Genomic DNA, 72,089 nt, shown 5'->3' with positions numbered 1-72,089 from the left:
GGATATTTTGTTGTTGAACTGGGGTACTGTCCCAGAAATTCCACAAAGATGTGTAGTTCCCTAGCTCTCTACAATGGGAAGTCATACATGGCACTTCTGTGTGGCAACTAATTGAAGCTGTTTTCTCTAATCATGGTTATTGCCTAAAATCAAGCCACAAGCATATACGTAGTGCTAGAGGATCATGCCCAAGAATCCCACTTCTTAGCAAAAGAGGTAAGGCAAAGTCATGCAGTGCAACAGCAAAGACAATAAGTAATACCAGCACTTTCAGTATCTTCTGAGATATTCTGAAATATTCTGAAATATTCAGTATCTCAGATTTTTATTTATTTATTTATTTATTTATTTCAGAATACAAATCTACAGCACCTGGGCTCTTTACCACTGGAGAGTGGTTCCTTGCAATGTTGTTCAGTGTAGTCATGCAGACTGAAAAGACAAGGGTGGGTGAGAAGGATAGAGCAAGACCATCCCTTTGAAGGTCCGATGTAGAAACTGGGGAAAGTGGAAGATTTTAGACCGAACAGCATCTCTGCACAGAGCTAAATCCAGTCAGACGTTCTTCCAGCTGCCATCATTTGGTGTCATACTTCCCCTTTTTTCCCTTGCCACATGACCAGCAGTGAGAAGAGGACACAGCTGAACAGTAATGTTCCAGGTGTAAAGGTAGGAGGGAAAGGACATTTTTTTCCTATCCTTGTTATCAAACAAATTTCTGTGGGATGTTTTTCTCAGGTATGTTCTATCATTTCTCCTAGTATGGGATCCCTGCTTTAGCTAAGTTATTCTAACGGCTCCACTCTCTTATTTCACAAGTTTCTTATTGGTGCCCTATATTTTCCTATGGACTTGGGATACTTTTATTTTATGCCATTTGCACTTGGTCACATTTTCACAGTCTAATGCTGCCATTTATCATTGCCATTGGGATTACATTGGACCTGGCTATATGATACACCTGAAATAAAATGTATTTCTGTCCAACAGGAAAGAGAGGAGAACGTGAATGGGTTTAGAGCAGGCACCAGTAAAGTTATGAAGAGGATCATGTGTAGCAGTGAGCAGTATCAGGGGATGCCAGACTGTGAGATGGATGTTAATCTAGCTAGATAGTGTGGCTGCAAGAATCATTTTCCCAACAAAGAAAGGTGGCTGCATCCAGACTGCTTATTCAGAAACACCCAATGCTTTGTGCTATCTCCTAATTCACATGTAGGGATTATCTGGAAAATGCTTGTTGATATTGCTAGAGCAATAGCAGAGATCGTGTAAACAATTGAACTGTTTGAATGATCATCAGCCGCTGCTCAAGGCTTGACCTTGTTTTGTTTGCAAGTATGGACACTGCCTACAGTGCTCAGAGAAATCTGTTTACTGTATCACTGATGTAGCCTTGTTGTCAGCAGAGCAAGCATTTTTATATTTTGGCATTCACATTCCTTCATTTTTTCAGTTGCAGCTAGGTTTTTCTCTACTTTATCAAGTTTGAGGACACAGGGCTTGTCAGCCGTCTTCTTCAGGTGGTTTCACATTCTGGGTATCTGTTATGGTAAGGGTGTGTGACTTTTTTTATTTCCACTGTTTCATTTCTAACTCCCCTTCTTGACTTTTTACAGAGATTATGAATATTTCGACTGATGCTAAATACGGTTTAATCCAGAAACTAAACGAGTCCCAGTGTTTATGACTCTTCTATTTTTATTATTATTATTATTGTTTTGTAAGTAGGCACTGCTTTGTTTGTCTTCAAGTTCTATTGTCTTCTTATCAACCTCTGGAGCGTCACACTGAGCAATAATGAAAAAAAAAAAAAAGCCTATGTTCTTTAAATGGTTCTTTATTAACCGAAGTGGGTTCAGAGGTGCTGCACTCACAGTCCACCAGCTGTGTAAAGGCTGATTGTGAGTACAGTCTGTACTCCTTTCTTCAGGGTTGGTGCAGGTTGCTGCAGGAAGGAAGCCACCGCTTAAACTATTCTCCCACCCACTTTCCTCTGGACTACGACTAAACAGACACAAAGTCCTAGCTATTCTGTCATCCCAGGACCCAAACCTGAGGTAACCTGAAAAGAGGAAAGGGATCCTCGCTCCCTTCCTCCCAGATACACATAGTCCAGGGCCCAGGTCACAAACTAGGGAAAGCTCCTTAGGTACCATCCTTTAAAGAATGTCACAGAACTTCCGTTGCTGAAGAAAGACATCTGCATCCTCTGGTTTATGTAAAACAAACATCTGGCAACCATGGCTTCCTCTTAGCTTTGCTGTTGTGTGTAGTAAATGGAAGTCCCAGCTCCCACAACTGTCATTTGGCTCCAGCAAGCACTATGACTCCCCTTTTGTGAGAAATGAAGAATAATCTGGCTAAATCCCAATTTCAGAGCTAGCAAACACCAAAGGTCCAGTCCCTCCTGCTGTTGTTAAAAGCTGGCTCCCCACTTCCAGGGATTAGCAAACTATGTGGACGTCCTTAGGAACAGAAAAATCAGCAGACTTCTGCTTTGCAAGATCTGAATAGAAATCAGTAGAGCTGCTCCCCGTTTCACTGCCATGACCAGTGATTTTCAAAACCCTGGAGCAAGAATGATATCAACATCAAGTAAACTTTTCGTTCACAGCTTTTCAATCTTGCTTCATCTCTATGAACACATGGAATATTCAGCAAACTCTGGACTAAATTATCTCTAAGTAAATAAATACATAAACATCCTATAATAACAAGCTAAATCCAGAGACCTCACACCCAATAAAAGCAATGAAAAAGGCATCAGTGTCTGCAATAGCTTTCTGGATTCCCAACACATTCTCAGAGAAGAATATGGCCCTGCCTCACACTGTAGCCCCATAATCAATCCCATACCAGAAGTCCCCACTGAGCATGTAACAATGTGCACTGTATATATTGCCCTTCTATTGTCTCTTTTGTCTTTGCCTAAGGAAAATATGCTGATTCTGCTGACAGTAAAGGCTCTGTAGTGGCAGAGCTGAAAACTAGGTTTTTCTCCAACTCAAACATGACTTAAGTTAAAAGGGAGAGAAAACACACGGGGGAACAGTGTGTATATCTCAGCAGAACTAAATTCTTTCTCACCTCAGCTGCACTCCCAGGAATGAAGACAGGTAACTCAAGCAATTATTACAGAGGCCTTTTTAAAAGGAGGGCTAGAGAGCCCCTTTGAAAGTTTCTTTTCTGCTGTGTAAAATCCCTAAATGAAACATGATATCTCTACTTTCCAGAAGAGAAGTAAATTCTTATCTATCTTATCATCTCAGGTTCCCTCAAACCTAAAAAGTATTTGTTGTTGTTGTTGTTGTTTTCTCCATCCTTTAAGATTTAGTAGCACCCAGGCAGAAACAGGTGGTGGTATCCACCTGAAATCATGGGGTTACCTGTGATTTGCATGCAATCATTTTTACCATTTTGAGGTAACAGGCCTCTCAGTAATTGAGCCCTTGCTTCAAGAACCCATCCTCTACTAAAACACTATCACCACTGGTCTCTGAATTTTCTACCTAGAATCAGCTTGTCTGTGTCTTTCCTGTAAATCCAGGTACTCACTGTAAATAGCCTGTAAGGGCCTATAGAGCTAGTGCAACTACAATAAAAAGCACAAGATTTGTTTTTTTTTCTACCTTTCACAATGTACACATCCACCTTCCCTGACTAGCCTCTAAGAAAATTTTAATCAATATTTTCATTACTTGGTCACATTTATATGTCCCCATAGTTAATGGTGCTAGCAGAATGAACAGAACCGTGGAAGTAATACGTGTTATTAATAAAGAACAGAATAACTCAAATGCAGTTACTGAGGCAGTTATTAGGGTGATTAGTGGAGGTAGAGTTGGTTTTGCTTATTATACAAGTTTGCCTTTGACATTTCTCAGTGCACAGTCTGTCTTTCAAGATCAAATTTGGTGATTTACTGCAAGAATGACAATAAAGGTCCTTTTACCACTGTTGAATCAATGGGCTTTGCACTGTATGTACAGCACAAAATACATGCATAAGCCTGGCAGCTGCTAAACTCATTGATATATAACACCGGTCCCAAAATAGTGATATTTCACTTATGGAGCTTTATAAATTGTTAAAGAAATAAAATCCACCTTTGGGAAATAATGTTTCTTTATGTATCATCGTATCCATTCCATCCCTCTTCCCCTCCCTCCAAAATTAAAACAAATAGTGCTGAAGCTATAAATCATTCCCATTGGCACTGGAAAGCCCTCAGAGATGTTCTTTCTGTGCCATTTCAGTAGACAGAAAGTCTAATGTACAGAGAGGCGATGTTGCTTTATTTTATTTTTTAGCAGATTGTTAGAAAAACATGTCCCTCCTTGATCTCTTCAATGTACATCAATATTTCTTCAGTTATTTTAAACTCATTGCACGTGATCCAAATGATTTCAAAGAAGGTCATTGGGAAATGAAGCATGCCTGGGAATTTTAGCTATCGTTATCTTGTACAAAGAGGCACATCTTGAAACACCATCTACATACTGTAGGTAATGCAATTAATAGGACTGGACAAGTTGCTCTGTCCTGAAATGTATACGGTTTTGAAAACTCATTCGCAGAAATTCAGCCTCTGTTGCTTGCTCTTAACTGACTGCAGAGTCACCCAATTTATAACTGGCTAAGTGATAATCCAAGAATTGGATTTGTACCATGAAAACTCAAGCTGAGAATTTCAGTAGTTTATTTAAAATTGTTTTTCTACTGTTATTCCTCAGGGTAAACTCCTTTCCTAGAAATTGCTCCTGTTTTTCTCAAACATTGATCAAGTATTTCTGAGACATCCACCCACTTCCATTTTTCAGTAACATGAACTGTCTTTTTTTCACCCACCCATCATTAGTTAGCCTCATTTCCTTTGCATTCACTGGAAGAAATAAGGGCCAAAATATAAAGCTTTTCTGAGAGCTTCTGAGTTCAGTAAATGTGATCTTCATATTAGAATTTCCATCAGTTACAGCACATCCATGACTAAAAAAAGACAGCCTTCTCTTCTGCCATTTTTTGTCTCATTAGAGGAAAAAAATAATAGTATAAAGCCAACAATCCCTAAAGTGAAATCAGAAAGTTACATTGATCATCAAAGCAAATAAGTAAGATAAATATTTGTAGACTGCATTTTTTTTCACTTGTAAGTCTGCACAGCACAATCCCAGCAGAAGAATTTCCATTCATACTGGCTTTATTTCCACAGCAATTGTTCTCCCTCATGGAGTCACTCTTGAAGGCAATTCCTAAACACAAATGTTACTGAGACTCCTCAGCCATTACTGCAGTGTTTGAAACACCCTTAGGCATAGATATAGATACTATAAACTAGCTGATAGGTGTCTGAGCCCTCAGACCCTACTTGCTTAACTGAGCAGGTGGGGAGCCCTTAATTTTGGTGGCATTACTCTATGTGTATAGAGGGACTGAGAGCCTGTGACACCTGGGAAGGTGTTTGGGAGCTCAGTTCCCTCTTTTTTATTCTCCAAGTGAGCATCTCTCACAAGTGCTCAGTCCACACTTAGACATATCCCAAGCCTGCTGTCCCCTTTTCCTACCAGCTGACACAGAGCTCTAAATAATTTTATTTTTTTTTGCTGAGCCATTTGGTCTGTGGTTTACTCTGTTCTTTCCCCTGTATTGAGTCAGCATCTGCTGCTATCATATAATACAGGTACAGACCTCATCCACACAAGGCCGATCGTATCTCATCATCTGGCCTGGCATTTGTCCGTCACGCTGGGGCAGGGAATGTGATAGCAAGCTGACAAAAAGCAGCACACGGCTGTGCCTGGAGAGCCCCTTTGTTCATCTAAACTTCCCCTGCTGCTTTTGTAACTCCAAATGGATTTCTGATTCCCTATCTCTTGGGTTTTTTAAGCCAAATGGTTTGGTCAGATCACAGGACAGCAGGTGCTGCTCAGCTCAACATTTGCACCTTCCAATCCAAACACACCTCTCCCTGCCGACCCTTAAAATCAATCAAAGGGACTTATCAGTTTGTTTTAAGCTTTGATGTTTGTCTGGGGTTTGTTTATCTAGCAGTTTATTCCTGGGAGTACGTTCTTGACATCTTGGAGTAGGTGGTAATTAGCAACAAGGAAGAAGGGCTGAGATAAGAAGTGGAATTTGAAAGTGGTGATACTTGGGGAGGCAGCTGCGCCGCATCCCTCTTTCTTCTCAGCCGCTGAGGCGAGCCGGATGGGACGAGGCCTCAGCCACCACGTGTCCTGCCAGGCCCACAACACCCAGCCTGGCCCGTGGAGGAGACAGGGCCCAGGAGGAGCCTGCTTCTGCCCCCCCGCCATGTCACAGTGTTCCTTGCTCCATGGGCCTGCCCTGCAGGGGTAGGCCTGCCTCCAAAGGGCCCTGTCGTCTGAACGGATTTTCTATCCATTGGTTTCACAGCAAGAACAATTGGCTTAAAAGAAGGCCTGAGGAGGTTCAGATCATGCCCATACATCCTATATGTAAAAAAAAAAAAATAAAATGGTTCCTTTAAAGAACTCTTGGGGGTAAGAGCTGCTTTTTAATAAGAGGCAAAAAGAAGACTCAATTGCTTGTTTAATAGAACAAATACTGGCATGTTCCTATGTTTAAAGCATTCACTGCATGTCCACAGAGGACCTTGTATGTGAATGTGGCATAAATAAGCCCACACAAGCCCACACACTGTATGAAGTATATGGTGTATCCATACACTCACAAGTACAGAGAGAGGGGGAAAGAGCAGTGAGAGAGCAGAGCAAAAACTGTGTTCCAAACAGCCTTGGATTTAGCACGTGTTTGAAATATGAAGCCTGGACCAGAGTTTTGCAGATGGCCCCTATCTTTATAACCTTCCCAACAGAATTCCATACAATAATGTAAGTCTTTAATTGCATTTTTGAGTATATAACATGGAAGCAAAAGCACACTGCCCTACTCCCACGCTGTGAAGCCTGCAGAAGGACCCACCTAAGCACACATTGCTATGGAGAGGAAGGGAACCTTGCAACCAGGATGCTCCTGAAGTGCCCTAAGAAGGATGCTCCTGAAGTACACAAAAAGAGACTTATTCTCTCTCTGCTGGCTCATGGCACAAAACCAGAGTGCAGAAACTACAGTAAAGAAGTCTCAGGAGTTTTCAAAAGGTTAGCTGAAATAAAAAGCCTCTTGCTCTGAACTGGGCAACAAAATGATTTTCTCAGTTCAAGGAGTGAAACCTAGTAGCTGAAAAAAAGACATACCTGTCTGGGGTCAACCCAAATCATGATTTGTTTTTTAAGCAAACAAAACCAGGTTTTCATTTAGAACAACCATAAAATGATCAGTCCCCACCTGAACTATTCCATATCCAGGGTGGGGGCTAATACTTTTAACTCCACATTTTTGTTATTTTTACCCCATTTCTCTAGGCTCCAAAACATTGAGGGTTTTGTTGTTGTTGTTGTTGTTGTTTGTTGTTGTGTTGTCGTTGTGGTTTTTGTGTTTTTTTGTTTTGTTTTGTTTTGTTTTTAGAAGCAGCAGCCTTTATCAATTTTTATTTATTTATTTATTTTTTCCCTCCAGGGAAAAATGATGCATTGAATTTAACCTGAATATTTATATGAACGAAAATTCTCTGCCTTTCTCAAGAACAGACTCTGGGCAAACTATTTCACCCAGCTGCACTCTGGAGGATCCCTGTGGGAAGGGTGCAAGCTCTCTTGGCTAGGCACTCTCTGTTCAAGTAGTAGATGACTTCACTCTCATTATGTACATAATCTTTTCCTACACAATGTACATCAAACCTAAATTATACTGCATATGTTAAGCTAGTAAGTGCACCATTTTATAAGGATCACATTGCTTGTGTCCCAAGGACATTATATGGGGGGTATTTCTGCCATTGCTTATGGTTCTGGACATTGCCAACAAACAGCAGGGTTTTAGCTGCATACAGAGTAGGACTGTAGCTTTATACAGTAAGAAGACAGTACTTAATAAAAGCCAGCCTCAGCTTTGAGGTTGCCCTTAAACTAAATTCCTTTTATGCTAATTTTTGCTCAGTACCACTATCTCCATTTACAAGTGACAAGACACAATGGCTAAATATCACATATAATCAAATGGTGTGAATTGAAATAGTGCCTCCAAAGCACTGCAAGTACTTGTCATTAGATATTGCATTACAACCATTTGTTTTTAATGGAGCTGTCTTTTCCTGTTGGCATTGATTTACATACAGGCAACAGAGCATTAACAAACAGTCCTCTCTCACTTGCAGTCAGACAGTATGACAATGAAGATTTCAGGATCCTGAGATCCCTACTAGTCCTCTAATACTGTAAAAAATAAAAAAAATAAAAATAATAATAATAATAAAAAAAACCACCAGGCATTTGCATTCTGTCTATCCTTTATAACATATGAATGTAGAGTTTCTGTACTGTTTTACACCAAAGATAGCAAAAGTTGTACCACTTTCTGTTCCAATGTTTTGTGGCAACAGAAGTTTAGGATCTAGTTCTGGTCCCCACTGAAGTCATGGGAATCTTTTAGTTGATGTTAATGGGAATTGGATCAGGCCAGTAATTGGAGACACTGAAAAGAATCCCAGATGCTGCATAACAAATGAACTATCCACTGAGGTATTCCCTCCGCTCTGGGAAGCTGCCACTGGGAATTGCTGCTACCTTTCTGTAGAAATACCGGAAAAAAAAAAAAAAAAAACATAGATGTCAGATGTCAAAGCTGCCAGTCCCACAGAGAGTTTTAGTGACACAGAAAATTCCTAATAGTCTAAACAAAAAAGAACCTCAGCAAGTGAAAGAGCTACATATTTGGGCTTTTACTGGGGAATAGAGACCCTTGAAAATAGCAAATCATGCTGCTAATATTTGTGAATTTATAATTTGACAGGGCAGGTCAGCACTGTCTGAATCTGGTTCCCTGAACAAAAGTGTGAGACAGAATTATTCAGCCCTTAATATGTCAAATTTAAAGCAAAACAAAGCAGGTTAGTACTTTTATTTTCATTTCTTTATTCGTTACTAAAATACCATATTCTTTCTCTAGCAACTTCCATGCTTGATCAGCTGTGGATGTTACAGATGTACTTTATATGCCCTTTCGCCGCCTTCTCCAAACTTTGAAAAGGTGCTAGATATTCTTCTGAAATGTGTGGTATTCGCCTCCTGTCACCATTAAAAAGGTGCAGCCACCTCAGATCCAGTCACAGCATTGATGTGCAGAGGCAGGACCCATAGTTAGAGAAGAGGATGTAGTGATTCATCCTTTCTTGAAAAATGACTCATAGAGGAAAATGCATGCTTTGAAATGACATACCTCACTGTAACCTGTTGTGACCATGCCCTCCTGCCATGCCATAAGCTGTCTTTCCCTTGGAAATTCAGCAGACATGCCAGGCACACTTCAGCTATAAACCACTACGAAGGCAGTGGGGTTCCTATTTCTCTGCCATTCTTTACACAGCTGACAACTCCCAAAGTCTTGTTGCCACAATGATCAAATTCAGTGTCACCGGAGACACACAAGGTAAGGCGAAGTGAGTAAGAAGGGGTGTGAGAAACAAGCACAGAATGTACATAAATGCAAAAAACAAAAGAAACTACAAAAAGGTGGAGAAAGAGGTCTAGTGTGAATTATTTGCTTTTCTATACTCATAATTCCCTCTAAGTATTAAGGAACCCTTTGCTACAACATGAGACGACATGATTTTGTAATTAAAGTATAAGTCTATTCCTACTCATGTGCTAGAGACTTTCCACATCAACTTGCATAAACCGCTTTCCTTTTATTTTTAAAGAAACCCTCTACCAGGCTCATTTTGAGAATGAGCAGAAATCAACCTCAAGTTAGCACAGACCAAGTGAACTTCTGTGTCAGTCTCAAAATCATACAGTACCTATTCTAAAAAGGCTAAGTTAGTCTATTACAAATGTCCAACTGCAGTTCAGGAAAAGTTGCTGATTGCTGAGTAGGACTCTGTGGTTCTCTGATGCTAGCTTCAAGCCTACATACAGCATACAGAACACAGACTTCAGCTATGTTTTCTGAGAATAGGATAGCAATATTTATCTTTGCATGTTTGTGGGGACATCAATGAAACATTGACTTTTTTTCATTGGAAGAAGCTTGAGATTTCGCTGCTCAGATATCTTAAATAACTAACAATGAATACCACAGCTGCAAGTTTCCTATTCCTCTTCTTCTCGCTGCAGAAGAAAATTCATTATAACCAAAGTCTTTGCAAGCATGGTGAATTTCACTGCACTGACATGGGTGAATTAGTGTTTGTTTCAACACCAACTGTTTCAATACATTCTCAGCAAGGCTCAATATAGATTTCTGGGATAGTTTAAATAATAATCAAAACATTGATAAAGGGTAACTCCCCATTTCCAAATTCTCATAAATCTCCACAAAGCTACTTTTCATGATGCATATCTCCGGGGTTTTTCTTAGAATGCTGGTAATTTATTCTGAATTATTGGAAGAATATTATTCAGTTTCTTCCTATCTCAGTTCTCAGGCTGTGAAATAGGGATCTCCTTTGCTCTTCCATCTGGTGCATGGTTTGTCTGCCTAAACTCCAAATTTTTTGAATGCTGCTCTTTCCCAAACCAGTTAGCCTCACATGTTGGGTGACAGTTCCCCAAGCTCCTGTAACAGAAACAACAATAACAATCAGTCCTCAGGTGTTTTTAAAGAATCTTAAACATATAATTTTAGCTAGAGCAAAGGCTGCTATCTTTTGCGCAAAAAAAAAAAAAAAAAAAAAAAAAAGGTAGATGTTTATTCTGGAATTGCCCTACTAGCTCAGAGTGAGTCTTCTGCTAAGTTTAGGATGAACCAGTTCTTTGCACAAACAGCAAGTATCTCATAAGGATTTTACTGGGGGATAAGAACTTTGTGAAATCTTAGTACCTCTGAAAAATCATTAGGAGGCTGGAGCAAAGTCCTAGTATAAACTGTGGCAGAGGGAACTGATACTAGGGCTCTGCAAATGTCTCATGAATGGCTTATACCAGAAGCCTCTCAGAAATGTGCCCTGTCAAAGAAGACAATAACCATGAAAGGATAGGGGAGCTTATGATTTTATGCTTTCTTCATAGCTTTGTAGCATTCTGGTGTTTTATAGTACTAACAAAATGTGACATTTGGCTTTCTCGTGGGACTTTGTTTCCCAGCTTGTGGGAATACCACAAAAGTACCATATGACATGATATCTGGCAACATATATGGCTCACTTAGGCATTAAGACAGCCAATGAAAATCAAAATGCAACTCACATACTGAGTTACTCAATTATATATTCATCCAAATGAATTATATATTCATCTAAATTTCATTTTCTCCCCTCTTTCCTCTCTGCCTCTTTGTCTCCCTTTTGGATCTCGTGGGATTATGCACAGAGCCCTAGTAAGATTTCAGTGAGAAGGGCCAGTCTTGCTGACACAGGTAGAGAACCTGATTTGGGGATCAGTTTTATCCAACTAGCAGTGACAATAGCCAATACCCGTTAACTGTGTGATGCCAATGAGCGAATAGTCTAATTGCCACAAAGGAAAGGTTAACCAGCATTCACTGCTCCTCCATCTCTATTACCCTTCAGTCTGGCACTAAAGTCTGTAGCCACAGACACAGAAATTGTTCTGTAATGACAGGCATCACCAAATATAAACAGCTGGTAACCCTAAAATTAGACCCACCGGCTCTCCCTTGGTTTGGGGATATGTTTTATTATACCTTCCAACTGGCAAGCAAACTTTAAAGTTAATTTAACCCATTACAAGAACCTTTTATCTAATGGTTGGGCCTGTTGCTTTGCGTATACTCTCTTCATTCTTATGAGGAGTTTTGCCAGCACAGAAATAGAACTTAGCTAAAGCTGGTTGAAAATTTTCCACCTAAAATATATTCTGGCAGATAACTGGAGTTAATGATTAAGCAAGGTTTTTTTACATCTGAAGTTTCCCTTGTGTTTAGAAAACCTCAGCTTTCAAGTGACCAGACAGAAGAACCATTCAGCAAGAAAATTAACCTGTAATAATGCTCAGTTTTCAATTGCAAGGTAGCATGGCCAAAGACTACTGCATAGTAGCATGCAAATAACATACTGCATAGGGAAAGCAGGAAGAGGTACTGTGACTCCTCTCCTGGATGCATGCTAGTCAAGAAATCTAGTGTATAGCAAAAAGCTCAGGTATAAAACACCCAAACTACAAACATTGTGTCATCAAACATGCATCACTTAAAGTTAATTTTCTATTTCTCAGTCTAAAATTTTCAGTTGTTTAAATTGTCATTAAAATTTGAAGTGTTCTCTGGGGAATAATCAATAAAAGGGAAAACAAGTAGCTGTAGGTTTTGCCCCAGCCTAGAAACAGATTGACATCTTCCAAGCTAGGTATGCATGTCTGAACCCTGGCCACTTGTCTTTACTAACTATACATTTAGTAACTATACATGATTTTTTACACGTGTGGTATTTGACTTTTTTTGATCTCTGAGCTAGAGATTAACTGAGATAGTTGAATAACAAATTTATGTTGATTATGTAATTCACTTTAGGCAAACACTCCCTCTTTGACAAGTCAATATTCATTCTCTCATATCATATGACCACCATTACTGGAGGCATACAACTATCTTAGTAGTATTGTCAGATCCTATTAACTTTTCATTTATTTTTCTTGTGTAGACTGTTTGAATGTAAAGCTGAATCTCTCCTACCAAAACTGAGCAAAGTGAAATCCTCTGAGCCCCTCCATCATTTTTTTCCCAGCTCTATATTTAGTTTGAATGTTAAAAATGTCTGAAGGTTAAGATATTTGCTTTGACATTCATAAATGGGTGGAACTGCCAACACTCTATTAAAATGGCTAATTAGGGAAAAATTTAGGTGGGAATCACACATGTATGTTGGTCACAGAGAAAGCTGGCAGGCTCAGGGAACCTTGCACTGAGCATAGAATGAAACAGCACATTGTGAGTCATACGTTGAAATCGCTTCTAATTGGGAGTAGCACACATCTGGCAGCGATCAATGACAGATGATGGGATACCTTTTTCATCCTTTCTACTCTAAGCCTATCAGAAGTCTCATGACTGGCTTCTGGTTCTCATGACTGTTAGCAATAACAGCACACAGGCAGGAAGAGTCTGTTGAAAGTATTTCTTCAGATTTCAATCCAACAGCTTTTCCCAGAGCGGCGATTGGCCAAGTCCAGTCCGCAGAGCTGCTGGACATCACATGGGACCTTGTGCAACTCCCTGAACATCAGGGTTTCCAGCACCTCCTCCTCTTCATGGACATTCATCTGATTTTTACTTCAGCTTTCCAAAGAAGAAAGTTCCTGTTCCTTGGCACAAATGAAAGGTGGAAAATGGCCTGTTTCATGATGTCAGATTCTGTTAATTCACCTTAACAAAGTAGAAGCTATAATTTAGAATTTAGAGTGATCACATGCAACATTGGTAAAAGATATCTTTTTTCCACTTTATTTTCCACAGCTTTTTTATGTGAGGTTGTAACTTTGAAACCCACCAGTATTTCTCAGAAATGTTCATGTCTCAAAGGCCACCATCTCCATAAATGTTAAAACACCTCATTCTGGGAGTACATTTAAAATAATGATATGGTGTATAAACACAGTACTGATTTGGTTTTCACACTTGTATAATCTGCTCAAAAGTAGATACACCTTCGAAAACTTTTTTGGTCCTTTTATCACCACCCTCAGTTTCCAAAAATAAAAGGCAAATATACTATTTAGTGCAGTTCTACAGAAGCAAATAAAGGCTTCTGATTCATTATACGGAGGATTCAGTAGTAGTTTGGTGAGTCTTATCGATCTCCAGTCATATAAAACACTGCATGTTTAGTAAAGCGAAAGTCATGCATATATGGCAATCACACAGACTATTTTTCCAATTTCATATTGACTCTGAATAGTCCAGCCACAGAACACCAAAGTGGAGCCTGTTGGAAGTTTTCCAATTAAATGTGCTTGTTTTGGTTTTTGTTTTCTTAATTATATATATATAAAAAAAGAGAGAGAGACAGAGGCGGGGGGGAGATTCCTTGAAACCAAAACTATTTGTGTGAATTTTCACAATGCTTCTTTTAAGAGAAGTTCTCAGGCTGGTGATCAATATTTGGTCAAAATATTAGAGGGAATGGGGGAGAGAGGGAGAAGGAGAGACAAACAAATATCTGGGATCTACTGTGGAAACACTGTCCCAAGCTGCCCTTTTGGTTAGGTCACCTACCAGGAGTGTGGGAAAACTTGACTTCATGTTTCAGCTCTACATGCTTTAGAACGTGCTTATGTTTCTTACATTCCAGGTAGGTACTATATCCACTAGGTGAACTGTGCCACATGAACACTATCTGGAGTGCTAAAGCTGTTTTGTTCTATATAAAGATTCAGCTTTCATCAGAATAGAGATTTGAATATGGGTCTACAACATAAGTGTCCTTTCTAGTGATCTTTGACTAGCCTGGATGAGGACTCTGCAGCATATAAAAATTTTAAGGACTTGATTACATGTTCATGCAGAATGGCAAAAAGGACGTTGCAAAAAAAAATTTAGGGGACAATAAAACACCAGACATCTAGTTTTACTTCAGGAATTGAAAGCCTAGTATACAGACACATGATACTTCAGGTAAGAGATTAGTTTAGTTGTAGAAGACTTTCAAACGTGTCTTCAGTCCAATAAACGAGTGCTGATTCCCAGCATCACTATTTTTTGCCTGGCCATATTCAGTTCCACTTTTAGTTTCCCTTGACAGTATATGCAAAACACCAATGAAACAGAAGATGCAAGAGGAATTCAGGACAACCCTCTCCTGGGTACTTATCATGGCAGTAGCACCAAATTTCAAGAATGCCTGCTTCTCAGCCAAATTATGCCTAACTTCCACACAAAGGCACACTGAGGCTTGGATGCGCATCTTTCTCCTACTGCCCTGTACTTCTGCCCCCTTTTCTCCTACAAAGTACAGCAGTAAATATTCCTAGTCCATCCCTTTGTAGAGACCTTAGTGCTATAGATAGGCAGGTCTATTAAAGGCTCAAAAAAAAACATTTAGAACCCAACAGTGGCCAAACCAAATACAAATGTTGCTCCTCTTGGAAGTACTGGGAACATATTCTGGTAACTGTATGCTGTAATTGTGATGTAATCCTAATGCCACAAAAAAAAAAAAAAAATCACAACACAGAAAGTACAGTGCTTGAAAGAAGCATCTTATTTAATGATCACTTTGTGTCTGTCAGGAATAGGGATGTTTAACTCTTCTTATGATCAAATAAAAAAAAAAAAAGATAGCTCTACTGCTGAGAAATAAATGGACTCATGGTTTTGTGTACCAGGTCAAAGGCAATCTTTGGCTAGAGGTACTTTACTTTGAAAGAGATTAATTAGCTTCTTCAGACAAGGAATCCTCTCTCGTCCTATCATAACAATCTCAACAGCTGTAATCAATTCCATTTTTTTCCTTTGTTGCTGTGATATCACCATAATGGGAAGATTTCATTTTGTTTTGTTCTGGTTTTGACCTGAACATGTCATGTCAAAAGGAGACATTGGAAATAACTGATATTTCAATCCAAATTATATTAGTTGCCCGAAAATCCTAATGTACATAAAAAAATCAGGAATATTTGCACATATACACATACCTGAATATGTATCAATATTGCAGCTTTTTAGAAAGTGACCATTATTGAAATAAGAAAGAACACTAGGACAGTTCACTCTCACCCAACACGACAGACCCAGAGAAGAGAAAGAAAAGGACTTCTTACTTTTACTAACTACAATAATGCCTAGAAATAGGCATGACAACCAGTTTAGTGTAGCAACAAGAAGCTAAAGGCCCCCAAGCAACAAGTGCAATTGATTAGAAAATGAGAACAACATTGCAAGTACCCTGCACAGGAGATGAAAAGGCAGAAGAGTTCAATGCACGTTCACGGACTTTGTGCAAGAATATACATGTAACTCACAAACAGGTTGTTCCACACCACGAGCAGCAAGTGCCGGCTGCAAAGTATATCATCCTGACAGACCACTGAAGACAACAGGACCACACTCATGGATAGGCCACACTTTGCATTCATCTCTCTATTACACACAGGTTTTGCTGGGTTTTGTTTGCTGGGTCCTTCCAGAGCAGCAGTCAATCTTAACATTGCTTCAGTGAGGAGTAGGGGGAAGTGTGTAATTCTTAGAGAGAATCAAGCTTTAACATCAGACTTGGGCTATACTCTGCTTGCCCTTCCTTCCACAGATTTTCTGTGCTATCTAAGCATAAATCTTGTTTCCATAAAGGCAGGCTGAACTTCTACTGTGGTCACCAGATTGCAGGAGTTTGTCCCATTACAAACTGAGGAGGGTTTAGTGAAGAGTTTTTATCCCTCAGTATGTCCCATTTTTATATGACACCACTTTACTAGGAATGTTAGACTACAAAACCTTTGAGGCTGTCCTTCTTTGTCAGTCACACTTCTCAAAGGTATGACTTACCTACCATGAGCAATGCACAGTCTAAAAGTGCACAGGAGAGATGATGCAGCTTGCTCAGAGCACCAAAAGAAAGGGCAGCTCTAGGAGAAGCAGCAAGGGTGGCCTAGCAGTGCTCTCACAGGCATTTCTCTTCTCACTATTGCACTGTCTGGGCCAAGCATGCCGATGGACACCAGGGATGCTGGCAGTGTTGGTGTGAGATGCACCCAGTGCTTTATGCCCCCTGACAGTGGTGATCACCTGTAGTCAACAGTCCCTTACCTCGCTGCCACTACATAAGCTGCAGCTGACTTCCTCAAGAGTCATTTGCGGTCCAAAAGAGACAAGTTGTTACCTCCTTGAATGTGCATGAACTTTTATTCCCTGCACAATGGCACTCCAACCGTTATCTGGCAGTGGGGATGACTCTACCTGACGTAACAGTGTGCAAAATCAGAGCATGTGCATAGCCAAACTTAAGGTTAGGGACAGAAAAACATCATTCTGGAAGGTATTCTAAATGATGTTAAAATCTGTGTAACATTTCTAAGATCCCACATTCACATTCTGAAGAAGTTAAATGCTTTGATTTCCATGCCAGTGAGGCCAGTGAGCAGCTATTATCAGTTTTTGATAGTTTATGTTCCCAGGGCTGCCTTAAGAATAGAGACGATGATAAATTCAGAAACAAGAACAATCTTGTTTGCTTCATAACAGGTAGGGTTGGTCAAAGAAGTTCTGGATGATTTTTACTTTTTTTCTTCAAATAAACACAACCTTTTAACAGAGGAAAATGCTTGGCAAGGTTTGTGAAGAAAAATGGTTTTTATTTTCCCCAAAAGGAAAGGGAAACCCAAACATTTCCGGGGAATTGTTTCAGGCTTACATGTGCAGCTTGGGGGCAGGGGCAGAATTAAGTACTATTTTGACTAGAAGTGAAAAAAGATTTTCTGCATCATTTTTTCTGAAGAGAATGGAAAAATCATACCTTACTCATCACACATTCTGGTTAGGGCCATATCTCCTGAGATTTGATAGAGACCTGGAATTGGAAATGGGAATACTAACTGGTGGGCTTGAATAATGTGCTGTCTAGAAAGTGATATAATAATAATTATTCCACCTTTTTATTTTGTTTTGCATTTGCTAAGCACTCAGATTAGTTACCACTCTGATTTATATTATATTGTTTTGTTCCAAAGGGATTTTCTCATTTTTAAAACTGCAGACACATAGGTAGATGCAAGTCCAGATATCCCTAGTGCATTAAGTGATGCCTTCAGCCAGCTGAAAACTCTTTTTGATCTCTCTGATAATACCAGGCAAGCACTGATCTGAAAAGGCAGATTACCACCAAGGATTAGGCAGTACAATAGCATGCTGAGAATGCAAGAGGATGATGAGGTTTAGCAAACAAGCTTGGAACATATTTGAACTCAACATCGAACCCCAAACCAAGGCATGAGAAGAGAATTGAGGGGGTAGGGAACTGCCCTGAAAAATGTTCTACGAGAGAGGGTAAAGTTGTTTAATAACTAGATTTTTGACTTAAAATCAGGACTTAGCTAGTCAAGAAAGCACATTCTGCATAGAAATCTCTTCTCAGTGCTGAAAGCATGTATTGAATGAACACAGAGTCTTAGCTACACTTTAATTGTCTTGAGACGATCCTTTAAGGCATGTGGCTAGAGCAGGTCACACTGCTATAGCTTCTGTCCTCAGGCAGTATGACACAGTGAAGTCAGGACTTAAAAAAAAAATAGGCAAAAAAAAAAAGCTTTTATTTTCAGGACTAGCCACAGTAAATGGACTGGTTATTTGGTATGTGAGATAAGAATTGGCCAACATCATTTGAGCACACTAGTTGTCTTTCAGTGTTTTGTCACTTGACCAGTTTAATGCTAAGGTTAAAACGCTGTTACACAACATGTATCCACCCTCCTGTGTGTCAGAAATGTGAGGAATGTTTGCAAGAAACAGCAGCTTGCACACAGTTCCTGTCATCAAACCCCGAAGTTGAAATGGCTGACATTTCCTGGATCTGCTTAGCTCACCTATAGAGAAAGAGTTTGCAGTGCGTGTGTGCAGACAGGAGCAGAGTCATTAAAACTGGAGCAGCTCTTGGGCAAGCTCCAGTTTGCATGTTACATATTCATAAATTGCTGTGTTAGAATGGCTTCCAACAGTGCAAACGTCAATGGAGCCTGCTGGAGCAAGCCTGAGGTATGCCATCTATGTGTCTGATTGCCTGGAGTTCAGAGGAACTTGCTGAATGTATTACCAATGGGAATGAAAAGGCTTGCATCAGGGTAGCTGGCCAGGTACAATTGCTGGATGTTTTAAAGGACGTGTTGGTGTCAAAGCACTGCACGTCTGTAATTTTTCTAACTCATTTGTTGTTTGTGTTATCCCTGAGAATCTCCAACAGGAATATTTCATTTTGTTGTTCTTTCAAAGAACACATATTAATTTATGTTATAATAAAAAATGTTCATTAGGGCTTGGCTAATAACACTGATTATTTGTTTATTTTCACTCTGCACAGCCTATTTAATTGTGTGTACACATACCTATAATTACCTCTTTGAAATGCAAATTCACAGTTACTAAGGATAACCCTTCTCATTTTCAAGCAACTAACACTTCTTTTTTTTTTTTTTCTGATAAATACTAACTGTATCTAAAGCTCCCTGGAACACAGCACATTTTAAGCTCTCCCCACATTGCAATGTCTTACACCTGCTCCAAATTATTCTCCCTACCACTGTCACAGCTTCCTTCAATTTATCACAAGTCAGAGGCCCGAGGCAAGGGCTAGGAGATCATTTCACTGAGGTACCAGCCAGTTTACGGGACTCCTCTAAGTAATAGGAACAAGAGTGAGCATAATTTCTGCCAAATGTATCATCAAGCCTCCAAATCCACTTGTAACCTATCCATGGAAAGGCCTGGGTTGGTACAGAATCATTTGTTACTCTCAGTTATTCACCAGATAGTTTATTGTTATTTATTGCCACCCACAGATTGCTCTCAGACTTTCCTCTGGGATGGGATTTGCTTCCTAAAGGGAGAATTTAAGGATTTGACTAAGCAGCATGCACAGCAGAAGATATCACATAACAATGGGTTTGCTTCCGAAATGTCAAACCCACAAAGTGTTTTCAAAGTGACCATACCAACCCACCTTCATTTTCCCATCACTCCCCCTGCCCCTAATCTTTTTGCAATTACTGATTTCAGTGGTTACCCATGGAAGTCTCTCTTTCAACAGTATTTTTGTGAACAAATATTTGCTTGTCCCCCGTGCACAAAAAGCAAGTTAAAGCAGCATGTCAGTTAGAGTGTGGGCTGTCTTTGAACAGATGTTATGAATACTGTTTTGCAGGATTTGCCCAGCAGTAGATGAGAACAAGTAATGAGGAAACTAGGAACATGGGTAATGAGGCCAGAAGGTGTGGAAGCTTTCCAGGATCAGGGGGAGCTGGGTGGAGAAGAGTTTGCCTTACCGATATATAGTCACAAACCTTTCTCAGACTTTATTTGTACTTCTTAATGGTCACTCTCAAGAAAAAAGTATTCACCAGGGCTCATTCCCTTGAGAATTAATTTACCTTTGAAGTAAAGGTGAACACAGGCATATACACCTCCACATAAATCTTCTAATTCAATAAACATGATATGTAAGAGTGGGAAAAGATTTGGGATTGATCCAATTTATTTACTTAAAGGTGGGGAAAAAATGATGAACTGTGTCCTTATAATCAGGTTGAACACTTGTAACTATAATCTTCTCTTAGAGCCACAAACAGCTCCTTCACCTGTGTGCTTTTCAACCACTTTATTATTTGTTCTGTATAAAACATATAAAGATAATTAATGGGCTGAATTGTACAAGGGTTCTCCTTATCTCTTAGTGGGCAGCATGGGGAGAGGTAAAATGACCCAAAGAATTATTTCAATCAGTGAATGAACAGATGATATCTCATTTCAGCTTCAAGACCTATCCAACAGTACTTTAGTAGAAATACCAGCAAAGCAGCACACAAATAACAGACATATCTTGTAGATTACATAATTTATTTGGAAATGTTTTCATTCAGTTAAATAAACTTCAGAAAACTACAGTGGAGCCTTCTTATAAATTAACTCTAGTGTCTAAAATCCCATGAGCTATGAAATGTTAAAGAAGGGGGAAAAAAATTAAATACATAGTGTTGCTGAGCAACACCGCTCACTCTTAAACAACTTTCCCTTGTATGAAGTGCCTGAGCAAGAGACTACTGTGGAGTCTGTGTAAGTACTTGCCCTATGGGTAGTGTGATTTTGTTACAATCCTTCAAAAAACAGCTACACAGTTACTGAATTCAATTATAAGGAGTCTCCAGGGTTATTCCATTACCTCTGCCTTTAGCTCACAGTCTCACATCAAAAGTTTAGCTGTTCTTTTTTAATTTCATTCATTAAAAATCCATGATATGAACTTTCAGCATGGAAATGGATCAAAAAATCTGCAGTTTCAACTGCATGTAAAAGGTTTAGGAAAGTCTCTCTCTTTACTTTTTTTAACCTTTACCACTGCCCTGCCCGGATGCATGCTGCATGCCCAAGGTCTCAAAAAGTGCAGAGCAGAAGGAAATTGCCCAACAGGCTCTGCACTTGAGCAGGTCTGGGTTGATGCCATAATACCAGTCCTGGGCTGCTATGCAAGCATCAGCCCCAGGAGGACAAGCCTTGCCCCCTGTTTTGTGAGCCCAGAACCCCCAAACTGCCCCAAGCTATTAAAAAACAGTAATTTCCCACAAATCAGAATTCTTGCTTGTTATTTTCTTTTCATTGATACCAGGGTTCTTAGCAGAAACAGGTTATATTGCTCAGCACTGATTTCAGCTTCCACCCATCTGCATTTCATCTGCATGCATCATATGCATCTGCCACCATGTTTATAATGATGAGGAAGGGGTTAACCCAGAGAGCAGGTGGAAAGCAACCCAGCTGCAAAAAGATTAGAAAAGCAGTAGGAGAGCACAGCCTGAAAGAGAAAGAGGCCAGAAGGGAGAAGAGAGGATGGTGTTAACCTTGGGGGGAGGCTGCCAGGGCCACCCTGAGCAGGGGGAGCCAGCAGACTGGTGTCTTTGGTGAGGCAGGTGTCTCCTGGCAGCATCAGATGTGGCTTTGATCTGTAGGCAAAGCCCATTGGGGAGAGGGTCCCCTGGGCTGGGGATGCTCTTTGGGGAGATGACCTGTTTTCAAGGTTCAGTTTGGCTAAGCTTTATTTCTCCTCTGCTTCACAAGGAACTTGCAAGGGGAGTAATAAACCTGTTAGGAGCAATGTCATTATTTTCAGCTTGATTTTTAAAGGTCCTTTGGCCCCTCCTGCACAAAAATTTGGGAACTGAGTGCTTGGATACTGCTTTAAAAATTAGGTCTTTCTAAAATTCCTACCTCAGACCAGACCAGAGCCAAGCTCTCTGCTGAGGTTTGAAATGCTATAAATGAACCTTCTATATTGTCACTTAATGCTTTCAACTTTAAGCCCCTCATCCAGACAGAAAAGTAATGAAAGACCTGAAGAAAGTCAGGCACTGGAAAAGAACAAAGCAGTCCTGTGGCCATAGCACGGGATGAGGAGTTGGTGACTCTGGATCCTGTTCCCAAAACTATTGCTTACTTGCTGTGTGGCCTTGAGCAGTCCACTGACAGGCTGATTCAGCTCTCAGTAAAGTCACTGGGAATTTTCCCATAGTCTCCCGTGAATGCTGGATCAGGCCCTTAGATTCCCAGCGGCCCCTTCATTACCCCTCCTGCAAAGCTAGGATAACAATATCTTTGTCTCACAGGGTAGCAAGGGGACTAATTCATTAATGTTCATGAACTTTTTCAGATCTACAGATGGAAGGCATTATGTCAGCACAAATTATTCTTATTTATTATCATTCTCATGGTATTTCCAATTGTTTCTGTTCAGTAAAGCCAAGAAGTTCCAAAAATCTTATGAGAAAGTTTCTTCTCTGGAGATTGGACCCCATTTCTGGCCCAAAGATATGTGGAAGCAGATACGTTCAGACGGCACTGGAATGAGGGAATATTTACTGAAATAAATGTGTAAATCTTTGGGGGGGTTCCACGAGTCCTCGAAATTGGGAGTATGCAACACTGCAGAAAGTACAGTCCCTTAATTTTAACAAAAGACCATGGAGCCAGCAGTCTAGGAAGCAAAACACTGAGGCCAAAATGTTCAAATTTGAGTCTCGGAGTTTGCTGCCAGTGGGAAATCTTTAAGTTCAGCTCCTAAGTACGTCAGAGTACTTTTGGAGGAAAGGTGGCTTCTAGCTAGGGTTTCTTGTTGAGAGAAGGAAAGGAGTCCTGTCCCTCCCCACACCCCCACTACCTGCTAGGAATTAGTCAGACATCAGGTCCAGGCATGGAAAAGCAATGAGGTCAGGGGAGTTGGCAGCAGACAGGGGATTTCACTTGAGGGAGGTCAGCGTGAGCAAGTGGTGATGTATCATCTGGGGACAAGGAAGAAACATATTGCAGGTCTCACATACACACTCTTATCTGCGTGTGTGTGGCAGATGCCATCACAAACACTGTACTGTAGAAGTTGGTGTCACAAATACTGCACCTCCCTTTTCACTGCTATACTGTTCCTGCTCCACGTGTAACCATTCCTTTGCAGGTAGAGAGCTCGCTATGCTGCTTTGGAAATGCAGGTAGTTTTAATGTACTGATAAATTCAGCTCTTTTAGTTCATACAATATGTCAAAATTGGTCAAAGACAGGAAATTAACCTCCCTCCCTCCCCTGACTGTGCACACACGCACAGACACACGCATGCATATCCACAGCCAAGGCCTTCGGCAAGCCATCTGATAGCAATCAGTATTTTGAGAAGTGATAGCTCATCTGTAGATTCAGCATTCTTTTGCAGCAGAGGGTATTATGCAAACTAGTCCATTAGAAAAGCAAACATCAAAGCAAAACATGTTTTCTAAGAGACAAATGCATAAACCCTGTGGTACCTGACACTGAAACAGAAATAGAATTACCCTTGCTCTCAACGGAAAGCATAGCTGCAGAGGATAATAAAGCAACCTCATACACTATACCCTGAAGTTTTCTGTACTGTTCATTAAAGGGAGAGCAGTCAGCTTGGGAGATGCAGCCTGGGAGAGCCTGAAAGGACTGACACTGTCCACAGTGAGCAACAGGAGGACACAAGCTACACTGCAGCTGGTTGTGGAGCAGCACAGCCACGCCATGCCCTTGGCACCAGCTGGAATGCAAGGTGCCACTCCAGCCTTAGGAGGAAGGAAAAAAAAAGAGTGCAGCTAAGGTTACACAATTACCTGTCTTGAAAATGCAAACTTTTAAAAAATATGCATACCTCCCTGACCATAAGTAGTCATGAAGTATGCTCCGTGGGTCCTTTGACTAAAGTCTAAACAGAGGAAGCTCTCTGCAGACAGCCTTCTGCTTAGCAGTGGCTGCTGTTGCTCAGTCACTGCCCCTGCAAGAAAAAAAAGCCCTCCTGGGCAGGAAGGTGTGAAATGAGGCTTGGATGATGCTGTCACAGTGCTGGTGAAACAGCACAGCCAGGTACCGCTGATTCATTTAAATCAAGAGCAGAATAAATCAGAGCCTATCAGGACTACTGCAAAGTGAACAAACTTGCATTAGGGAGGAAATGGCTGCTGAGGTTCACAGGGTGAGTTGGAAGTACTCATGCTCTCTCTTTCTTTCTTCTCAGCCCCCCTCTTTTTGTCTTTCAGAGCCCATTTCTCCAGAGTGCAGATCAGCTATCAGACCGAGAGAAAGAGAGAGTGTGAGATGGCCGACCTTGTCCTCCAGTGCCGAGGGCCTGTGGGTTTGGGCCAGGAACAGGAATTCCCTGTACAGACACTGAGTCTGCTGGAGGAGACAGGAGAGCCTGCTCCACAGAAGAGCACTTTGTTCACTGCCACCAAGGAAAACTTACACAACAGACACACACAACCATGGAAATATGAATATTTTAAAAGTGTGTTTTTTCCTAGAATACACAGTGCTCTTATTTCCTTAGGGGGGCAGTAAAAATTGGGCAAGAGCATATTGCCAAACGCATAAGAGTTAGTGAGGATATTAATCCTGCATGCTGTAGTTACAGAGAGCAGGTCACTAAAGAAAGTCTGAATAGATCAACAATTCAGAATAAATTACTGACAAATTAAATGCCTACTGGTCGTGTCTAATGGAGTGTTTTTTTTAAAGTCTCTTCTGTTTTTGTAATATCTTTTCTGTCAGTTCATCATTTCCCACAAACTGCAAAGAGTTAAAATCATTTTCCCTTTGTGCCCCAAAAGTGTACTGTGCATCTGTGTTTGTGTGTGCACATATTTTATATGTGCAAAATCCAGGGTAGATATGGATACCAGATAGTGCTGTTGTGCAGCTGTTTTGTGCTGCATCATTCACACAGAGCAGCCCTTAAAGTGGCCTGAGCAGGCCCATGTGAATATAGAGAAAAAGGAGGGTTAAGACCCTAGCCTGGCCTGATTTCACAGGTTTCTTGAGGTACCTTGTTAAACTGTTTGGAAATTAATTCCTCTTGCTTTAACCATCCAAGAGGTAGGTGCCACACAAGATACTCAGTGTGGACTCAGATAGGTGGTGATCCATCTTGTCTTCAGATTCACTCCATATATCTTCCCCTTTCTTCTGACTAAAGATAAAGCCTTCATGGATAGATTGGGCTTGATAACTAACTTTTAGATGGCTAACATTAACTGATCTCTCTCTTCCTAGTCCATACTTCCCTATCTCACAAGGTCATACGAGAAAATATTCATAAAAAATATGGGTTGCTCTTCTATTAAGAACATACAGAAGGAGAGCTTAGATGGTGTATTGACAACTGTAAGCATCTTAATGCTGTTTTCCATGCAGTCGAGGTTACAGCTCTAAAGAGCAGCAAAACACAACCCAGTTCACAAGGATGCGCTGCTGGTTGTGGAGACCATACAAGCACACCAAGGCCCATGAGCTGGAGGAGCCCTGAACACCAGGCTGTGCAGATGGAGGAAGGCTGTAGGCAGCTCTGATGGGAATAGTAGGCTGGTATTCCTATTGCATCCATAGCACCAGGTCTTTGCCAAATACACTATGCCACTGTTTGCTCATGGTCTTCTAACTTCTAACTGGGGAGCAGGCCTCGCAAATAGTCACCACAGGAAACAAAGTCAGCTTTATATCACCTTTCCAAACCCCACCTCCTAGACCAAGTCAGGAACTTCTTGGTGAGAACCTCAGCTGTGGTTGGTAGGGTACATGCATACGTTACCCAGTGGTTACCATTAAAAGTTAGTTTCTGAGAACTGCCACAATGCTGTGTATGCATGTATACGCACATACACAGACACTCTGTATACTGTACGTAGGACCATGGTTTCACTTTTACTGAGCCCTAATTTAACTCTATCAATGAGAGCTTTGCTTTAGAAAAATAAAAAAATAAATTTTTTTTAAAAAAAGGAAGAATTCTTCTGAAATCCTGTGCAGTACATTAGTACATTAAAATAAAAAAAAAAATAAAAATGGAACCATGTGCTAGTTAAAGGAAACATATATTGATAGGAGACAAAAATCTTACAGTTCTATGAAGGGTTTTGGGTTGGGGATGCATTTTTACCTATGTTCCAGATATCTTCCCACTCCTCTTGGGTCACATCAGACTGGGAACATTCTGTGTCTCTACTCCACCATGCTAATGTAAATAACTGTAGACTTGTATCCCCTATCCCAGAAAAGAAAAAATAACCTTGTAGATATCAGACCTCTTCACTTTTAAGTAGTGTTACTATGATATTCCTTGACTCATTTTATCCCTGCCTCTCCTGTCATCCATATAATGATTTTAGTAGTGTTTTAAAAACATGACTTTCTTTCTCCTGCCCATTACTCCCCTGTCTCAGTCTTTCTGTAAAGTTGCTTTCATGGACAGTCAGGGATTTCCCATTTAATATAGACAGTGGTTGATCAGAGAAAGCAATGAACCCATTAGCTGTAGATGGGGATAAGGGAAGAGCATGCATTCAGTAGTTATCTTGACAGATCTATCAACTATGAGGTACTCCAAAGACAAGGGAGCTGCTGAAGGGAAGCTGCTGGATGATAGGAGAAATACAGAAACTTTCCAGTCAGGTGGAAAGACCTACAGAAATTTTCAGTGAGCAGGAAACTGAGAAATACCCACTGGACTGCACACAAAGAAAGTCAGGAAGGCCATGTAAGAGGTTTGAGATTAGGCATTCTTTATCCAAACTTTTTCTGAAGCTAACAAAAATTAATTTTGTTCAAAGAAAAGGCTGAGGCTCCAAGTTGGTTCCTATTTTAGCTGGATTGATTCACTTCTCCATGTTTATAACTACAATAATTTGAGGGTATGTGATTTGTAAATATCTAAGAAGATGAAATCTAGCATACTGCATGCTTTTTACTTTTCAATATTGGCCAAGTTTATTGTCTGTTGCATACAGCCTATATTTCAGATGTATACATAAAATTGTCTTTCTTTTGTAGATTAATATCATTACAAAATATTACATATGTTTCATACTAACATAATTATACCATGATGGTCAAGATACAGTTTTAACATCCACACACTGAACAGGGAAGGGGTACACACAGCTTTTTATCAAAATTAGTCAAGTTCCAAAGAACTATGGAACCCTTTGCCCTTAGGTGAGTTGGCATAGAGTGTAACATGTATTTTGGAGTCTGGGGGAATGCTTAATATATGTAAAAAGTTATGCTTTCATTTCTGTTAATGCCAAAGCTCAAAACATATGTTTCAAATTCCACAAGAGTACCAGGTACTTGGAGATCACAGCCTACTATTTTGCCTTTGTAGATGCCTTTTGCATGTGCCAATAATGCAGTTGGATCACAAATAGAAAAACATAAACAGAGAAGTGGAAAAAAAAATCACCTGCTGTTTTAGAGATCTGGCAGAAGTCCATTACAAGTACAAATGCTGGGAGGCTGTCATATAGTGTTACATTGTGCGCAACTTCATAATCATTCACACAATAGAATTTCTGATGGCAAACTGCTGTTAAATAGCATTTTCCTGAGCATCACTAGGATATGCAATTAACCTTCTCTGCTCGACATCATTCCTTCACTTTGGGCAGCAAGCAGAAGACTCTAATGTGCACTTACAGAAAATACCCTTTCAGTGTTTTTCCATTGGCACACACACAGAAAGTTCAACTAGTGGCTCTGGAGGAATCTTGAGTCTGCCACATAGGTGGTCTGCTGCCTGCTGGAGAAGTCTGGATACCTTTATATTTGGGACATAATTTTTCTGTCACACTATGCTCACTGCTCAGAAATTCCAAACTCACTCTTTAAATCAAGCCCAAGGTTTCTCAAACACACAGTTCCATTAAATATATATTTATATATATATATTTAGCACTACCACAGAAAAGGCCAGAGAACCACCACATAGGTGAGGTTCAACCTGTGTATAGGTATGGCAGTTACCAGATTCCTAGGTGACTACAGGTGACACAATTCCTGTAGATTCTCACTGAAAGTCTCATATGTCTTACAATCCAAACTCTGCTTCAGACATTTCAGAGCTAAATGTTGTCTTTGCCAAAAAAAAGTAAAAAAAGAAAAACAAGAATCCCTAAACAGCAAGTAGGACTTAAAACCAGGATATTCAGGTTACAGAGTATGTGTACACATGTGTATATACATGCATATCTGTACAGTCTCTGACACATACGCATGCACAAACACGCAAATATATATACCATACACTAAAAACTTGTAGTATCTGGGGTGCACAGAAACAAAATATCTTTGACCCCCCCAAAAGAAATATTTACTATCTGCAGAGTGCCTTTTCCAGGAGTCATATCCTCAGAAAAATAGGAACAGAAACTGGAGGAAAAAAAAAAAAGAAAGAAAAGAAAAAAAGAGAGAAAGAGACAGAGAGAAAGAGAGAGAGAGAAAGAGAGAGAGAAAGAGAAAGAGAGAGAGAGAGAGAGAGAGAGAGAAAGAAAGAAAGAAAGAAAGAAAGAAAGAAAGAAAGAAAGAAAGAAAGAAAAAGGGAGAAAGAGGGAGAGTAAGAGAGAGAGTGAGAGAGAAAGAAAAAGAGAGAAAGAGGAAGGAAGGAAGGAAGGAAGGAAGGAGGAAGGAAGGAAGGAAGGAAGGAAGGAAGCATCAGCAAAATGACAGCATAGCCCAAGAGTAGTGTGGCCTGAAGAACAAACAATCGTGCTTCTGGTTGGCACAGATAATAAATTAATTCTGAGGTAAAAAAACAAAGTCCTCGCTACTCACTCCTGGAAAAATGTAATCCTTAGCTGAGCATCTCTGCTGTTAGCTCTTACGCTAGTGGTTTCAGCAGACACAGCCCACCAAACACAGAAGTCTGCATTTCCTAAGATTATTGCAAGAAAATACTAATATGTTTGGGAGTTATATTTGTAGTCTGTAAAAAGAAAATGAAATATTTGTAGTGCCAACTACAAATTGGCCAACTGTTGATGGTTCTCTAATTATGCATGAAATTGAATTTATTGACTCTGAACAAACGAACAGCAAAAGTTAACTGAGTTCAATAAAACTGATTCATTGCATTTGACAATGCTTTTGTTACTTAGGATGATTACTGAATTCTTCTTCAAGTTAGGCAGCTAAACATAGCCCAGTTTTCTTCTACTTCTTCTGCTCTTCTCCAAACATTCTAACCAGCTTTTAAAGGTGTTATTCACATGAGAACAGATTGGTTGTTCAAGACTTGCCCCATGATATAGATAAAACTGTGTTTACATTATGTGTTTAGATTGAAACCAAGAAAAGTTGCATCTAGTTGAGGATGGATTAATACCAAACTACCAGAGTTGTGGCAGTGTTTCAAGAAAGCTACACTCGTATAACCCAGAAACGAAGAGATGCACACAGAGAGAAGGAGTTCCAGTGTGGAGAGTAATACATCTTTCATTAATGACTAGAAAGGTTAATTTGCTGTGAATAGGGCCCCAGTTCTGGATCTAGCTGGATGGCTTAATCATTACTTGAAGGACAACAGAAAGTACTTGACACCAAAAGAAAATTTTAGGTCTAAAGCAAGTTTGTATTCAAGGATCCCAAAGAAGGGTCAACCAAAGAGAAATATCCAGGTGGAGAGCTATTCGTCTTGACCCCATCACCATAGCGTCTAGAAAGGGAGCATGAGAGAGCACTCTCAGAAGCAGCTGATCAACAAAATACTCATATGCCTATTTTCTATGTTTGTACCTTTTTTACAGATAGGTCCGTTCTAGTAGATGGTAAAAAGAATGTAGCAGAAAGAAAAATAGTAAACTATGATCATACCCAAAAAAGCTGAGGCTCCCATACAGCTTGTGGATAAGTATTCCAGAATAGGTAGGTGGATAGCATCTGTCTACCTGTTTTAGGTAATGTCTTCACAAGAACAAGACATGACACTGATATAATTCAGACAATTCCACAAATGTTTCCCACAGACAGGCCACCTGATGGGCAGTGGTTTTAGGAATTTACCTCCTTTAGACCAAGATTGCTTCAGGTGACCCAAGAGAATATACAAACAATGCACGCCAAGCAATGGATATTTGGCTTGAATTACTAAGACTTCTCTGAAGTGGAGTTCACTAGTCTTCCAAACGAAGGTGCAAAATCCTATTTGAATAGAGTGAATCTCATAAATCATAACATCACATCCAGTGGAAATAAATAATTCCTTCGATGACCAATTATTCAGGTTTGATTCAAAAAAATAGGTCTGTAAAAATGAATTAGAGCTAAAGTACCTGCCAACTGCATTTGCATATACGTAGATTGTAAATTAAACTTTTGCATAAACATTTGCATATACGTAGATTGTAAATTAAACATTTTTCCTGTAGCATTCAAAAGTATAGTCACTATCCAGTGAAATTAGAGCATGAAAACCCTTATGTATTATATGAGAGAAAGAGATCCAGCATAATCTAGTTTGATAATCTCACTCAGTTAAAGGCTCTGATTAAAAGAAATCCCTTAATGAACACCAAAAGGCATATTCAAGCTCATTCGTTTGGTCAGTCAGTAACACTGTACTTAGTACTTAGCATGAGCATAAATGTTTTGTTGAATTTGAATTGTGAAGAAAAAAAAGAAGGGGTATGTTATTAAGAAATCTTTCTATAATAAAATAATCAACACCTTAAAATTCTCTAAATTGATATATACATTGTTGTTTTTTTCCTTTTTTTTTCTAAAGGTGGACTTTTGCAAGGTTCTCAGGGTCACCGCTAATCAGTGTATATTGCAAATCCTCTGCTTTTGTCAATCCACCCTGAATATATGTTGCTAAAGCCTGCAGCTGCAAAGCCTTGGCTCTTAACTCAGGCACTAAAACTTTGCTGTTTGCTTTGGGTCCCTGATATGTCAACTAAGAGGGCAGCTGACACATATACTGGGACTGATCCCAGACTCAGGCTGCTGTGGTCCCACATACTTGGATGAGCTGCCTTGGAGCATGTAACCCACTAGTTAGTGTGCATTACAAACCCTCCCAGTCTCAAGAGCCTGATCCACAGAGGTTGTAAGATTTTAAAACAGCCAGCTAAAGAGCTTTGGCTTGAATTTTATGGCAACTTATGCTTTGTAGATGCATTCAAACCCTGCACATCAGTCTAAAGGATGTAGTCACCTTGAGTGCTCTCCACTCCTGTCAATAGCTGTTATAGCTAAAGATACTCAAGGATTCCTAGCTGCAAATCAAAGTTATATTTAAAAAAAAAAAAAAACTGCATTGAAGAAACATCAATGTTTCTTCTGGGAGTAAAATTTGGGCTGCAGATCATCTTTTTTTGGAAGAAAGTGTTGTCTTTCAAATTAGCTTCAATTAACTACAAATTTGTAACCTAGTTATTTATTTGATGCAAGCCTGAACATTAGAGCCTCACTGAGGGAATCACTACTATTTGCAGAACTGTACTCCTGTTAGTTTAATGCTACCAAGGTTTCCTTACACCACTAACATGCGTGACATCTTGTATTCCACGTGCTAAGTCAGGACCAGCTCACTGACGTGTGCTTTTTTATTACTATAATTTGCCTCAAACTCATTTTGTGGAAAGAAATTGTGGAGAAAATCTGCAGGGCTGTCTTTCCACTTGAAATAATAGAATGTCTTGGCTACCAGTACAGCAACACTTGGATTACTCTGTTAGAGAGTTGCTGTTGGAGTCTTCAGCTTGAATAAATGAACAGAGAAGCAGCATTACTTTCAGATCTGAGCACATCCATGGTACACATAAGTGTAAGATCCATAAACAAAAATAGAACTGGAATTCCTACTAGCAAATACGAATTTAAAATGCCCTTTAAAAAATATATATATATAATGATTATTTTTGCCAATATCTTGTTTTTAAGATAAAGTAAAAACCCATATAACTCCTCAATATATATATATAAAGAAAAGAGGAAAAGAAAGGAGAAAGAAGAAGAAAAATGGGAACAGTCACAGAAAAACCAACTGGAATAGATATTTCCTTTATGGAAAAACTGTGGTTTAGATTTCCCTTTGGAGTCTTCTTATTAAATGACAATTTTGAGGAACTGTTCAGAGAATACAAACCAAAAAAAAAAAAAAAAGGCTTTGAAAGTATTTCTGTTCAGTCTGAAATACTCATATTTATGATTACAAAATGTTGGCCTTCCTTTTTGATACAATGCCTAAAAAGCCCTCCCCCTGAAAGGATGTAGTCTTGCAGTAATGTTTTTTTCACTGGCACCTAGATTTTTTTTATTTTTTTTGCCAGTTATACACTGTAATTGAGTTTTCCACTTCTCCAGAGAACTGCTATGAAATGCATTGTTTTACCTCCTCAAAAAACAAGAAGCTAAAACTAATATAAAAAGAACAATTGCTGTTTGGAAAGTGAATGGATTTTATTTAAACAGATAAATATTACCTGGTTACAATTACATGTTAAAATATAACTCCTTGGTCAGCCCTAGTTAGAGTAAGGTGAAGAATGCATTTCTTAACATATACAATGTGGACATCTTGTAGAGCGTGTGTTTGTAGCTGCAGAATTTACAGTTCCTTAGAGAGAGAAATATCTCCCATGTTTGTTCTGATGTGGATGCTCCTTCTCCTCTTGATAGCTCATGGGACCAGGTCAAGCCAAGCCAAACACACTTCTTTAGCTTCACAGTTTCATCTGTGGCTTTATCATGTGTCTAGTAAGTCACAACCATCAATGAACATGTAACAAAGTGGATGCCATGTTTATGGTGTCTTATTTTCTTTCCCTAACTTTCAATTACAGAGGCTTCTGTCCCAAAACTCACTGGGACTGTCAGCATCTTTGCTCCTCAGTAACAGGAGCTTCTGTCTAAATAACATCCCTATTTGCAGCAATTACACGTATTCCAGGTATTCACACATGTTGTGGTTACCTCATAACATAAACATATTGCAGTATGAAGAGATTTAGCTTTTTTGAGCCACTGTCATCTTGCCACCCATTTCATTTTAAAAATAATATCCCACATCACTTCATGGATGCATAGGTCCAAGTTAAACAGGACTCCTTGGGGGACACTAAAAAAGCGTATCAGGAGTGAAGCTTCAGGGACACAGACGAAAGGTTGATAAATATTTTCCACATGCTGAGTGCACTGGGGAAAAGAAATAAAAACAACAGCAGCCTTTGTATCCTTGACCCTTCGCCTACTGTGCATTTTGGACTATCATATGCGTGCAATCAGATCCTAATGAGAGCCTGTATGCCTTGCCAAAGCAAAAGTTCGACCTCAATCAGAAAGTGATTTCTGCAGAGATGAAGGAGGATTAGGAAAAATGTATTCTGATTTCTCATCAGGCCAATGTTAACCAATCTGAAGAAGTTATGTTGCCCCTGTAGAATCAGTATTTTATTAAAGAATCCTTGTGCTGAAGTTCTGAATTACAGAACTGAGTGTTGTGCCAAATAAACTCTTGGTGACATGGTCACATCAGATTCCTGCCCTCTATTATAGGGGATCCTGCAGCTGGATACATCTGCACTGAACTGCCACATTTTTGGCTGCACCACAGGGTAGATTCTATAAGCTTGATAACAAGTAGTAGAAACATTCTGTTTGTTTGTTTGTTTTAAAAGAGAAGAAAAATGAGAAGAGAAGAGAAGAGAAGAGAAGAGAAGAGAAGAGGAGAGGAGAGGAGAGGAGAGGAGAGGAGAGGAGAGGAGAGGAGAGGAGAGGAGAGGAGAGGAGAGGAGAGGAGAGGAGAGGAGAGGAGAGGAGAGGAGAGGAGAGGAGAGGAGAGGAGAGGAGAGGAGAGGAGAGGAGAGGAGAGGAGAGGAGAGGAGAGGAGAGGAGAGGAGAGGAGAGGAGAGGAGAGGAGAGGAGAGGAGAGGAGAAGAGAAGAAGAGAAGAGAAGAGAAGAGAAGAGAAGAGAAGAGAAGAGAAGAGAAGAGAAGAGAAGAGAAGAGAAGAGAAGAGAAGAGAAGAGAAGAGAAGAGAAGAGAAGAGAAGAGAAGAGAAGAGAAGAGAAGAGAAGAGAAGAGAAGAGAAGAGGAGAAGAGAAGAGAAGAGAAGAGAAGAGAAGAGAAGAGAAGAGAAGAGAAGAGAAGAGAAGAGAAGAGAAGAGAAGAGAAGAGAAGAGAAGAGAAGAGAAGAGAAGAGAAGAGAAGAGAAGAGAAGAGAAGAGAAGAGAAGAGAAGAAGAGAAGAGAAGAGAAGAGAAGGAAAGGAAAGGAAAGGAAAGGAAAGGAAAGGAAAGGAAAGGAAAGGAAAGGAAAGGAAAGGAAAGGAAAGGAAAGGAAAGGAAAGGAAAGGAAAGGAAAGGAAAGGAAAGGAAAGGAAAGGAAAGGAAAGGAAAGGAAAGGAAAGGAAAGGAAAGGAAAGGAAAGGAAAGGAAAGGAAAGGAAAGGAAAGGGAAGGAAAGAAGAAAGAAAAACATATCTACTGATTTAAACTGTCTTAATGTATCATCCAGCTCAAAATTTCTCAAGGTTTCACCAGGCCCATATATTTCATACTGCAGTCTCCACGTATGTTTTAAATATACTATTTCAGTTGGGAATATGATCCTGGCCTCATACCAGCAGCACTCTGCAAAAGATGCTAAACATTCATCTCATTACTGTAGTACAGCAAATAAAATAACATGCCTAATATGCTTGCTAGCAGCTAAATTAACAAGATTGCAAGGAGATGCTTGGAAAGGGAGCAAACAGCATTGCATTTTCCTTTGCAGAACATCAGATGCTGCATCCCCAGGAAACTCTTCAGTTTAAGAGCTAGAAATAGTTTCTCAGGTGTACACTGAGATCACCCATCTGCACTTCTCTGCTCCTCTTCTACCCACCAAGATAGCTAGCCTGTACTGCAGACACAAAAACAAGATGTTTATGGCATGAACTCAGTTAACTTGTGGAGTGCTGAGACATAGTGTACATTCAGGGGTTGGGCACCATTAACACTAATGAAAGGCTGGGATGTACATCCACAAGTTTTTACAGATGATGCATTAATGGATATGTATCATACTTCCTAAGGGCACTAAATCGGCGAAACGGCAAACCCAAAATTAGACAGCTCTCACTAGAACACAATACATTGAACAGCTTGTTTCTTTGAGCAAATGGTTTTGTGTGAAGGAAATCAAAACTTAGAACAATATATATATGGAATGAATGTAAAGATAAGCAAGAGTAAAGTAAAGAGTCATGTCCCCGTGAGATGAAATTTTACATGTAGTGATTGTATTGTAGTGTTTGCAACTTCTTTATTGGAGGTGGAGGGGCTTTTTTATTTATTTTTTGGTGTAACAACCCAGAGGAAAATAACCAAAACAAAAAGGAAAGAGAAAAAAAATCATAAAAGCATTTGAAGAGGAAAATATGGCACTCAGACATAACATGCCCAACAAAAGAAATACCATACAGTGTAGTCATATACCAGCATTAAGTGATTCAAGAGTGCCCCTCCTGACTATTACTGTCACACTGCTGTAACAATGGGCTGGCATGAGTGAAGGGGAGAATTTATTTTAATTTTGAATTCCTTTTTAATAAGCCCTAAGTCTTGTCTTCAGTTACATATGTGCAATGCTGCAGTCCCTCCATGGGGCCTTGGGTTGCATAGTCACCTGTAAATAATATTTCTGTTGAGGCAGCTAAACTGTTAAAGCAGCACAAAGTAGTTTTCTTACATTTTTTTCTTCAAAATAGCATGGATAGACTTAGCAGCTGCCCAGCCCAGAAGAGGAGGATTACATAGGCGCCCCCCTTTCCCACCCCAGGTTCCTGAAGTGCCAGCCTGCTGTCAGGCCCGAGGAGCTGGGCATCCAGCCATGGCAGCTGGGCTGGGCAGACACCACCATCCAGCCTGGCACCAGGCTCTGGGGCTGCCCCTTGGCACTGCTGGGGGCAGTGCCTGCAGTGTGCCAGGGCACCCCACGCCTCCTGGGATAACAGCCACTGTAAAACCCTGAGAGCCTGAGGGACAGTAAACATGCACTGTAGTGTTGGAGCACACATTTTTTAGATACTAGGTTAGTTGCCTGAGCATTCACCTTAGCAGCTATCTCAAGGAGGTTTGAATCCATCCAGGTTAGGGCAGCTCCCTTACCCAGCCTTCACAAGATGGACAGCATTATTAACTTAACCTTTGCAGGTGGTGTCTACCTGTCCATTGTTGAAGATGACTTGCTATACATAAAACTGCATAAGGCAGAAAGACAAAGAAGCAACTTGAAGAAGCCTATAAATCTATTAATTAAGGCACTTTGATGGTATCTAGAAATGATTCCCAGTTCGCAGTCTCTGCTCCTAGGGATATTCATTTTTATTTTTAAGTTTATACTTTTTTAAGGTAAAGCAGGTAAGAAATGTGGAAGAGGGGACAAACACTGTGAGCCACATTTGAAATAGTGAAGGGTAAGCCCTGCACAGTTCTTTGGAAATTAAACTGTGTATCAGTGTTCATGTGAAAGAGCACTATGCCATGGGAAATTAATCATCCAAGAAATTGATGGGTCCAAACTGATGGCAATGCATTGACTTGGCCACTTAATCTCCACGCAGGGAAACAGCGGTTTTGACATTCCCTATGGGGACATTTAGAAAGAGCTGCACCCTGCCCATCACTTGATCTCCCTTCTGAAGCCTCAGCAACTAACATAGGGGTCCAGGTTTCACTCTAGGGGCCAGACCTGTAAAAGTGGGGCGTTAGATTTTATGATGTGTAGATACATTTGTCCTCCTCATCTCATCTCCCACAGAGCTAACAAAGCTTGGTTTATTATTAAAATTTTTCCCTAAGGTCTGACTTAACGGAGAATTTTCTTGTTATACAGCTCCACTGCACTTCCTCTATTCAAACAAGTATTACAGGGCTTCTCAGTAAGATCTTTCTATTCCAGGTACCTCAGCATAAAAAAGGAATTCATTTTCTCACCTTGGTTTGCACACCTGTTGGTGCTAATTGACATGGTTTGGTAGTAGTACAAATTTTAATGGACATTTTAACTTCAAAGTTAAGTTGACTCAAGAAAAGTACATTTCTCTCTAGCATTTTAGACATTGTCAATTTACTACATTCCCTGTATACTGCTAAGAATATTAAATATCTTATCTCTAAGACAATTCTATACAAAAAGGTGTATGTTAGCTTTGTATATTTGTTGCTAGTAGTACTTCTGTGGCTTCATCTAGAAAATGCATTAAAACTGCAACATAACATATCTCACCTCATTTTCATTGTAATATCTGTAAGGAGAAGATTGTGATTGCCTCAGTTCTTTTAATGGAACTAAAATTTATTGCTTCCAAATGGAAAAACAGTATCCTCCTGATTTCCTTTGTGACAGTTATTTTATATAATGGAAGGGAAGTATTATTATTAGCACCACTGTTATTCAACAAAAACATTGCCTCTGTTCTGTGGACAATTTTCTGCCTCAGAGGACAACAAAGGAGCAGAGTGGTCAGAGAAGAGTTTGAAACAGATGTGGATTTATTTCCATACTTTGGGCTTAACTGAGCCCTGGTGTTTAGAGGATATGGTTCTGTCCAATGCCTTCTGGGAGAGCTGTGCATCATCACAAAAAGCTGAATGTACTGACGTTACTTTGAAGGGGTTAATGTCTGTGCTCTGGGAGATGTTCTCCAGTTCCATTAATTAAAAGGGGCTTTGTAAGCAAATAGCTATTGTTTTAAAATGCCAGATTACCCTTGTAGTTGACAAGGAGATAAGATAGTTGTAGACTAGAGCTAGTTTTCGTTTTCATTTCCTCATTTTATTAGGTTTGAAACAGTGAGAGTGGGCTGCAATGATTAGTACAAACAGGCAAGCCACACTTAAAAGCTGTTAGGGTTTTTGTGTATCTGTTTAAGCTCCTCAGGCTAAGAAACAAGTCTATCCCTGCATGTTTACCATGCCTGCTAAGCATAACTGACAAGGATTTCCAGGCCCAGCTCTAAGGGCAGAGCTCTCATCCAAACCTTGGACAGCTTACGCCAGACTTTTGTAATCTGCTCTGCTCTGTTATCAACAGCCACCACAGGGTCCCCTCCAGTTAACTCAAAACACTGCTCTAACCTCATCTTTCCTGCTCATGCATATGTGTTACCTTTGGTGTAAGCCCGTCCCCTTTTTCACTGTATCCAGCACAAATTTCTTGGCCTTATCTTCAAAGCCCATCACAACTTCACCCCACCCTACCTACCTCTCCCGCTGGGTCCCGAGCTGAGGTTAACTCCCACCTCACTTTGCAATGCTGGGCTTGTTGCTCTGTCCCATTCACTCTCACAAGTGAAGTTTCAGGTCACAATTCACCTCCTTAAACATAACCTTCACCCTCCCAGGCCCACAGCCCAATAAGCAAAGCAGGACTGAGCTGCATGTAATGGTCCTGGCTGGTGGTCTCAGGGCTCCTTCAAAATGGGGGTGCACGCACCAGGTCCCTGCCCTGAGGTGCTACCAAGGGGTTGCAGGATTGCTCCTTCCAGAAGGAGGGTTGGCCTTGGCTCGCTTGAAGTGCAACTGCAGCCCCACATTTAATAGGTAACAGGATCTCCAGCAGTATTGGTATTACTAAGTCAGGTTTATTATAGTGCAATGAGGCCTGGGGATTTAGAGATTAGTGTGCAGAAGAGTTTATTCTCTTACTTTCCTATCATTTAGGTCATAGTGAAACCTCTGTTATCCAGGGAGATTTCTCAACATGTACAACATTTATTATTGTTTGGCATCAGACTCGGCAGTCTGATCCTCGGCTGTCAGAGATCCCCCCTCTATATCACTTTTTCCATTGCTGGGCAGTGCAGTTGATTGGCGCTCTACTTGCAGCTTGTAAAATAAGAGCACATTACTTCACACTGTGCATGTGCTCCTGAGCAAACTCCCAGTAAAACACCACGTACAATGTTTGCAGAAAATTGTTGACACTTCCCCTAAATGTGCTGGCTGCTAGTGTGGGCTTGCATATCTATCCACCTAATACTCAGGTTTGACAGTAATGTGTATTCAGCATGTCAGGGGAGGTGGTACTTAAAGATACTGGCACGAGCAAGGCAGGTGGAGCCTAGAAGGCTTTTCCATCACCAGCAACAGCTGCCCTTTTTACACAGTCTCTCCCTTTTTTTTCCTTCTTTGTGTGTGTGTGTGTGTGCGTACACTGAAGATTTGCTTCATTACAAATGCCTCCAGGAAAGTAACACTTCTGTCTACAGTCCAAGTGGCTTGTATAAGAATTGGCCATTGGCATTTCAAATCTGGTTAGAGTTTTAAACACATTCATATGAGAATCCAGCCAGCCACTTCAGTGGGCTATCTAAAGCCTAATTATGGACACTTTTTTTAGCCACATCAGTCAGTGAAACAGAAGCAGGATGACAATGCTGAATGGAGACCTTCCATCCAAGCTTGCGCTGTTCAGAATTAAAACTGAGATGCAATTTATATACATAAGTTGCTTTAATGTATTGTATTTATCTTTTCACTATAACAAAAATAATTTCACTTTCAGGTTTCCTATGAATGTCATACATGATGGATAATTTGGCCTAAGCAAGAACTAGTTCTGGCACTAAACTGTGTGAAAAAAACTATTCTTTTTGGACTGTTTTATGTGAGTAAATAGAAGCAAGTGATCTATTAATCCCTTTCCTGATCCTATTTGTTATGTATTCATGGCAAGGACACATGGAGGTTCAGTGATTAAGGAAAGGAAAATCTTAACCAATCTGATGCTGTCTACAGTTATTAATTCTCCCAGATCATGATTCATCCTGTCAGAGGACTTCTCCACAAGGGCACCTGGCTTTGCCATGGCTTTTCTTCTCTATTTTTGTTTGCTTCCTTTGTTTTTCTTCCCTGTCAACAGATTTTGTCCTGAATCTATTTGGATTATAAATGCCCAGTGAGCTAAGACCTAAAATGGAAAGTTGATGCCACAAGATACCACCAAAATGATTCTCACCAAAAGTAAACACACCTCTCTAGTCCTGATGTGAGAGAATTGTATTGTGTTTTTTAATCATTGTCACAGTTAAACATGGCCTTACTGCCACACACTTTTCACACTAAACTCAAGTAAGGTCTTCTTTTAATGCTTTTAACGCTGATGTCCCTCAGTTGTACCATCAGTTACTTGTGTTGTCCTGGCATTCACTGGGAGCAGATATAAACCTGAAGGTGTAGTCAGGCAGAGGTACCTCAAGGAAAGGACCAGTCATGTAGTTGTATCTTTCTAGCCATACTCATTAAGCTGAACAACTAGATGCATCTTGATTTCTAGGCTGGTGTTCTCAACCACTCATGATGCACTGCTAGATGCACTCAGGAGGCTGGTCTTGCCCTTACTTAGAGTTCACAGACAAGCTTGTAAGCTCCACAGCAAGGAATATGGCTTTATGTGCTGCCCAACACCAACACAATCCTGCCACATGTTCGTGATTTTAAGTTGGTACAGTGACCCAAAAGATAATATATATATATACGTGCATGCATGTACTGTGTGAGAGAGGAAAGTATAAGTAGCTAAATGCTCCTAAAGTTTCCTTATGTGTTTGCTACTGGAATGAATCACAATTTGCATAGAAGATGGGACCTTTTAAATACTGGGTAGTGCAGTGGTAGACAAATCATACCAAATAGCACAATACTTTCCATTATACACTAATCACCACATTTAAAATTGTTATCATCAGATTATGTGGATGCATGATTCACAGCCCACTCCCTGTCTCCAAAGAATCAGTTTTTAAGCAGGCTGCCACGCGCCTACTGCACCTGATTGTTTCATCGGCACATTCCAGCTAACAAAGGCAGACGAGCCAGGACAGAGCCCAGGACACTGATACACTTGTTCTATCCCCACAGGTGTAGCAGCCTTCTGTTTTGAAAGCTTCTGGGTGTAGGCGTTAGGGCTGCATTCTTTCTTTAATTTGTACTTGCTTCGTTCAGAGTCAGAGGGAACAGTAGCCAAGTGAGGAGTGTGAAGAAGAAATGAAAAATCACATTCAAAAAGCCCTGCTGGGACACTGTTACAGCAGATCCTACCCCTTTGGTCTTGGACAGTGGAAGAAAAAAGTAAAAAGAATACGTTTCTGTTTTATTTTTTGTTTGTTTTGTTTTTAACATTAAAAGTTCCTTCATATCCTCATGCATTTTTGGTCAATATTGCTGGCAGAAAATATGTTCCATATAACATATATCAATGGGGAGTTCAATGTGAATGTATGTTTTTACCCAATTATTGGCACAAACCATTATTTATATGGTAGTATAACTGTACTTTCCATGTGAACTTACATTTTATGTATAATTATTAGAACCAGCTATTACTTATACAGGAGTATAGATGTACATACTGTTTTATTGTCAAAGAAGCAGAGGGGAGACCACATTCTCCTCACAGTTTACACCATTTCAGGCCAAAACTCACCATCATCGAGTCTGATTTCTTCAATCCAACATGCTTATTTCCTTAGCTATACCCATAACTCTGAAGTTCCTAGTCCCCAAAAGCCAACAGCATTTTAAATTAGTGCTTGGGCAAGGTGCTGAACTGTCAGCACTAAAAACTGAAGTCAGTTTTGTAGCTGGAGGACAGCTGTATCAGGGATAACACATCACCTTCTGAAGGGAGCAGATAAATCATTCTACATCGCACACAGACACAGCTACTTCTACTAAGGTGGCCCACAGATTTCTTGTAATAAGTCTTGTGATAATCATCTGTTCACTAGGATTTTATAGAGTTTAGCCACTTTCCTGTATATGAAGCTACCCTGCCTGCATTGCATTGGACCCCTTAGCCAGCCAACTAGGAGATTATATTAGCTCACTGATGCTTACAAAATGTCTGTAAGCAAACTGAGATTTGTAAGAATATTCAATTTGAACAGGAACAATTCTTCATGGTCCATAAAGGGGAGTGCAAGATGCAGAAGCTGACATTCATGGCTTCTGTTCATAGTTCAGCGCTGTGTGTTTAATTCACCACAGATGGAGCTGAGAAATTACCCTCACATCTATTACAGAAAATATTCAGGAGGGCAGATTTCTTGCAGCTCCACCTGTTTCTAAAGCCAGCTTTGCATAGACACAGAATTCTGCAATTTGAGAAAGTAACTCACGAATATCTTCTTTTTTCACTTCTTTTCTTTTCCTTTCTTTCTTTCTTTTTTTTTTTCCACCAATCCAGAGTTCTGTTATCTTATTTTGATAAGTTACCTTCAGCTTTTCTGTCTGCACATGCAAGGAAACAAATCCAGCCCCACTTCTAATGCAAGTTTAGACAACGTGGTTAAATTAACAGCTTGAACATTAGAAAAGAGATTAGGATAATTAATGCCAAGATGATAGAACTAGGAATGTTTTGTACTGTAGGTAGGGCCACTATTTGGGAGGCCAAAAGAGGAGTTTTACCATCAGCTTGCAACAGGTTCTAACAGTGGAGCTTAAAAACTGAAATCACTGAATCCCTGACATGCTGGAGTCACGCTTTCAAAAACATACGCCACAAGCTGGTCTTCCAAATTCAAATGGAAGCACTTGAAATATGCCCTGTTTTCCCCGTTTTATGAAGAGGAGCTATTAGATGCACAAACTATTCTAGGAAATTGAGCATTTCATTGGATTACTCCATGTGCTTCAGTTCAGAGTTGACCAAAGAAACACAGGTTTGACACCTTAAGGAACAGAGTACCTGCCATCTATCAAAAGCCCGGAAAATAATTCAAGATTTTTTTGGAACTAAATAAACTTTTAAATACCTTGCTTCAGGGCCTGCTCAATGAATTCCCTAACAACACTGAGACTGTTAAATAATTAACAATATATTTCTTGACCTGGAATTATTATTCATTGTCTAACTGTCAGGATCTTCACACAAAATACCCTAAGTTGAACTATACTGGGAATTGACACTGGTTATACAGATCCAGTCAAATTTCAGGAAGAGTTTCACAGCTAAGGGGAAAGGGAGATGCTTGATTCATGTCTGTACCATTTACAATGTGCTAACTCCAGTGAAATAAGATGGAAAACAATTTTAATGTTTTAAGAGTTATTTTTACAAGGAAAAAATATTAGCTTACTTTCAATCCAGTTTCAGATTTGTTCAGCCTTCCCAGAGAATGTAGCTGTAAACATTGCTTCCTAAAAACAAATGAAATCACCATTCCCAGTCTCATGACAGTGCTTGATTCTTACAAACAAGGTCTGATGTTTATGCAGAGGGTCCTCAGCGGGTGCTGAGTAGGCCATGAGGACACTTGGCATCCCACAGGAAAAGTCAAAGTTCTCCAGAGAGACTCTCCAACTCCCCCAGAAGGGATCTAAAAGTTGGAATTTTGCTATTGTTGTTGTTTTGCACTACAAAACACAAAACCAAGAGTTTGTGTTCTCTATTTTAAGGTGAAGTCTACTGGTGCTATATCTGCAATCTTCTTTCAGATGCAAAATAACTAAATTTTAGAGAGAAGCAGGAATGCCTAAGGTTGGATACATGGTTAAACCCCAAAGAAGATATGTCCAGATTTGGAGAAGTGCTGTGAGCTCAAAGTCCTATTAGTGCCCCATCACATCACTGTGAACTTGGTGCATTCAAAACCTCTGAACTAACATTCCCATAAAAGTTTTACCTTGGCACCAGAATACAGGTTATCATAACCTTCTGTTCTTCTGTTGTAATGCCCAGCCTGAGAGGACATGAAAAGACTCATTGTTCAGAGGACACTGTCACAACACTCCCCCAACCCCAGATGCCCCAACTCTGATGCCCAGAGTTAAAGCTACTCACCCTAAGATGGGATACCCAGAGCAATCACTTCATTTGAAAAGCCCAGACTTCCCTACTGTCTGCACCCAAGTTTGAACCTGGACTAGATGAGTCAGTGGCTCGTGAAACTGCTCTCTGGATTGCCAGAATGGAGGCCACCAGAAACACATTCAGAGTTATTCTCCTGTGTCTTCCCAGGAGAAGGTGCTGGAAAATCACTTCATATGGGCGATTACATCCCAGAGCAACATTAGTCTTGTTTGATCTGCAAACTGCTCTGTCCTCAGCAATTTGTGGCTTTCTGTGTACCCTTACACCTCCAGCCTGAATCCATCCAAAAAAATATTCCTCCCCCAAAACACACATCCTTTTGTTTATTTTTACCTACCCTCCTGCCTGTTTAGCTGTACACTGCTCTATTATGTGGTCTCTGTGTTTTCCAGGCAGATTTTCCTCATCTAAGGAATCTCTCAAGTGAAGGTTATTTGAATAAATGAGGATGATGTAGCCCACCCACCCTAAGCCTCCTATCTGTCTTCTGAGAGCCAGCCTTTACCAAGAGCCAAGAGCTTGTCTTTGGACTGGAAAAGCCTAAAGGGGTTCCTTTACTAACATGACTAGCTGTAGAGGTTTGTAAATAAATAATTTAGATATAAAGGCAAATAAAACTCAGATATCTACTTAGAAAAATGGACTTTTGAAAACTTTTCTTGCCACAGAACATGAGCTAACTTCGTGACTAATTTTCATGATGTCAGCAAATCTGAAATATAGTTCTGGGAATCCTCAGAGTCCCTCCTAAGTCCAACCATACCAAATTACAACATTTTAGTGTCTGTGTGTACAGGGAAAGTGTATTGGGCCCTGTGGCTGTGTCTCTGCAAATGGCTACTTCCCTGAGATGTCCTAAGATCCTAGCAAATTAATATTTCACTGGAAATGATTTTGGAGTAGATTTTGATTTCTCTGTCCAACTCACTCATATGCTTGTTGCAAAGCTTATACTTGCAGACATAGGATCAGGCTGTTGCTCAAAGAAACATTAACAGGGAAAGGTTTTGATTTTGATACCATGAACAGCTACAGGCAGGATCCCACCGAGTGATGCTTGGAGGTGGGGGCTGGGAGATGGAGGGGCTCTTTTTGTACTGAAGGCATTGCTAAATATCAAATGGCAGGTATCAGAGTGACAGCTTTTGTTTTCACAGCCTATTGAAAAGTTAACGAAGTAAAGAAGATATAATCATTCAGGTAAAGCAGGATACATAGCAGGCCAGGGCTTGCACTAAAAATGCATAAAGTTATTTCACTAAAAGACAGAGGCACTTGCCCATGGCAGGTGCAAAACTCAGGCAGTGCTCTGATTGCCTCAAGAAAGGAAAAAACCTGCAGAAAATGTTGGGACATGTTCTAAGCCTCCTCAACAGCCACTCGCCTTTTTTTTCTTTTTTTTTTTTTTTCCTTGTTGAATACTTTAGGTTGTATCTTTATTGTCTGCCAGCAAAGGCTGTGGTTTTCAGGGCTCCAAGCAATTGGGGAGGGAGAGCACATACAAAAATCTTGACTGGTTTAGAGAAGTCTCTGAATCAGGAGATTTCTTTTTATGACGGAGATGATATGGCAGGGCTTTAAAGCATGTGTCTGCTGTAAACCATAGAAAGGACAATATTTGAGGCTGACTCACATCTGTCTGACGCTGTGCATGGATTGAAGGAAAAATGTCAACCTCACCTCAGCTGCTGCTTGCAGCCTCCATGTGTATGATTTCCTTGGTTTCCCATCTCTGTTATGTGTTCAGGTCCTTGCTTTTGAGACATGCTTACCCCAGTTGCTCTCCACGTAAGAGCAACAAGTAAAGCCATTTCAGAGCATGCCCTGGTTTGCACCAGCTTTTCTTGCAAGCTAATTTTCTTGCTCTGTCCACACATTGGGTTGTACTGTGCAGTGGGGATGCAGCACAGCCCTGCTGGGGAATTAGTTACGATACAGCTCCCGTGAGGACTGACGGACTTTTTTTTTTTTTTTTTACTTTCCTGTAAAGCATGGCCGAAAGGACACACTGGAAGTATTGGAAGCCCTTGCAAAGCAAAATCCTTTAGATCTGTTGACTCATCAAGAACCTCCTGAAGCTGCCAGAAAACACAGAAACAGACAAAGGACCACATTTGATATCAGAGTAGTCAAGAGATGCTAATTTGTTCAGCCAAACCCATCACAGTGTGATAGTACATTGATAACTGTTCTGCTAGCTGCCTTTTTTTTTGCAACAGTTAAAGGCTCCTATGGAAAGCAAGAAGCAGTGGGGATTGAGTTTAAAGGAAATTACTAATCTGGACTGGAAATTGAAGGTACTTAAAAACAAGTTCAACTTCTCACTATCATTGGAAAAGAAATGGAAGCAGCCAAATTTACGTTATACCTCATTGCTCAAGCTCAGCAGTACCTGGAAGACTCAGAAGCAGGCACTGACCTGCATGCATTTTTCCAGTCCCAGCCCTTGATGATATGAGTAAGAAACAGGAAAACAGAGGAAGCTTTGAAAAAACACAGGCTCAAAGGGCATAGGTGCCTGAGCCGTTTTCATCTGAAGCTGCGGTGCAGGGAGGACTATATGATCTAGCCAGCTTCCTCACACAGCAGATGGCAGAGGCAACTTTGCTAGGAAGAAAATTCCCCCCTGGATGTAGCGCTGTGTTTGTTTGTTTGTCTGTCTGGTGCCCACACACACAAACACACACCTGTCTCTCTCCCTTCCTCCCGCCCGCACGCAGCCAGGGGCAGGTTTGTGTAGGAGAGCCCTTTGGTAGGCAGCTCCTCCTGTGCCAGCGGGTCCTTGCTTTCCCTGGCAGCCACTGAAGCAAATGGACCTCTGCGTGCTTCCCCGGAGAGAGGAATTTCACTGCCTACAGGTAGACGCTGTGCTGAGGAGAGGTTGCTGCACGGTTCTGCAGTGGTTTCCTGTCAGCCTGCTGTTCACCAGCCTCCCGGGCACACTCCTTTCCTCGCAAGGCAGGCCACAGTGCACTTGATCTTTCCACATCAAACCCAAGCGCTCCTTGACTTCTACCTCCCTGCCATCCTTTTCCCCTCATTTCCCATCCTGAGTTCCTCTCTGCTCCAGGTGTGTGTTTTGAAATAATTCCCTGATCAGAGTCTCCCTCTGTGAGCCAGATAAGCCATGGGGCCAAGGGATAAAGAGATCAAAAATACCACGTTTCTTTTGGCAGAGCCTGCAAGCCTGTAGCTACCAGCCGGGTGGAAGGCAATTGTAGTGACTGCTTGGACTTGGGCTGCCTGTCATAAGCCAAGGTTTGTAGCTGAGATCCCAACTTCAGCACAGTGCAAGGAGCAGCCGGTGGATGGAAGGAGTTCAGGGAAGGAAAATAAGAATAAGAGTGTACAGCCTTCTGCTGTGTCTATTTGAGGTGATGTAGTCACTGCATTGCTGTAGGTCTACTCCATTAAGACTCAATACTGTTAAAGGCATGTAGATATAACTTGCAGTCTATATGGGGTTTCAGACTCAACACATTCAGATTCAAATGCAAACAGAGTAAAAAATCCAGAGGAATATATCTTTATTCAGCCAAGGTTATTGGAATAAGCACTTGAAATAAGAAAAAGTCTAAAAATTCATGTTCATGACTATCTTCACAGAAGCTGATCAGTAGAATGAAAAACAGCGATAATAAACAACTGAAAAAGATACATTATAAAGATATAAAAGAAAACTACTGGGAATGGCATAAGAACTCAGAAATTATGGAAACAGGCTGACTGAGAACAGGACATCAGCAAATGCACTGTTTGCAGACTATGAGAGACAAATACATCCGTAACTCCAAAGGTCTCCAATCACCTTTGTACAGAACTTGATACAGCATAAATAAGATGATACGTCAGGGAGGCCTGGTCCAAGTAAGGAAGATGTGAACCCTCACTGATAGCAGGGGATTTTTCCAGCACAAAGGAGGATAGCTTGGCAGGCAAGACAAGAGAAAACACTGGACTCAGAATTACAGCGCGATCCAAGATCTTCTTAGAGCAGGATCTCTGTCCAGATTCCCAGCCTGCCTGACCACGCTCAGTCACTTGGGCCAAGGATTACTTTATATCAATAAACTCAGCCCTTTTCCAGAGAATAGGAAATTCATCCAGTTTATTGGCTGATATATGAAAGGAACAGCTCCAGAGAAAATCATCCAAATTACAATGTAGGAGACACAATGCAGGCAAACAGTAGAGGGTAAAAAAAAACCAAGGGAAAAGGAAAGGCTGCTTCCAAAAGAAAAAACTCCAAAGAGGAGTGTTTCATCTGATGTGTCATCAGTGTACTTTGCAATTCCCTGAAATGGAGGGATAAAGATGTGACATGTTACCCTGTTTTTACCTTCCCCTGTGATACAGGGCATACCACGTCAGGAGCCTCTCATTCTCTAGCAAAGGACTGACATCTACAGAGACCACAAGTTCCACCTGACTGTGGGTACAAACAAACATAGCATCTGACTGCATATTTTAACAGAAGCAGCGATTCTAGAACAACTGCATTAATTAAAAAAAAAATGCTATTAGTCCTGTGTTCCTATTAAATGGTGAGAAGGAAATACCAGGGAAAAAATACTAATAATATCAAAGAATAAAAAATTTCCACATTTTAAGTTATAGAAAATCATCAGATCATCTGGATTCTAGGGTTGTAGGAAGTGACTGTTACCCTGAGCTAAATTTAAAAGGAGATACAAAGTTATTTTCAAAAGCAGTCTTGGAAGACTGAATTTTTCTATGAAGAGCTGCTCTGACAAGCTATTGAAAGTTGCAGATTACTCTTGAAGCTTCCCCTGCTGAGTGTTCAAATATCAGGGAAGGGGTTTGCAGGAAGTCTTCACTCTGCTCCCTGAGTGAGCACTCTTAGCCCTGGTTTGGCCCTAGGGTCACACTTCAACGAAAGGCCCAAATCAAATCAGAATGTGAAGAGAACTCCCCTGATCTGCTCATCTCTGAAAGCTATATTGCAGGGATGAAATGTCACCAAACGGACTAAAAAACTTATTAAAAACTGTTTTGTAATTATCTTGGCAGCACATTTACTGCAATTATGAGGAAATTGCATTTAACCACGTTTTATGGGTTTAATTTTCTGTTCAGTTAATGCAAGTGTTTTGCAATTGTTAATTCTTAACTTTAGCTCAAATATTTAATACTAAGGGACAACGAATTTTTCAGGAGTTTTATAGAGCTGATTTGCTTTTTGTATACTAATGAGATCAGGTTGTTATAAAATGAAGGAATTCTTTATTAAATAGTCAACTTTACTGATCTTAATTGCAAGCTGCATCTCTACATGGCACCTGTACATTCTGATGTGTTGTCATAACCCTCAGAGCTATGTAAACAAGCAAGTCCTGTCGTGTTGCTGGCAGACTCCAGTAATCACAGAGACAGACAAAGTGATCTCCAAGGAGTCAGGTATACATACGTACATAAAAAAAGAAAAGAAAGAAAGTAAAGAAGGAAGGAGCAGTGGTTAAGCAATAGGATGATTTAAAGATATATATGCGTTTAATGGGGAAGAAGGTGAATCATTTCAAAACTCAAAAGGAATACAAGATGAGCACATCTGAACAGCTGAATTCCTGATCCCAACCCCAGTTTTCACAGGTGCTAGGGGATTCTGGCTTCTGCAGAGCTAAAACTATCACCTCTGGGAGAAGGCCCACTTCAGTGCCTATATTTGTTATCCTGTTTTAAAACTGGGGCTGTCCTGTTTTCTTGTGGCCAATTTTAAAACATGCTGCTCTCAGCAGCAGTTCGTCTGGTTCCTCCACAGTTTGTAAAAAGGAAGATTTATAAGTCAGAGCAGTGCTGGTAGGAGTATGAGCAGACAGATTTAGCTGGCATAAATCAGCATTGTTCCACCAATATATATTGTGCAATGTTGATTTACACCAGCTATGAAATTAGCCCACAGTGCTCTGCCATGAAAAAAAATATAACTCCCGGCAGCAAAGAGGTGAAAACCTTTGAGCTAGCCTGATATTTATCTGTCTGGACCAGTGAGACAGATTTTGATCACCGTCACATTCCCCTTTCATTTATAACTTTAGTGTGCTTGGCTCCAGCGGTGAAATTTACAGAAAAGACCAATATTAGGCTAACATGGCTCCCACACTGGGAGCAGTGTGAAGCTGAAGCTAAGCGGTTTACAAAATCTTGACAAAATCTACAAATTCCCAAATTGTGATATGTACTGGACTGTTTCTAGCAGAATGTGATGCCCCCCACAAAAAATGGACTTTCAGGGAAAATGTGGACTTTCAGGGAACAGACTGAATGAGTCTGGTGGTGTATTTAAGAGTGGATTACACAGAGAGAGAGAAATAGAGAGAGAGAGAGGTAAGAAAGAAAATAAATGTTGTTTGATGAGCTCTGACAGATTTTCAGGTGGACTCTTCATCTTCTCATCCTTCAGTCATTTGCATCTGAGAAGCTGGTAACACTTCTCTGTGATATCAGCTTTGAGCTTCAGAGAAGCATAAAACTTTAGGAAATAAATATCCTGCATTTTGCACTTGCTTTATCTGCAGCACTTAATAATCCAAAAGTGCCTCTTAAACAGAATTAAAATATTCAGGCAAACATCAAAGTTCTGACTCCTCTAGCTCTTATGTATGCATTGTGGTGTATGCTTTCATTTGATCAAACCATCTGCAGCAACTATGAGAAACAACTAGATTGTAAGCTCAGCCTTTCCTTTGAAATAACTAAAGATTTTCCAGAAAGCAGCCTTTTGAATCATCCGTAGTGTTCTCAGACTCTTGGTAGTTACTGGCAGGTAAACCCTTTAAAACAGCAATTATTCAACCTTTGCCAGCAATGTTTGTCTGCAGCACACTTTCCTTTGCTGCTTCATATGATCAGAGGGGCATTTCCATGAATGGCTTTCTTATCGATGGAAATCAGAAACAACACTTCCACAATTCTTCTCTCAGATTTTCTCCATACTTTTTCCTCAGGGTCAAAACTGATACATAGCACGTGCACTAAAAAACAAACAGTGCTAGAAGACACTGCTTATTTATTTATTTATTTATTAAGTTTCACCTTTTTTCAGCTTTTGCTTTGTTTCTACCCAAAAGGCAAAGCAAAATAAATAAATAAATAAAATATAAGCTCAGCAGTGTGCTGAATGGAAGCACAGACAAGGAAAGGTGTTTTTCAGCCGCCTTTCGAAGCCCATGCCTCCCTGCAAGCCCCCTCTGAGCTTTGCTGCGCAGCTGCACACACCTGCAAGGGGAGGTGTACATGTTAATGTGAGTGCCCCCCTGTGGTACTGTCCTGTCAGTTTAGGCTTAGGAAAGAAAAGCCACTTGTTACCCTGCAATAACCTGTTCCTGCAGAAAGCATCAAGTTTCACGGCAGGTTAGCTTCCCTGTACTGTACTAGCAAAACAATTAGAATAAGCTGTTGGAATCACTGTTGGTAAAGCCATTCTGGAAATGCTCTGAGGAGCATGGGAACGAAGCGATGAAGCTCTTCACAGTGTTGAAGCTGTATTGAACAATGTCATTAAGGGCTGGGTTCAGCCACAGTTGGGAGTTATTATGGTTTGTTTATTGTTAGCATTGCCTGGCCAGGCCTTTGAGGCAGAGGAGCTTAGTGTGTGAATGGCAGCACCTGAGTGAGAGTCACCACCACTGTTCACTTCTGATTTCAGCAAAGCTGTGTTCTCCAGCACCAAATGACAGGGAAATGTGGCCCAAATATGAACATAGCTTCTAAGCAGGGGGGCAGCAGAATTTGCGAGCTGACCATGATACCTTGAATTAAACTTGGACAGTCTTTTAGCTGTTTTTCTAACTGCATGCAACAGCAGCAGGAGTGAGTTGGGGAGAAGCAATGGAGAATCAGGCCATGTGCTTGGACACCACTTCCCTTTCCCCAGTAGGGTGGAGAGTCACAACATGGCCTTCCCCAAAGGAAAGCTGCTTCATACTGTGGGCAAAACACTACCAGAGTCTTTTGCTGAAGCTGACTGGAGCAGGAAGGGAAGAAGCTTGAACCCTTGCAAGGTGTGGTTATGACTTTTTGCCCTTACTTCTGTGAACTGCACTGGAAAACAGGTTACTCTGTTCCCATTCTTTCAGAAGACCAAAATCACTCAGGACTGGATCAATGCTCTCCCCTCCCAGTCTATCCATCCATTTTTGTTGAGAGTGGCTCCAAGTTCTGTTTCACACCTTGGGAAGCTACAGAGGAACAATCACTTCTGTTCCCTTTGCTGGACCCTCTTGGTGACAATATGCCTCATCACTTGTTCAACTCCTGACCTTTTCTTTGCTACCAGAAGTCCTTTAATCTGTGTCTCCAGTCTAGAAGGCCAACAAATTGAGAACAAATAGTTGAATGGATGTGGTCCTGGGCAACCTGGTCTAGCCAGCCCTGTTTGAGCAGGGAGGGTTGGACCGGATGACCTCCAGAGGGCCCTTCCAACCTCGACCACCCTGTGATTCTGTGATGTTCTCAGTCAACCATGTAGTAACTCAATTTTCACTGCTTTGATAATTATTTGGTTATATTTTTTGTTTAGTACAATGCACTAAGGAATAGGGCAGGTTTTTTTTTTTAGCCTATGCTTTAAGGCAATTTACTTTTAATTGTTAATCTCAATTCTTCACTGAGAATCAGGGCTGAGACCTTGAGCTCTGAGAAGTGATATTCTCAGTGACAGTCTGTGTAAAAATCACCCCGCCTTTTTCATATCTTGCTTTGGATATTGTGTCAAACTTTCAGGTTTGAAAATGTTGCCCATACCTATTTACTCATCCTTGTAATTAGATAACAGTGATGGGAGGAGTTCGTCTTTCTTTTACATGATTCAAGTAAAGGCATGTCCACTACCTTTCTCTGGAAATTGCTCAGCCTAATAGCCTTGCTTTTCAAATGTTTTTCCTGACAATCAGATGACTTTAAAAGCTTGCTCTCTTTTCAATTCAAAAGACATTTCGTTCTCTCTTCTTAGTCTGTGTAAAAACCATCTCAACATTTGAAGGAAATACTAGACCAATAAATTTGGATTATGAACTCCACAGAACAAGTTTCCTGACATTGCTTTGCCAAAGTATCTCAAGTAAAATTTGTAGGGGTTTCTTTAAAACAATTGTCTATTGTGACTGATCTCTCTCTACCCCTATTTAGCACTTTGCCTTTCCATTAGGCCTGTCAAAGGAAGAGGCAGTTAGTGCATTTTAGTCACCATTTTAGTGATGGCCATTTAGTGCATATATTAGGACAAGGACATCCCCTCAGGACTTGACTGCAACCAGTTCCTTACTGTCTCCGCCACTAGAAATCTGCCAGATGGCAAGCAAATATTCAGTTACTACCAGACTAGCATCAATTTGAACAAGTGACCTAAAATGGTATCTCATCATCAATCCACTGAGCCATCCTATCTCCATAAATACAGTTTCACTTAACAAAATTGCATTTGACAAGTAGTTAATCCAGTTCATGCTTTAATCCCTTTTGGTATTCTAAAGAGGAAAAAAAAAATCAAAGCAGTTAAATATTAAGGAGTTTTAAAAGTAGCAACTGAGTACAAAGTAATACTCTGCTGCTAAGGGTTTAAAGACCAAAAAAATGTTTTGGGTAGGAGGAGAGTGAGGAGAGGAGAGGAGAGGAGAGTAGAGGAGAGGACTACATTTCTTCTGGTTTAGAACCCCAGGATGGCAGATGCCCTTACCTATGTTTTCACTTCATTTGTAATTATATATATCAAAATTATAATGCCAGAACATTCCACATTTTAATGTCTTTAGCCAAAAACTGCCTTTTATGACAGAGAAGATTACGGATATCTCCCTGTAAAAATAGATATGGACTGATCCTTTTAAGGGCACTATCTCTATAGATTTCTGTGAAAATCAGGGGTCTGAGTAGAAAGCACAGGAGGCAATAGATACCTGTGAGCCAGTTACCCACCAATCCTTTACCAAGTTCACTCTATAGAACTGCTTTCTAGGAAGATGACAGAAGCCCATAAAAATATTTGTGGGGCTCCCAAGAAAAGAGAGTTTATAACATCTTTCCTCAACCCAATCCAGCTATCTTTCATTTCTGAATCAGAATTGTCCATGATGCTTCGTCTGCCACTTTGCTACCAGCACATCTTTGAGAAAACCTGCTCTGCCCTTAGTCAGAGTAGGTTCAAAATATTCTTGAGCAACACTGAATCTATAGGATTGCAAAAGGGAAGTATTAAATACCAACCACAATCCCTTGTGTGCTCCAGGAGAGTGTTGTCATATTATCATAGAAATGTTGGCTGGAGGGAAAACCTCTGGGGGTTGTCTAGTCCAGCCAGAAGGAGGCTATGGCCAGCAGTAGGTCAGGTCACCCATGGCTTTGCTAGATGAATCTTGGAAACATCCACAGATGGTGATTCCACCACCTCTTTGGATATGTTGTTCCAGTGTTCCAGTGCTACACTACCAGCTGATGAATAAACTTTTCAAAATTTCCAGACTGAACCTCACAGCTCACAAACTTGCAATTATTTCCCCTTGAAAGTCTAACTATTTGCTCACATAACTAACATAGCTGTCCAGTAACTAAAAAGTAGTTGCCCCAAAAGAGTTTGGCACTTCTATCTCTATAATTCCCTTTCCAGAAGTTGTAAGTTACTATTTGATCATTCCCTTTTCTTCTCTATGAAATGAAACAAGCCCTTCTACCTCAGCCTCTCCTAATAGGCCATATGTTCCACATCCGCAAGTATCTTTGCAGCCTGCCACTGGACCTTATCCAGTTTCTCAGTATCTCTCTTTAACTGGAGAACCAAATCTGGCGCAGTGTTTCAGGTGCAGACACACCAATGCCAAGTAGAGATAGTTCCCTCAGTCTGCTGTCCAAGCTCCTCCTAATGTAGTATGTGGTTTCTCTTCCTAACACTGAGAGCACATTGTTGGTTATATGAAATTTGGCATCTGTCATAACCCCCAGGTCCTTTTCCAAAGCACTGCTTCTCAGCCAGTCAGCTCCCAGCCTGCACTGGTGCAGAGGGTTACCCCACCCCAGGTGCACAACTTTGCACTTCATGCAGCTTTTGTTGGCCCAGATCTGCAGTTTCTCTTCCAGTTCTGCATGTGCACCACCTCTGACTTTCCATCATCCACAAATCTCCAGAGGGTGTATTTTGTCAAGTCAGCCAGGTCAGTGTTGAAGATATTAAACAAGGAATTCTGGTGTCAGCCCTTTGGGTACCTGTTGCTGGCCACCAACCTGACCTCAAGCCATCAATTACCACCCTTGGAGCCTGCCAATCCTGTTAATTTATAGTTCTTCTAATAATCCATCCATCCCACATTGCCTCAATCTACTACTGAAAATACTGTGGGAGATGGTGTCAAAAGCCTTGCAAGATATATTGCATTTATTACTCCTCCCTCATCCACATAGTCATTTTATCACAGGAGACAATCAGGTTGGTGAAGCATGATGCCCTGGGTATTTCTATGTCTACTACTTCTGATTACATTCCTGTCCTTCATGTGTTTGTAAATTGAGTCTAAGTGATGTACTCTATGATTTTTACAGATACTAAAGTAGGGCAGGCAAGTAGTTCTCCAGATCCTCCTCTTGCCTTTGTAAAGATGGACTTTATTGTAATCTTTTTCCAGCTATCAGGGACCTTTTCAAGTCACCATGCTTTTTCAATGAGGACAGACAGCAGCCTTACAATCACATCAGTCAAGCACCCTCAACATCTTCAGATGCATCCCACAAACTTCTTTGAATAATACCTAACTTTTTGCTCCCCTGCTATTGACTAGACTCTCTCATTCCAATCTCTACCTGTATAAGCAGAGGAGTAGGCTCTGCCCTTGAAGGATGAGGCAACAAAGGTGTTGAGTGCTTCAGCTTTTCCCATGACATGAAGTCTGGGAAACTCAAGAATCGTTTATATGGTACAGTATTGCCACTCAGCAGACACATTGATCCCGACATGGTATCTTGGTTCTTGTAAGTTCGGAGGTGACGACCATCACAGAGGTAGACTTTTAGCTCTAGATACAGCTCAGAGTATAATAGACAATAGCCATTACCTACAAAATTCCCAAATTAAGGCAATAAGAATTACATGCAGAAGGAGGGATCATACAACTCTCCTGTTCCACAGATTACTGAATGTACACATCTATACAAAGGGAATTATTAAAAAAAAAAAAAAAAAGGAAGAAGAAATTTGTCTTCCATTTCCTCCTTTGAAAATCAACAGGTACCAATTGTCATTTTCAGACATTAATGTAGGTGTTTAATTTGGAAGATTAGCTTCCTGCACCACCAAAGTAGAAGTCAATTCAGAGCACCTAAAAGATTGGTTTCCACTCTGAAAAAGCTGGGATTTGTGGTAGAAAGCAAATAGGGAGGACAAGGGGTGATTATCTCCTTAGTTTTTCTTTACTTTTTTGTGAAAGGCCTTATCCAGTATATGTACCAAATGCATAGTGTTCTTCCTTCACTCATCTCAAATGTTTATTCTTCTCTTGCTAATAAAGCTAAAACTCTCTTGCAAAGACTGTTCAAACAGTCAGTTGTCGAAAAACAGTGTTTTTCCATAAGAGAGAAAATAGAAGCACATACATAATGTGCTGGTGCTCGGATATTTTTTTTAAGGAGGGCTAAGTAAAAGAATGATAACTAAAAGCTGGATTTTCCCAGCATACAAAAGAAAAAAAAATCCTTTTTTTTTTGTCATTTTTTGGAAAGGAGAACATGACAAGCATGTTTGATATGGAAGAAAAGCTTGTTTGTAGATGTTGGAGAAATTATTCAAGGACAGTGCGCTCATATAAAAAATGACCCCTGTGTTACTGCCAAGGTCAATGAGACCTAGAGTGACCTGCCACAAAATTGTAATTTTGTCTGCTTGTTTGGGCTGTTTTATCCCTTTTCTCCATTTCCTTTTGGCGCTTTAGAGACGACTAACACTCCCCCACTTCCAGTGTACTTGGCACTTTCCCCAAGACACATGAAAATCTCTCAGGAGTATAATATAGAACTTATGAGTTTAATTTTTCCCATTCACTCTTTAGAGGGAGGTATGAAGTGATGATATTATATTGCCTATGCAATCAGGTAAGAGATGCCACCTTTGTTTCATTAGTTCTCTCTCCAGCTCTTTGCTAACTTCCACTAAGTGCTGGTACTTTAACCATTTATGCTTCATAATACCATAATTAGTTCTGTCCTTCCATGGGTTTATTTGTGGCTATCTTCATAAGAAAACCTGTTCCCCATCTCATGGCCCTCAGATCTTCTGCCTGTATAAAATGCTACTGTTGAGAACATTAGACATTATGCACTGTTTTTGGTTTGTATTCTCATGACAGCCCTTTTACTGCAGTGCAGTTCTGTTCTCTTCCCTCCCTCCAACTCAAGAGAATTTGAAGCTGCTCCTTGAAAAATTCATTGAGGCCACATAAAACTGCCAGTGACATCAACTGGAGCCAGTTAAGTACGTCAGAGGGATTAAAAGCTGATAAGAGAGGGAAAGAGTAGGACTGATTTCTCATTTGTTCATTAATCATACATTCCTCTTCATTCACATTTTTTGAATTCTTGGTTATATTCAAATAACCTTAATTATATGGTAGTCTTTATTATGTAGGAAATGAAATACAAATAAGACTTTGTAACAAAAGACTAAGATAATGCCAAAAGTAATAATCACCAAGCAAAGACAACCCTCTTAACCACCCCCACCAAACCCTACAGAATGAGATGCTGCAATTTTTTTTTTTAATTTACATTGTAGACTGTATGAACTAGGAGGTGAAGACCAATGCAATGCGCCATGTAGAGAATGAAAAGACAAGAGCATGTTCATTCTCTCTGTCCAGAAGAAATATGAATGCAAAATTTAAGGTAGTAATCTACAATATATTTGTGTTTTCATAGGTTTTAAACTTTTTCAGAATACAAAAACCTCTTTGGCTACAGTTCCATTTTCCCAATTATTTATTCTTCCTAGCAGTGAGTCCTTATCAAGTTAAATATGTCCTATGAATGAAACGTGTGTGCATATAAGTGTGTGGACATTTAACAAGAGCTTTGGCTTTCCCCCTAGCACCAAGCAGTTCAGCCTCACTGTGCATCATGTGTTGGGGTCACAGCTGCATGGTCCCCTCCCCGTCCATCCAGTCCAAAAGATTACATTGCTTCAGCCCCTGTCCTTGCACAGATGCATATGTATGCACATATATGGACACTTAATGCATGCACATATATATGCATACATACAGATTTTACCGTCAATGTGCCAGAGCCTGTTGGAATGACTGCACAGAGACAGCATATGTTTGAAAGAGAACTAAGTGAAGGAACAGTAATTTGGAGCCTAAGGAAAACAAAATATTTCATGTGTAAGGGATGGCACAGAACAGGTTTTTATGTCACTAGTATATTAAGAAATCTTACTTTGTTTCCTTATTCAGTTTTTTCCCATTGTACTTATAGCCCAAAAGGTTTACCTACTTGAGCTCAAAAGGGTGGAGTATTTTGACAGCCACAGTAAGTTACTTTTAATTGAGATTTTTGGCTGTCTGCTTACATTTCTTTACTATACTTAATTCTGTGAATGTTACATAGTAAGTTTGTTGCTTTTTTTTTTTTTTTATGGTTATTTGCTATATTAAACTAAATCCAGACCAAAGTGTCACTGAGACATTGAGAGTGCCACAGAAATGTAAATTAGTCTTCTGTCCATATGAATATTTATATTTACTGCAAACTTCCAGATTTTTTTGGTGACTTAAAAATGTAAAGATGATCTGTTTCTGTACTGACACTGGACAACTGGGAATTATTGGAAACACAGTCTTCCTCCCATTAAAAGTGCCAAAAAAAATGTGCAAAAGCCATGTGAAGGGCAAAAGAAGAAGGCTTGATACCAGTTGAAAATGGACCATTTAAAATTAAAAAACAAAATTTTGTTAGAAGTGTTTCGCTTTTACTGTAGCTGAAATGACAGTGTTACATGACAAATTAACATTTTTAAAAATACATTACAATGATCTCTTACATTCAAAGAAAATTTAAAATTCCATCATAAACCTTTGCATATCAACCATTTATATGTTTTTAAATTATCACAGAGCAAGAACTAGAATGTATTTACAAAAGCTCCAGGATCAGCTATTAAACGTTTACATTCTTTTTAAGACTCTCAAGAGAGAGACAATAAAGCTTAAGGCTGGCTGCTTCTTTGAAAGGCATCAGAAGCAACTCCATACAAGCTGATGAAGTTAGGTGTAAAACCAGATCCATAGTTAAGGTCTGTATAAGAGAGATATGAAAGGACAGAACTGAGCTTCAGGGTGTCTGTAGACAGGAAAACGCAGGTCTGGAGCTAGGATATGAGTTTGTGGTGTACATGGTAGCAACCCTATGCCAACATTATGAAGGAAGATCACTTTGCACACAGCCAGGGTGCACTTTGGAGCACTTTGGAGTTCTCAATTATGATAGGAAACATCAGCTAAAGTTTCTCAAATTAAATTCTTCTTATCAGATCCTTCCTTCTGATATTATATATATTTATTGATCTGCTTTGAGGCTTTCATTTTCCTAGAGATAAATCTGGAAATCTCCGAGGACCTTGTCATTTAGAGAGAGGGAAATAAACAGGGGACTCCTCAAAAAAAAAAAAAAAAAAAAAAAAAGGAAAGGCAAAAAACAAACAAACAAAAAAACAGGGAAGGGGCAGCATAGATTTTTATCTGAAGTAATCAGCACTCTGTACTAATGGAGGCTGTAAAGAGATAACACTTCCGTCCCTGAATCTCTCCCCAGCTGTTCTTTGCTGTTGTTCCTAGTTTCATAAATTTACTTCTGAATGTCATATCCTTCATTTTAGCCAGACTAAAGTTTTCAAAACAAATCTCAGCATATCTGGACTATTTACTTGCTATATTTAGACCAATATAAAATCTCTAGCTACAGTGTGAACCAGTGAGAACATATGGAACCCTTCACAGACTTTAAAAACAACTAGCAGTGGAAAAGTGTAATTTACTCACAAAAGGGCTACTGTACCATGAAGGACCAACTTTTACCAGGTTCTGCTACTGGAATGGAAAGGGGAAGGGGAAGGGGAAGGGGAAGGGGAAGGGGAAGGGGAAGGGGAAGGGGAAGGGGAAGGGGAAGGGGAAGGGGAAGGGGAAGGGGAAGGGGAAGGGGAAGGGGGAAGGGGAAGGGGAAGGGGAAGGGGAAGGGGAAGGGGAAGGGGAAGGGGTGGGGGAAAGGGAAGGGGAAGAGGTGGGGGAAGGGGTGGGGGAAGGGGTGGGGGAAGGGGTGGGGGGGGCAGGGGCGGGAAGGGGCGGAAGGGGCGGGAAGGGAAGGGGCAGGAAGGGGCGAGAGGAGAGGAGAGGAGAGGAGAGGAGAGGAGAGGAGAGGAGAGGAGAGGAGAGGAGAGGAGAGGAGAGGAGAGGAGAGGAGAGGAGAGGAGGGGAGGGGAGGGGAGGGGAGGGGGAGGGGAGGGGAGGGGAGGGGAGGGGAGGGGAGAAGAAGAAGAATAGCTCTAGGATGGGTGGCTACACATATTGGCTCTAATCAAACTTTTGGCACAAGTGATGGAAGTAGGGGGGATTGTACAAAAATCAGAAGAGCTGTGAAGTTCCTTTTGAAGTGCAGATTTTGATAAACAGTACCACTGTGACATAACTGGGAATTTTCAGAAATGGTGCTAAAGATTGACACAAAGTGAGATATTATATACATGCTAGGAGAAAATATAAGTGATGAACAACAGAGCAGTCATTGGAGAAAAGTTGCAGTCAGCTTCAAAGTTAACTAAACAAAGCCAACTATGGCTCCACACATTCTCAGCTGTGCTACATTAGTGCACAGCAAATAGGTATGAAATGTCTGAGAAGAAACACAATATAAGAAGGATCTGATGAATTAGAAAAGATTAGTGACAAAATTCATTTCGTCAGTATCCTTAAGCATATTGAGCAGATCCTCAACTAATTTGCAGCAGCTGAATTTCTGGCCTCTAATTTTAGACATCAGGCACTTCTTAGCAATACTTAATCTGAGGTTGCTTCCTATTTTATTGTTAATAATCAGCCACAGCCCACTGGCTATGGGCCACTGATAGGTGAAAAGTCAACAGACATTTCAATGTTTGTCCTGCTTTCGGCTAATGTTTGCAGGCCGCACCTTGCAGGAACATTATTATGGGAGTTATTAAAAACCTATTTTTGCTGAAAACAATGCATACAGAAGGAAGTGAGCCTGTCAGGAGACTTATTTCCTATTCAAGCCGACAGGTAGTTGGAGTATGGCCATCTGGAGTTTAAAAATTGCCAGCCAAACCCCTCGGATTTGTCCCTTCCTGGATTAACACGCTCACTCTGGATAGCACAGCAATGCTGTCATGGCACTACAAACAAGACACAACTTTCTGTGGGGGAAGGAACTGAAGGAAGTTCACTCGCCATGAGAAAACTTGTTTGCTATTGCAGCGCTAATAGCCAAAAGGCAAACACTTGGACATGATCCATTCATCTGGAAACACTTTTGTGCCGTGGGAGCACCGAGGCACCAAGAGCAAGGAGCCGAAGGGCAAGGGCTGTGGTGAGCTGCCTTGCTGGAGGGCCGCTGGTGCAGCTTCCACCCCACTGCCTGGCTGCTCCCTGGCCCTGTGCTCCCCCTGTGGTGGGATGCCCTGGTGCCATTGCCCGACAGCAGCAGATAGGCCAACATCCCATTTCCCATTGCTTCTGGCAAAACAGATCACTCCTGTCCTGCCACAGTTCCAGGGTGCTAAATCTTCATTTCCTGAAAAATGGAAAACTCTCCACCCAACACCGGCTCTTGCCCTGCATCCTGCTGGTCATTCTGGGAGGAGACACAGGGGGCCCCATTCCTCGGGTCAAAGGAGTCTAAAGAGGTCAGGAGCAATCAGCCTGGAAAGTGCATGAAGGCTTCAGGAGAGAGCACTCAGCAGCTCTGCATCACCTCCCCCCAGCCGACCACCCCTTTTGCGCATTGCTGTGTTAACAGGATTACTATCCAGTCTTAGACTTAAAGTGGCATAGGATTCCTGGGCTGAAGTTCATTTTCCTCAGAGATGAGTGAATAACAAACTATCTGGCTGGCTTGTCTCCTTGCAGTTCTTCCACTAGGTCCAGCAAAATTTGTTCTCATCTTCAGTGTCCTTAATCTGTCAGCTAAGCAAAACATCATATGCCAAGGGTCTGTCACCAGAGCATGGTCTGGCAAATGCATGTGTTGCAAAATATTGCCTGGCGTAAAAAAGCTTTTACATAACAGCTAGGTGTCCCGCTTTACAGCTTTACCTCTCACTTTCATCTGCACGATATGCCTCAGCAACTTATAGAATGCATACATCACAAGGGAGGAGTTTGGTCAGTAGAAGCTAGAAAAGAGACAAAAATAAAGATAGAAAAGTTTTGAAGTATTGCCATTGGACAAGTTTGAAAATTATAGATGTTGTTTGATTTTCATTCCAGTCTTTAAAATTGTAACATTCTGGGGGAAGATTACCAAACTATTTTGCTTACCAGAAACTGCTGTGAGTTGTCTGTGTACACAAAAAAAATCTACCCTTGACAAGGTGGACCAGCTCCACGAGAAAGACCTTCCTCTCTCTCCACTAAATTTTTGGGCCCAGTTTCATCACTTAGTTGAATCGGGGCCCTCATGTGCTGAACAAGGGTAGCTGGCATTATTGAATATTAATGTGGTAAGGTAATCCCACAGCGATACATGACACTTATGTTTTTGGTTTTACTTAAGTTGTAATTTTCAGAGTTGGACAAGCTTGGAGGAAAAAAACCACCTGGCAAACAAACAAACTTTAAAAATTAGAGGAATTTTCCAAGTTTGCTGGATTTGCAAACCTAGACATACTGCAGCTTAATTACTAGTCAATGAAGTAGAAACAGCTACACACAAGAAAGTAACATTTGAGATCTTGTGAAATGTGGCCCCAATGTGTTTCTGATTTTTTGTTTTTTATAAGTGAAGAACTCAGCTGCCATGGTGATAGGCAAATAAAATAAATAATTATAACAAATATTCCTTGAATCAGAGTTGTGAAATCTGTGAACAACATGTTATTTTCTCCTTCTATCCTCTTTACTCCAGTTTGGAGCAAATAGCTGGTCAAATGTGGTGTTTTGAGCTGAAACTTTTCTGCTCCTCTGTTATTTGCTTCATAACAATTTTGCCGTACAGTGCCAGCTGGAAGGGACAGGGTGATGCAAGGTGAGAGTCCAATCTCAAAACTTTTAGAGAATGGTAGGAGCCAGGATTTCTCACAGCATGGCAGAAATAGACATCAGTCTTATAAAGTTCTTTACCCAAAAGAAAGATGCTTAGAACACTCTACGCACTACCTAAAGATACTGAAAAACTTGCATGCAAAGCATATATTCCTTATCTTCTTTGCTTAATCACAGGAAAATGTATGTCATCAGGTGGCGCTTAGGCTAGCCATCTGATCATAAAATCCCTTTTCATACTGTATTTGCAGTGCAGAGATCCCTTGTTGAATGTTCCTTTTCATTTCAGTTGCCCTGTTGGATTCCACATATGGAGTTTATATCTGGGTTATTTCAAATTATGTTTATTGTTTTTCTTTTTTTAAAACTTGTTCTTCACCCCAGTTGAATGCTCATATTCATTGTTTGAATGGCATGTTTTATACTCAGACTTGAATTCTTGGCAATCCATATACTCAAGATCTACTGCAAATATTATATCCTTGAGGAGATAGTAAATTCCCTTGAGTTTTTCTGTAAAGACAGATATGTACCATAATCATTTGCCTCAATTACACCTGCTATGCCATTTGCACTTTGATTTTGAAAGGTGAATTTATTCTTTTTAATCATTATTAAGAACACATGTATTTCCTGCGAAGGCAGTCTTATAAAAACATTGGAGGCATATGAGAAAAATTCCTTTGAGGTCTCAGGCACATTGAACTGTCCTGAGAATGTGAAGTGAGGAGAGATTGATGCATGGACTACCTGTCCAGGAATTCACTAGTACTGGATCAGATTTTCCACGGTTTCTCTCTCTCTTTATTTTACTGAAATCACACATCACAATCATGCTTGCATCCCATGTATGTATACAAATGTATACACAGACACATAGCAGTCCTACATAGCAATAAGGACTGTCTTAGATATGATCTGGCTGCAGTTTACTTACAGGGGGAAAAAATGAATTTCCACATCTTCATATATAAAGTTGAGAGTGTAATTTCTGTTTTAGCTATACGGCTATAGCTATTTTCAACTTAAATATTACATATGGCCAATGTCCCCTCCAAAGCAAACTAGGTGAAAGGAATGAACAGTTACCACTGGAATTATAATTGTCATTAAAGCACAGAGCCAAACCAGGCGGTTCCAAGGAGATTCTTTGATTTTAAAATAATAATAATAACAGCAATTAAAAATCATTCAGTTTATTTATCTTTGTTATCTCATGGAAAACAAGGTCTGAAGGCCACTGACATATTTTTCCAGTGATGTGAATGTAGATGTTAAATACTGAGCCACTCAAAAGCATTTTACAGTGAAGTCAGCTACTATTCCAAAAGTCCATCTTTTATTTTTGAAATTCAAACATGGGACTGTAGCCACTTCTGGCTATTGGTACAAAATCAAGAACATGGATCTCTCTTCTCTCACAAGCAATAGCAATTATTAAGGCCAGAAGACAGACAGTTATGAGCTTTAAGTCTTATCTCCCACAAAACACCAGTCTTTGAATTTCACCTGGTAATTCCTGCAAACCCATAAGTCTGACTTTGGTCATAGTTTTAGAAAGATGTCCAGTTTTGATTTATATATTTCAAGGGATGGAGAATCCATCATATAGCCATGGTAATTTGTTCCAATGGATAATTACATTCACTGTTAAAAATATGTTCCTTATTTCCTTTCTGTATTAATATAGCTTCAGCCTCCCACTACTAGATCTCTATTTTTTCCTTTATCTTCCAGAATTAAAAGTGCTGGTCTACACAGATAATTACAGAGATAGTTACAGAGAGTGATTAAGTATCACAAGACCAAAAAATTAAGCTTCTTTCTAACCTAAGTCTCAAAGGCTTCCCCTTTCCAGTATAAAGCAGGAGTAAATACTGAGTGGAATTACTGTGAAGCAAAAAAGGTCAAACTTTTCTCTCAGGTGATTTTACTTGTACAGTCAGAAACAAGGTATCTAATCCATCAGGATTTATATTAAAATCAACAGCTTTATTATGCAGTATTTTGAACAATATTTCCACATCTCCCACCATTTTGCAAAAAGATTTGGTGTAGATTGAACAGTCAGTCTTGGCTCCAAATTTTCTGCATTTCAGTCAGACTCCAATATCACTTTAATAGGATATTTAGGCCAGCAGCAATTGCTCTTGACTTCCTGACTTCTGAATGAGAGCAACTACTCACTGCTACCCCATAGGACACAGTAGCTTCTCCAGGTGACATTTACTTGAAGCCAGACTGAATCCAAGGGGACAATTCCAGTGCTGCCCTATAGCCTGTATCACTCAGTTCAGTGGGATTGAACAGGATGTACATCGGTGCAAAACTTGGCCTGCAAGTACTGAACTTATGCAGTGGGCGAGGAAGTAGAAGGGATGGCGCCTTTAACAAATTACATTTTTGCCCGACTAACCATTTATAGTAAAATTAATGAATGGCATTTCATTTTTCAGCTTAGATTCTCTTCATAACCATCATGATAAAAACACATGTTTTGTAGTCTACAATCTTTTTTGGCACAGCTGATACATTTTGCTTAGCTTACTGATTTATTGTCTTGATGATCTTTTCTTTTGCCTTAGCAGTTCGAGATGTCTCTTGTGGCATTGCTCTTGTCAACCTGATACCTGAGGAGAATTCATTCCTCTGTAGCCACTACCAAAATATAGCATCAATGATAATTTAATGGTTAGTAATATATACCTAAGCCATGCAGTCCAGATCAGGTGACATTCACATGGAACGTTAGTCCCAAAACTAGGTCCCTAAATCCCTGTGTAATTACAGCTATCAATATGCTTAGTGCATATGTATCCACCATCTCCTAAATAAAAACTTCCAGTGTTCAATTTGATCCTTTGCATTCAGATTTGCAGCTGCTGCTTGGTAAAGTGTAAAGACCAACCTCAGATACTGGGTGCAGGAACCCTAAAGTGTTTGGCTTAGCAGAATACAGTGGGCTTTTTCTGATGTTATTTTGTTTAATTTTAAAAGCATATAAACTGCCCAAATGTGAAATGTTATTTTTCTCACTGCTTATTTGGATAGCCTAAATTTCTTGCAGCTGAATTCCTTTTTATTCCTAGTTAAGTTTCTCTTTGTTATCAGTGCCAGATTTGCCAGTTAATACACTAAAACATCACAGCCTTATAGTCTGTGGATCAAGAACAGATCCTGGTGCTTCCTTTTGTCATTAAGTTCAACTGCTAACAAAGTGCAACCAGTAAACCACGAGTAGACTGGAGAAAAGTTCAGTTTTAAAGTCATTAATTGGTTTACACCCCCCTCTGTGGCTTTTGCTTATGAAGGCAACTTCCTAAAAAGTTTCACGATCTTCTCTTTGTGAAACCAAACATTTAGAGACACGTAGACTGGTTCCAAATCTGAAAGGATTCATTCATTTGCAGGGTTTGTTTCTATCTACCACACATCCACACACTAGTGTTGCTTTCTGCAGCACAAATCAACATCCCACTACATTTCCAGTATTCCAGCTTTTCTGGCAAGGCAGGAATACAAACCATCTGCTTTTGGAGAGAAGGGCTAGGGCTCTGCCTAGCATCACTTCCCTGTGGACATTCAGGCTCATGCCAAGTTATCGAGGGGGCAGGAGGAAAACCTGTGCTCCTGCCTGGAGCCCTCACATGCCAAGTTGCAGCCTGGAATTTTTACAGCTCCATTCTGAACCTCTGACAAGAAGGGTTTACAACAGAAATCTTGCCAGACCCTTAACTATAGCGACGCCACTATAATATTTATAAGTACATTATACTCTTTCCAAACATATGTGCTTATTACTTATGTCTCCGCTCCTGCCTCTCTTCTGGGGGACTTTTCTGTATAAACAAAACAGATTCTCTTGCTTATACTTAGAAAATCTAATTGCTCTGCGTCTCTAGCTGTTATGCAAAAGCCCAAATAGCCAAAAGATTCTTTCAGTGCATTTACACAGCGGTGAGTCTCTACCCAAAAAAAAAAAAAAAAAAAGCCATAAACTTCCTTTTCCACTTTGCTCTTCTTTGCTTTCATAAATCTGTCCATTTCTACTCATGTTTGGACAAGATTCTTCTTTTAAAAAATTAAAAAAAAAAAATGCAAGCTTGATGTGGACAGGCCATCAGTTACACAGCCCAGCTTTACAAGAGCTGACAATTCCGTCCCTTTAAGTAAACAGAGGAGCAGAAAAGATACACAAACAAAAAGACCACTTGCATGGCTGAAGGCTTGTCTGCTCCAGCAGAAACAGGTTCCCAGGGAAAGTGATTGCTTAATCGTAATAGGGAGTGACAGGGATTTCCTAGCTTTTCCACGAACATCTCAAAGCAGTTCGTTCCTGGGCCCAGATTTGCCCACTTCTGCTGATGAGTTAGACAGATGTGGCCTGCAGGTGAGAAACTGCTGGAAAGTCGCTAACCCAAAGCAACACAATTTCCTCTGCACAAGTTTTGAGGTGGATTCAAAGTCACCAGAGCTCTTAGTGAACATGGAGTGGGATGTTCTTAGCTGGTTTTGGGATATGTGTTTTATCAAGGGTTCAGGTTTGGAGATCAAAGTCAAACTAAGGAACAGTACTAGAGTGGCGTGGCTTCACGTGAGCTTAAAACAAAATAAAATAGGATTTGAATCTGAAATAGGCGAATTCTACTGAAACCATCTGACTCTTAATTTTCTCCTGACATTTTAGCCGTGTGTCAAACATCAGTCAAGATAGGTTTCTTCCAACTTTAAAACAATAAGAAATCAACTGTAAAGATAGAGATCTGTAGCCTGATTCTAGCTGGGAATGCTGATGAAGTTTTGCACTTCTGCTGCCTTTTTACCCTGGCTAAGCAATATTTCATTTTTTTTTGTTTTGTTGCTTTGGGCAGTAATATCCGTTTTAATGTTCAGATAATTCAGAAATTAAACCACTTGGAATTGTGGTATGTACATAGCTTGTATAAAGGAGGTGTTTCAGAAAGAAAAAAATAGACTTTTAAATAAGAGAGTAATATCTAGAGTACAGTTTGTATCAGAATTTACAGTAAATTGTCTCCTGCATTGGACTTCATAGAAAACTGCATCTCCAGTCTGTCTGATGATGATGTAGTCTCTCTTATCAGGACACAGAACAGGACAAAAGTATACTGGTCAGCATTTTTCTTCTACATATCTTCTGTAGTCATAAACAGCTCATAAAAACGGTGGAATAACTTCTTCAAAGAAGAAGCTACTATCACATGACAAAAGCTCTCAAAAATATTATTTTTTGTTTCACTTTATTCTTTCGTGGCTTTTGTATTCTGAAATATGGGATTTAGGTTTTGATGTGTGAGCTCTTCTCTACACATATATAATGTGTTGTGGCTGCAGAAAGAGTGGGGAAATAGGATCCCCTATTTGTGGAAAAGTTAGGATCAATCGGTCCTTAAGTTACATGATGAGTTGTTTGAATGACTGATCTGATCACAACAGTGAGAAAACAATGGGATGTTGGATGAAAGTGTGTGTTTCTAATCCTGGTAATTCTGGGGACATGAAGACAAAGTTACCTGTGAGAAAGGAAAAAAAAAAGTTCATATAGATATATATATATATTATGTAAGAGCAAGTATAACTCATATATGGGATGAATTGTATCAAGGTTGTTCTGAAAATATATGAGACATGATTCCTCTCTCAAAATATTTGGATTAAATTTGGGGATTGACCTAAGTGGAATCTCCAACAAAACACTTCCGAACTCAGCCCCTGGAGCTGAAACCTGGCATTGTCCATAGGTATGAATTTCATTTTCTGAAAATATTTCTGATCAATCCTGATTCTTTTGAGTAGAAGTTAAACACCACACTGAAATCATTAGGTGTAGATATAAAATCTAATCAATTACGTTATTTTTCCCTTATTTTTGGCACGGATTTTGTCAGAGCACTTTAGCCTTAGATGAACTGTATCCAGACAATCAAAATTGGGAAGTCAGGAAATTCAGAGACTATTAAGAAAAAGAGGCTGAGGGGAAAAAACATACGAATAGTCTTGATGACAAGGAACAAATCTCATTAAGAAGAAACCCACATGAAGAAAACCAGTTTTTACGTTGCTGTTTTAGTGGACAAAGTCAGCAATATAAAGCAACCAGGTCATCCATCTATTCCTGCAGGAAAACCACTGGAGCCTTCAATATCATAGTGTCAGCTGCTTTTCTATAGCCTGACCTCACGAGCAAAGCACCGTGAACTCTGTTAAAAAAGATTTCTTTGGGTTCAGTAAGACTGCCTCCTGTTTTTAAGTTTTCTCTATGTGTATGTGGGTATTGTGACACCTGCAGTCTGATAGAAATGTGATTGCTCTAGCTATGCAAACTAATTTAGGCATCCTTGCTTTTTTTAGTCATGCTTAAGTGGCTGATTTTAGCCTTTGAAAACAGGAAATAAGTGCTATAATTTTAAAGAAATAATCTGGCAATCAACCCATTAAGAACAAGAAATCAAGGGTGTTTTTTTCTTATTTTTTTCTTTTTATTTTTGAGTCATGAGCTTAAAATTGGAAGCACTCGAACAAAATTTTCCTTAACTAACCCCTGACTCTACTTAGTGCAGTAAGGAAGTGGAGGAGGAGCATGACTTAAATGGACTGAACCAGAAAATAATAAAAGAAAAACAATGCTATTCTCTGGAGAAAAGAGTGTCATGATGAAAAATCAGTTTATTCTCAGTTAGAATAAATTGTGAAAGAAAGCACAAGAAGATAATTTTCAAAGGAACTGCTCTCATAAAAAATTGAAGCATGTGTCATGGGGATAACTTTTAAAAGGAAACAATAATTTAAACACCATTCCCTTTCCCAGAGCCTTTGAAGCAAATTTGTAACAGAAAAGTCAAGTGCAGAGGTGTTTGGAAAAGAAGCAGTTAGATTCACCTAAAAGTGTTTTGGTCACATTTTGTTTTCCCTCATTTTATTTATTTATTTTGATTAACAACCAACACACATTCAGTTGCAGACAAATCTCAGTTGTTAAGTCAAACTTGGGAAATGACAGTAGCCAGCCAGGGGAACACTGAACTGAAAGAAGACTCGCTCACTCTTCCCAGTGCCCCGGAGCTCTGCTTCTAAAGCCTGTAAATCTGACACAACTGTAACTGAAGGATCAGTGGGAACCAGAGATGCACAGCTAATGAACAGTTTTGGTGCTAGGTGTTAGAAGACAAAACCAAGTTCAGGCAAATCTCACTCCTGAGAAACCGAACTCCCATTTTTTTGAGAGCTGAGATGATAGACATACGCAGGCAGCTATGCAAATCCATAACTTGGCTTGTCAACGGTGACATTAGGCATAGTTCCCAGGATCCCAGTGGAGGGATACTGTCATGCCCTTTTGAGCTTTGGACTGGGAGAACCCAATTTGACTCCTATAACTGCTATTTTTGAATTTGGGTTTGCTTTACAGCTTTATTTGCGAAGACAAAGGACAGATTACTCTAAGCTCCCACCTACATTCTGGAGTTGCTCACCTGACCCAGTGTATTTTTGCACACAGTATCTCCTCAGTAGTGTTTGCCAATCTTTTTGTCCTCTACCACTGATTTGAGAACAAACCACACAACAATTGGCCTAGTCCTAAGACAGTGAATATTTCCCCTCCCCATTCTGGAGGTTTACAAGCATTTTTTGCTGTCAAAACAATATTCTTACAAACCAGTGACTGTGCTGGGGTATTTCAGTCTAAGCATGTGGCTAGATATATAGAGAAACACTCAGAAAACAACTTTCTTAAACAAATAAACAGCCCCACTCTTGAACTTTATGCTCACAGTGATCTCTGTCATCATAAATCACATCCAATGTTTGACTAAGCAGCCTAAAAGGAGGGGGGCTGGAGGAAGGAGCATTAAAAAAAAAAAAGTCACCCTCTGTTCAAACAAGCTGAGAACTTCTTGCTTAAACATGGAGCATAGGAAGGGCCTTATCCAGTGTTGGGGAGCACTGATCTTGTGAGGAGACTGACCTGGTGTCTTTGGCAGAAGCATTACCCCAGGAGCATGGATAACATTCATAGGTCCTTGCTAAAGACCCCAGAATCCCTCCAGAGAAGAATCTACAAACCAGCATGATGTCTCTGGTTTTGTATTAGCTGTTTGGAGTCTATTTTCATTTATCAAATGATCAAAACACAATCCAGCTCCCAAGAAAGACAGTTTCTGTATTAAGATGCAGAAGGGTTTAGGGAACAGGATCATTTCAGAAGGCTTTCAAGGGAGGTTGGATAAGGAGCTTACAAACTGTTTTTTTCAAGTAGTTCCCTTATTTCTACTAAAATGAGTCATCCATGGTGAGCAATCCACCCAGAAAAGCTGAGGTAGTCTCTGTTGTCAACATATATTATTCTCTTTATTCTCCCATGGCACCAGATTGTTCTAGATTTATATAAACGTTAATGGAGTCAGTCACATGATCTTCTTTGGGAATGGTGAGGAAGAGAAGATGGCTGCTAGAGAAGTCAAGTGGGGAAAGAAGTGGGGGCAAGAAAAATTGATTATTGCTGATAGCAAAGCTTGCTTTTTTTTTTTCCTCATTGTCAAATGGTGCTGTTTAGCTGAAGAAATACAGCTGGGCCCTCAAGCATTTGATGAAGCAATAAGGTCCACATGCTGAAGTCTAACATGAAGCAAAGGTGTTAATTACTAGCTTGTAGGGAGGAAAAAAAAAAGGAAAAAAAAGAAAGCTCCACCTGCACACTATAACTTCTGAACCTTCGTTTTCCCAGGAACACGAAAACTATAATTTAAACAACCTGTCCCATTCGTTGCTCTTTTATGAGGGAAAATTTGAATTTTAAGGCAGATTATGACCCTGAGTGACAGAAAGAGCTATGCAACCAGTTTTGCACGTTGAACTGATTTAAGAATCAAACAGCTTCTAGACAGAGAGATTAGCTGACACTTAGTGTGGGACCGGCCCTCATTATAGGAT

Source organism: Cygnus atratus, chromosome 2 (genome assembly GCF_013377495.2).
Source record: "Cygnus atratus isolate AKBS03 ecotype Queensland, Australia chromosome 2, CAtr_DNAZoo_HiC_assembly, whole genome shotgun sequence".
NCBI lineage: Eukaryota > Metazoa > Chordata > Aves > Anseriformes > Anatidae > Cygnus > Cygnus atratus.
The sequence above is the reverse complement of the archived record's forward strand: the minus strand, read 5'-3'. Positions refer to the sequence as shown.